General features: G+C 37.3%; 4 protein-coding genes and 1 non-coding gene across 8 annotated transcripts; 2 read left to right on the top strand and 3 right to left on the bottom strand.

The window, feature by feature from the left end:
• Positions 1 to 7,360: 7,360 nt before the first annotated feature.
• trnak-cuu lies at positions 7,361 to 7,433 on the bottom strand. The gene has a single exon. It is a non-coding gene; the product is annotated as a tRNA-Lys (tRNA).
• Positions 7,434 to 10,438: 3,005 nt separating this feature from the next.
• LOC109078112 (F-box and leucine-rich repeat protein 7) lies at positions 10,439 to 47,132 on the bottom strand. Of its 2 annotated transcripts, XM_042718119.1 has the most exons (4): positions 46,574 to 47,127; positions 43,435 to 43,524; positions 16,623 to 17,225; positions 10,439 to 11,973 (listed from the first exon to the last, which is right to left on the bottom strand). In XM_042718119.1, exons 1-4 carry the CDS (start codon positions 46,608 to 46,610, stop codon positions 11,237 to 11,239), a joined length of 1,467 nt encoding a protein of 488 aa, XP_042574053.1. In that variant the 5' UTR covers positions 46,611 to 47,127; the 3' UTR covers positions 10,439 to 11,236. The 2 variants fall into 2 exon arrangements, with proteins under 2 accessions (XP_042574053.1, XP_042574054.1); XM_042718120.1 differs by lacking the exon at positions 43,435 to 43,524 and having other exon boundaries at positions 46,574 to 47,132.
• A 917-nt stretch (positions 47,133 to 48,049) lies between these two features.
• cb2h7orf25 (chromosome B2 C7orf25 homolog) lies at positions 48,050 to 50,929 on the top strand. 2 transcript variants are annotated; one of them, XM_042718117.1, is made up of 2 exons: positions 48,050 to 48,190; positions 49,123 to 50,929. In XM_042718117.1, exon 2 carries the CDS (start codon positions 49,141 to 49,143, stop codon positions 50,458 to 50,460), a length of 1,320 nt encoding a protein of 439 aa, XP_042574051.1. In that variant the 5' UTR covers positions 48,050 to 48,190; positions 49,123 to 49,140; the 3' UTR covers positions 50,461 to 50,929. The 2 variants fall into 2 exon arrangements, with proteins under 2 accessions (XP_042574051.1, XP_042574052.1); XM_042718118.1 differs by lacking the exon at positions 48,050 to 48,190 and adding an exon at positions 48,209 to 48,290.
• Positions 50,930 to 51,858: 929 nt separating this feature from the next.
• LOC109103059 (ras-related protein Ral-A-like) lies at positions 51,859 to 57,658 on the top strand. Of its 2 annotated transcripts, none has more exons than XM_042718116.1 (5): positions 51,859 to 52,288; positions 54,875 to 55,045; positions 55,131 to 55,339; positions 55,471 to 55,645; positions 55,904 to 57,658. In XM_042718116.1, the coding sequence occupies exons 2-5, from the start codon at positions 54,944 to 54,946 to the stop codon at positions 56,024 to 56,026; spliced, it is 609 nt and encodes a 202-aa protein (XP_042574050.1). In that variant the 5' UTR covers positions 51,859 to 52,288; positions 54,875 to 54,943; the 3' UTR covers positions 56,027 to 57,658. The 2 variants fall into 2 exon arrangements, with proteins under 2 accessions (XP_042574050.1, XP_042574049.1); XM_042718115.1 differs by having other exon boundaries at positions 51,862 to 52,288; positions 54,862 to 55,045.
• A 1,109-nt stretch (positions 57,659 to 58,767) lies between these two features.
• Positions 58,768 to 59,742, bottom strand: LOC109103061 (M-phase-specific PLK1-interacting protein-like). The gene is made up of 2 exons (XM_019116380.2): positions 59,260 to 59,742; positions 58,768 to 59,043 (listed from the first exon to the last, which is right to left on the bottom strand). The coding sequence occupies exons 1-2, from the start codon at positions 59,602 to 59,604 to the stop codon at positions 58,846 to 58,848; spliced, it is 543 nt and encodes a 180-aa protein (XP_018971925.1). The 5' UTR covers positions 59,605 to 59,742; the 3' UTR covers positions 58,768 to 58,845.
• Between the last annotated feature and the right edge of the window lie 306 nt (positions 59,743 to 60,048).

Genomic DNA, 60,048 nt, shown 5'->3' with positions numbered 1-60,048 from the left:
TAAAAAGAGGCAAATTGATATAATATTTAGTTTCATTGTAATGGTTGTATATATACACATTTCACTGAACTAAGTACATTTCTGCTGCTATTATTATGTTTAAATGAAAACAAAAGGAGGCAGTGGTATTTCATATCATATTTCATTTTATTGTAAATATACATTGAGGAAAATTGCAGTAGCCAAGTGAGCTGACTGATGTTATCAAGTACGCTGCTGTTTGCAGAATTACCGGATTTGCGTCGTCGTGGTCATCACACTCCCGAGTCGAACTCGTAAAGTCGGAAATACCGAGGATGCAAGTCCAAAATCAGCGTACTTTGTATTGAGAAACGTGTGCAGACATATGTCACCAGACTATTTGCCTAATCTTCCCAGTACTTTAGACTGCGGTGGAAACACAGAAAGCAACAGGTCTGTGGGGGAATAAGTTCCTGGGGAAAAAGTTCCTGGTACAAATGTTCTGGGTAATTTCTGTGGAAACGCGGCATACGTAATCAGCGTTGTTTATGTTCGGGGGGAAAGCGTGCACATGAACGTAATAGGCATAATCAGCGTTGTTTACGCTTAGGGGAAAGCGTGCGTATGCGTTATGATACTCTTTAAAATGGTTAAAGACAGTAACTTGTCAGAGAAAAATTGTTGAAAAAAGTTATTTTTGTTTTCTTTGCACACAAAAATTATTCTCACAGCTTCACAAAACTGAAGTTGAGCCACTGATGTCATATGGACTGTTTTACCAATGTCCTTACCACGTTTCTGAACCTGGGAACATTACAGTTGCATTTCTGTCTATGGGAGGATCAGAGAGCTCTACGATTCCATCAAAAATATCTCAAATTGTGTTGAATGACATGAAGTAATTAATGACAGAATTTTCATTTTGGAGTGAACTAACCCTTTAACATTTTAATGATTTCTTGATAAACTAGTGCTTTCTTTGTTTTTAGTTTAGTTGGCGACACTGACTCCGACAGTAGTGGATGCGCCTGTCTGCATGTTTCATACAGATTACATAATCTGAGAATATTTGTTTTCCATTTGAATTGGTTCATTTGAAAGTAGACATTTCCTATATTTTTCCCAACTGTAAGGCAAGTATAATACAGAGTTTCATGCTCAAGTTCACAAAGACCACGGCGGAAGAAAGCGCATCCTGTTTGCTGTCATTATTTTACAAAAGCGCAATGTTTTGTTCTAATTGTGAGTGAACACAAATAAACGTAGAGTTTTTACAGATTCTAAAGATGTATTAATCTTATCTGTATGACCAAAAATGACATATTATTTTAAGAGCAAATAAGTGCACGGCACCTCCATCTGTCCTGCAGTGTAGCGATACTGTTCAGCTTCCACACTCCGCACAGACACTTGAATAGTACTCATTTTTCTAGGTTAACATTAATTGAGCGGCCATGTAAAGTTGCGTGCTACTAACATATTTCAAATGATAAGCCATATTTGAGGTTGATAAATGATAGGCGAGCGTTGATTTCCTGCTCAGTGTACTATATTATGACACAGACCAGCTGTTATTGATCTGTCCGTCAAAGACTGCGTGACTTCACCACTTCCTGTGGATTTTGTTCATTTTTATTTATTTTTTTGCGACTAAGTGACTAATAATATTTTTTTTGAAAGATTTTTTTCTGTGTGTATTGTTTTTTGTTGTATTTTGTGGGGGAGCTGTGATGTTGTATGTGTGTGCATTTCTCTCTTAGAAAAATAAGTCATAGCGCATCTGGGTTCTATGTCAGAGCTTTACTCTCGTCAGCGGAGACTGACATGGAGGAGACATATTGTTGAATAAAGTTGTTATTTTTGTTTTCTTCATGCACAAAAAGTATTCTCATAGTTTCATAAAATTACGGTTGAACCACTGATGTCACATGGACTATTTTAATGATGTCCTTACCTTTCTGAGCCTTGAAATAAGTAGAACCCTTGCTGTCCATGAAGGATCAGAAAGCTCTCGGATTTCATCAAAAATATCTTAATTGTGTTCCGAAGATGAACATAGGTCTTAAGGGTTTGGAATGACATGAGGGCGAGTAATTAATGACATAACTTTTTGGGTGAACTATCCCTTTAAGACATAAAATAAAATAAAAAAATAAAAGCACTGGATGAGGTGGATATTTACCAAAAGTCTTCTATCATTTGTCAGTGATGAAGCTTCTTTTTATTGCACATATGGCTTGTGAATTACTCTGTATTGCAGATAAAGACAATTTATTGCCTATCCATAAAAGTCTCAAATGGAGTCTTGCTTCTAAACCTGTTTGTATTTCTTTCTTACTGGAATCACAAAACGATAAATTTAGTATGATGTTCTTGCTGCTCTATTCCATACAACAAAAGTTAATTGTGACCAGGAGTTTTCAAGCTCCAAAAATGACTAAATGCACCAATAAAACACTATTTTAAGTCTTCTGAAAGTCATAGCTTTGTGTAAGGAAAGGGTCTGAATATGAAGTCGTTATTCATTGAAAATATGCTCGGCATCTAGCAAATATTATTTACATTCCTATATATCCAAATATGTCATTGGTTTGTTTGTCTATTATTGTATGAACAAGAGCAGCCTGAACATTTAGTCTAACATCTAATTTTGTATTTAACGCCGTTTTTGTTGCCAGGTTTGCAATGATGAGGGTGAATAAATTATGACGCAATTCTTATTTTGGGAGGAAAATCCTATAAATTATCATGTAAAAAAAAATGACACTGCTGCCCACAAACAATTTACACCTATGCATATACAGAAAAGGAATTAATATTTATCAGAGGCCGCTTGATCCTGCTGGCTGGTCTGTGCTTGCACACAGCTGAGATGAAGACTGATTATTTAGCACAGGTATGACTCATCAGAAGCCATGTTGCCCAAAGTGTCTGTGAGCTGTGTGGCCCCAGAGACAGGCTGTATTTCACTGTGAAATTAAACGCGCCTGCGCTACACAAACACCCTCATTATAACCCGTTCACCCAGGAAGATTTGCAGCTGAATGTTTTGCTGAACTTCTGCTGAAATGGGGGTGGAAGAGAGGGATGCATAACTTAACACATGCAGTTTCTCATCTCTGAGAGAAATTTATGTTAAATCCTCAAGCCTCAGTGTGATAAATTGTTCGGTTATTAGATGAAAGTGTAAATAAGTCAGTGATTTGGGTGGGTTGACTGTTCCGATATGCCTGTAAATGGAAACAATGCTAAATACTAATAATAAAATGAACATAACCATTAACCAATCATTAATAGTGAGTTTAAAAACTAAATGGACTTATGTTTGAAATTCCCATATCTTTGATTTCAAAGGTGGTCAAACTATAGAATATGTTGGTGCAAATTCAATGTTATTTTGTAGAAGCTAGTCAAATTAAACAGATGATAAAATGGATGGGTAGTTTCCCTTTCAGGTAAACTATTCCTTTAAATAGAGGTTGACATGGTTTGTGCTAAGCACAATGTAGTTTGTACATTGAATTATTGGTTATAAAAAGCATGAACTTCAATGTTAAATGAAAATTTAAGACATTTACAAACCAAACACTTAACATAATATAAAACAAAAGTTTTTCAACCTATGTCACTTTAATGCAAATGAGGCAATATTAATATATTTTTACTTATTAACTTTAAGAAGTTTTATTTTTGTTGATTTACGTACAATACAGTTTACGTACATACAACCTTTTTTGTTTTTACTACTTTTCATTTGACTCCATTCATCCTTTCCTGTGTTCTGGCATCTTCTGCCACTGTCTTTGACCAAGTGAGTCTGGTTCCCCTCCAGCTGCATCTCTTATCAGCGTGACACACAAACCCAGCCGCGAGTCTGGACCGCATCTGTGCCCTGAGTCCTGGCTGCTGCCTGCACATAGATGCTCTACTGAGAGACGGTTAAGAATCAACATCCAAACCCTAGCCAATGCTGTCGTCGTCATAACAGCAAGTTTACTTTTCGCTGCATTCTTCAAAACAACCACAGTAGTAAAATACCTTTCTAAATCACAAATGAAGTTCTTCGACAGTGTCTGCTGTGAGAGACGTGGTTTGATGGCCTAGTGGCTCTTCGGAGACTGGAACAGCAGGTTTCTGTTGCTGTGGTGCCATGCTGAGCAGTAAAGGTCACTTTTGATGGAACCAGGCACAAAAATATTGCATTTACTCTTCACAGTCACGCACACAGGGGAGGCTTATAGAAATCTAAAGATAGAAGCACAGATCACAGGGTCCCAATACATATAATTGGCTGGACACCATCCTAATCTTAAACCAAACGTCCCCATCTCCTCCTCCGGTGAAAGCCTCGTTCATTTACATGTGTTACATACTTTACCTGCCCAAAACTCTAGATTAGCATGACAAAAGAGGCACTCCAACCCCCTCGCGAGAGATTAGAAACTTAACTTGGTGGATCGTCCAGCAGTCATTTGGCCTGTGAGGAAGGACAATGCAGGAGGTGGTGGGGCTGTAATGTGTGGCACTGTGTCCTGCTGTTCTCCTTTTTGCCATGCTGACTAATGACCTTCCCCCCTCCCCCAGCCCTCGCCTCCTCCTCCTGCTTCCGCCCCTCCCCCCGTGCCCTCTCACGCGATCCCCCATCCTCCCCGCTCCTCTCGGGTGGAGTCCAGCGGCCTGTGCCGCCAGAGAGGCGTCCATCACAGGTCTTTAGATTAGCCACAACCGCGCCGCTCAGGACAAAAGAGCTCCTCCCCCCCACCCACCCTGATGGCTAATGGAGGAGGGGATGCGTCATGGACACGGAGAATAAGTTCACGGCTCTGCACTGATGCCACGGTCCTTTCTCAGCAGATCAAGTGTGTATCTGACTGGGGCACATCTCTGTTTCAGATAAACATGCTTGGGATGACAAGCTTTGAAGCCTGACAAGATAAAAGAAGTCATAAAAGCAAAGGGATATTTAAAAAAGCACAGAATGGCAAAAGCTTCCATAATATGTTGATATAAATGTAGATGTCTGGAGTGATTCTGTAATCTCATTTCTTCTGTGAGAGAATTCATTCATACAGTTTTATCTAGGCAAAGAGACTATTTCTCATCATTTGATACCCTTTAACTTCAGTCAAAGTGTTTTGGTTAAATTAATTTAACTATTATTACATGTGTTGACTGCTAAAATGACCCACTCGCTGCTTTCAGAAAGTGTTGACGGTAGATCACACAGAAGGCAAGGCTCACATGATAAAAATCACATTTAGCTATGTAAACTGATCTATCACACTAAACATGTTAAGTGTCCAAATCAAACTTCTTGGCTTGTGCTGTGAGTTAATATGCATTTTTGCAGGCTTATATTTATATCTTTGCTATAATATTTGTTCTTTTTCCTTGCTAGCAAATCTCTATGGAGCAAGGCTGAGGGGTTTCCGCCATGGTCAAGCAAAAAAGTCTGAAAACACACTTAAGGTCAGATGAAACAGCCCATTCAGTCGAGCAACAGGAAGCACATGGTCGGTCAGATTTAGAGTCGTTGTTGGAGGGACCTCTGCTGGAAATTAAATGTAGTGCCTACATATGGCCCAAAGCTTTCATATGGGACATTTCTGTGTTTAGATCTCAATATTCTGTAACTTGCTAAAAGCAAGATGAGGTGTATGGTAAGTGTTGTAATCACTTTCATTATCTATATTAGCATTGGTGCTAAGGAGGTAAAAATGCCTCCACAAATATTAGATTTTTTTTTCTTGAATAGAAGTGTAAAAAGCTATCAATTTTATTTAATGGCTTTGCTTCAAAGTTAAGAATTCTAACAATTACATAGTATAGTACATTAATTACATAAACATTTTGTTATTATTTAGCTTACTCTAATGTCGTTCAAACATGAATCACTTACTAAATCCTAAATCAACCTGAATCAATTCCTAAATGCCTAAATCTGTGCTTCATTTGATTTATTAGGGGTTTATATCAGTGCCTTTGTTTAGGTCATCTCTGTTATCTAGCATGGAATAACCAATGTTGTTATTAGCTATTGTCAGTTGACAGTTTTGATGGGTTGTCAGTCTGGGCCTGACAATTTTCCCTTGACCTTTATTTTTGAAATACAATTCAGCATTGTTATTAAATAATATTGTAATTAAATAATAATAGTAAAAGAAGAAGTGAAAATGAAAACCTTTCATTAGTAAGTCATGTGGGGGACATCTGACTACACTAAGCCTACTGCTATGTTGGAAATATATCACAGGGTGGCAGTTTTACTGACTGGAACTGATTTACATTTATCATGATTTTATGGAATTTTTACAAACTGTTTTCAGTCAGTCATAAATATATTGATATTTAAAATCTCAAAATCCCTCAGTGGCCCTGACACTTTTCCCCCAGCAGACAGTATGACATTCATATTCATAATATTCATTATTTCATAGCTCATGATAACTGCTTGATCTCCAGCACACCCTCTTCCACCCGGAGTATAAGAGCTCTGTGCCACATACTTTTCACTGACACAGATTTGGCCAGGCATGCATGACTGATAGTTTAACAGCATCTAGTTTAACATATGTGGCCTACTTTTCCATGTAATTGGCTTGTTTATCTTTGTCTTCCTTTTAGTTTTCAAATTAAGTAGAGCAAAACCCAAGGACTGGAAGAGCAGGTGTCTGCTGCAAAACCCAAACCTGGATTATTGTGTCTTGTTCACAACCAGTAAGAGTCCAGGGTAACATCCTCACAAACAAACAAACATTCCTGCTCATACAGCTTTCTATCATTTACTTACCACATTTCATGAACAAGGTGTCAATATTGTCAATAACAGTAAAACAGATCTCATCACAGACATCAAAGATCTCCTACAACACTCTGCTTGAAAGGTACTTATTTTTAAATATATTTTTACAAAGCTATACCCCGATTTCTTACTGGTAAAAACTAGGGCTGTCAACAGAACAAACGAATAAATAAATGCAATTAATATTTTTCAAAATTCAAACATGTTTAAGTCCAAAATATTTAAAGCCTTACCATATGTGCATGTGTATCAGAACTGTCCCCTGTTGGTTGAACAAGGTTATTACAATCACAGATGATGTCCTGTTTTTAAATGATTCCATAACTCTTTTGTTAATATTATCTGATTATACAAAATTACTATTATCCAATAGATTTTCTATGTCAGTTTATGGTGGAGGGATGCAAGAAGTCCTACCCCCCGGTTACTAGGTCGCTAGGTCCTATAATATTTAATAATTGGAATATTTAAATATTTGTAATATTTTAAATCTATATTTATTATTAGTTATTATTATTTAATGCCGATTTGGTGAAGCTTTTGAATGTGAACTAAATTGAGATGCATTGTAACCCTCTGTGAGGTGGAAAAACTGTGCGCCCAACGTGGGGCTCGAACCCACGACCCTGAGATTAAGAGTCTCATGCTCTACCGACTGAGCTAGCCGGGCTGATAGCATGCTGTCTGTAAAGTACAGTATAAGAGCTAGTGTCACATAACTCGCTAGTCAACGACTCGCACTAAAACAGCTACGATATTAAATATGCATACACTTATAATACTATGCATTTGTGTTCATATACATTTTCTCCGCTTTAAATTCTTATGTGAATTTAACAGGTCAAAACAGCAGGTGGCGCAAGAACCTCACACCAGTAAATATCTAACGTTAGTTTCATTTGTCTGGTCTAGTATGTCGACTTGTAATTTATCTCTGTGTAGTTTCCTGGACGTCCAGTCTGCATATCCATAAACGTTATTGCATAACATGACAGACCATCGAACTTAAAATTGTTTGTTTTTATTAATCCAAACAAAACTGCAATTTAATGTTAGCGACATTGAAGTAGCCTACTTACTAACTTACTAACTACATCCTTCGTAGGACGCTCCGAGTCTCACCTTCGCAGGAGTTCCTGACTGCGCCACCAGGTGTTCCCGATGTGGACAATGATGTATTTTTTTAACCTTAAACAGCATAAACATATTTCATTACACCAAATACACAAAATAATGTTCTTTTTAGCAGCATCATATGACCCCTTTAATGAAATTCAAAATAACCATGGAGCCTGAATTGTTCATTTTTGACTTTTAATGACCAAATTACATTTTAAATGTAAGTATTGGGTTTTGACTTAGGACATTGTAATATGAAAAACAAAAATAACAAAATATATATATATAAAGCAGTAAAATGTTGACATATCTTACCAAAATGTGATTCTAGACCACTCCGAGTCCTTCGGACGCAGCTGAAGTTAGCAACTATTTGTTAATATTCTAGCAATAAACTTTGTTTCATTTGCAAAATAACCAAGTGGTGCAGTGTAACTAAATGCATTCCTTAAGTATACAGTCATGGCAAAAAGTTTGGGCAGTGGCATAAATTTTGTGTTTTGCAAAGTTTGCTGCTTCAGTATTTGTAGATTATTTTTCCACATGTTGTTTCAGTGGTAAACTAAAAAACAATGATACACATATAAGTTTTAAAGGCTTTTTATTGGCAAAAAAAAAAAAAGAGTCAATATTAACAGTGTTGACCCTTGTTCTTCATAACCTCTGCAATTCGTTCTGCATGCTGATGGTGATTCATTCTTGCATTATTAGTTCTCAGAGGTGATCACAATTTGTGGGCTTCTGCTTGTCCACTTGCCTTCTGAGGACTGACCACAGGTTCTCTATGGGTCACAGATCCAAAATTTGTAATGTAATGTAATGATCTTCATGCCACTTATTTATCACTCTTGCTTTGTGACATGGTGCTCCATCATGCTGAAAAATACACGGATCATCACCAAACTGCTCATGGATCTTTGAAAGAAGTCGCTCTTGCAGGACGTTCTGATACCATTCTTTATTCGTGGCAGGTTTTGGGGCAGAATTATGAGAGAGCCCACTCCCTTGGTTGAAAAGCAACCCCTCATATGGATGGTCTCAGGATGCTTCACTGTTGGCACAACACAGGACTCATGGTAGCGTTCACCTTTTCTTCTCCGAACAATTGATTTTCCAGATGTCCCAAACAGTCGGAAGGAAGCTTCATCAGAGAAAATAGCTTTGCACCAGTCTGCTGTCCAATCCTTGTACTTCCTGCAGAATTTCAGTCTGTCCTTGACATTTTTCTTGAAGAGAAGTGGCTTCTTTGCTGCCCTTCTACCAGGCCGTTGTCCAAAAGTCTTGGCCTCAGTGTGCGTGCAGATGCTCTCACACCAACCTGCTGCCATTCCTGAGCAAGCTCTGCACTGCTGGTGACATGATTCTGTAGCTGACTCCTCAGGAGGAGACGGTCCTGGCACTTGCTGGACACTCCAGGATGTCCTGAAGACTTCACTGCAGTTGAACCGCTCTCCTTGAAGTTCTTGATGATCCAGTAAATGGTTCTTTCACATGCAATATTCTTTGTAGCAATTTCCTTGCATGTGAGGCCATTTTGATGCAAAGTGATGATGGCTGCACGTGTTTCTTTGGAAGTAACCATTGCTAACAAGAACACAATGATTGTAAGCGCTTCTTCCCTCCTTTTATAGCAATCAGTCTCCTCTTACAATCTAATAAGTATGATAGTGATTTTATCTGACTAGTACTCATTCACACTTTCCCATGTGCTGCTGATATGATTAGTCTGTTAATGTTAGCTGGTCATTTTGTGTCAGGATTTTGGATTTAGCAATTACTTAAAATGCATCTGATCGCTCTACACAATAATCTAGAAACAAAGTGAATGAACAAACACCACAACAGCTTAAGCTGAAAACTTTGCAAAACACAAAATTTATGTCACTGCCAAAACTTTTTGGCATGACTGTACAAATGAGAAGGTTTTTTTTTTTTGCTCACAGGACAGCAACACTAATAACATTTGCCCGATTGCATTAAGCAACTTCATGCCTGAGCATCTTGGGCCAGGGCTGGGCTAGGGCCTAAATTTGAGGCCTGTGCAGGGCTCTATAAAGAATATAACTTAGACCAGAGCAGAGCACTATTATCATAAGTTATTAAGAGACACCATTATCGTTTTCTAGGTATTCATACTAACGATTTACGTTAGTCAAAGTAATACTGTTTTCTTTTTAACACAATTTTAAATGATCAAGTTCCACCGTCACGATGCAGGGACTACACATATCTTAACTATACCATGTGGATGAAACTCCCAGTATGAATGATAAAGATAAATTAAATTTATAATGATCAAACAAACAAACAAACAAAAAAAAAAACAATCTGATATTCTTTGAGTCCAGGGTTATCTTTTTTCCCCAACTACAAAATATTCTGCAGCCCACAATATAACAATTCATATATTTCTATTTTATTTTGAGTAATATATCTTGTTTACAGAAAAAAAAAACACTAATCAAAAGCATCTTGCAGTACTTCACTGGTCCTTTAGGTTTGACAACCACTGTAATTGCTGTTTTTTTTTTTTTTTTGTTTGTTTTTTTTTCATTCCTAGACCAGGTGTCCTTACATTTTATCCTACCCATCAAATTGTAATACCAGGGCTTACTGCACATGCGCACATCAATACTGCATTTTTTTTCTCACGCGGAACAACAATAATTACTGTATTTGCATTACTGTAAGGGGTGGGTGTAGATGTTAATGAACCATAATTTGACATGTGGCATTTTCGTTGTCGAATTGTTCTACCTACTGTTTTAATTGAAAAGCAGACATTATGATTTTGTTTAATATGCTTAGACCTCTTTATTCCACTGTGGTCTTCCATTTGTTAAACACCTGAAAAAGCCTTATTGACCATTACAAAGGTGAACGTCACAGCAAAATGGCACTGTTTGGTAATATTTCTGAGCAATGAAACCTAGATAGAAACCAAGCTATTACAAGGCTTACATGATGAAACAAAGCAAAACTTTCATAACAGAGATATCATATGTAAACAAAAACGAACTGTGGACTGCTGCAAAATATGTCTAGTTTCATTTCTGGTTAACGTCACATCATGTAATCGTCTACGTGCCAACAAATTGCATTCATGATGAAATTTACATGTTACACGTAATACAATATGACATAGACAAGAAGAGTAATCAAAAATATGTAAGTGAATAAAAATATAAATAAATGGATTAAAAAAAAAGTTAAGATTTCTCCCAACCATGCAAATTAAATACAGAGGTGCAGCAGTGCAAATCTCCGCTGTGTTGTCTAGCAGAGACGTCACCGGACCGGGTCAAAACAGATTATCTTCTCAAATCCTTCCACACAATCCCATGCATGCAGCTCTCAGAAAAAGGCTGGATTGGTGTGTTCAATGACGCAGCATTTACAATGACGCTTGACAAAGCGCAGCGCCTCCAGTGGCACATCACAGTCCTGTACATTCAGCAGCTGAAGGTCAAAGCAGTTGGCTGCCACTACCTGCAGCCCGCGGCCCGTGATGCTCTCGCATGACTTTAGACTCAGTCTCTTCAGGTTGAACGAGTTTAGTGCAAGTTGCTCCAGGCCGGCGTCAGACACAAGTGGGCACTTCCCGATGTCCAGGGACTTGAGCTTGAGGCAGTTCTTGGCAAGGTGCTCGACGCCGTGGTCTGTCAGCCCCTCACAGCCACGAGCGTTCAGGTAACGCAGTCTGTTGCAGTATTTGGCTATGTAGCGCACACCTACGTCTGTGATGCGGCCGCAGTGCGCTATGCTGAGGTAGCGCAGGCGGCCCTCTAGTTTGGCGATCTCCCGCAGGCCAAAGTCACTGATGAAGCGGCAGTCGCTGACACTGAGCTCCCGCACAGACGGGCAGTAGATGACTAAGAAGCGCAAGCCCTCGTCGGTCAGGCGCACACAGCGCCGCAGGTAGAGGTGGGTGAGCTGAGTGCAGTGGGCAGCAATGGTGTGCAGGCCTTCGTCTTCTAGAGCAAAACAGTCAGTCATGTCAAGATAGCGGATGGAGATCTGCTGCCCATGAAGAGGGGAGAGTTTGAAGGACACGTCCCGTGTCAGGCTGATGCAAGTCACCTTAGAGCACCCTGCAGAGTACAAAGACAGAATTATAGAAGAATATTAACAGAATAAAACATCATCTGCACTATTTAAACTGCACACACAATATGTAAAGATAAAGTGTGTAGTTGCTGTACTTCTAGCATCAACAAATTAAATAGCACAAATAATGAGAAATATCAACTGTATAACATGCATAAAGCTGACCTCATAGGTAATTCGCCCGGAACTGCTTCCGTTTACAACAGTGAGCGCAAGCTAGATTCAAGTGATTATTACGTTTTGAATATGGATATTTTTCATACAAAAACGCATAGATTCGCTACAGGAGGCCTTTGTTCACCCCCCGGAGCCGTGTGAGACACTTTTTTTTATGGAAGGGCGCTTTTTATTTCACGTCTTTTGGACTGAAGCAATGCAACACCTGCTGAGTGCAACGATAGAGCTTGAAAGATCCAAGACAATTTTTAATATAACTCCGACTGGATTCGTCTGAAAGATGAAAGTCATATGCACCTAGGATGCCTCAGGGGTGAGTAAAACGCAGCCTAATTTTAATTTTTGGTTGAACTAACCCTTTAAGTTAGGTCTGTCTACAATGTTTAATGGATTACTCTTAAGCAATTATATTATTATGATTGTTAATAAAGATTTAAAACATTATTTTGAAAGAGTGGAATCCTGGAGACATCGCGACCTTCATAATATATATTTGTTTACATTTATGCATTTAGTAGAAACTTTTATCCAAAGCGACTTACAGTGCATTCAGGCTAACATTTTATTTATCTAACATGTGTTCCCCTGGGATTTGAACCCACAACCTTTGCGCTGCTAACACAATGCTCTACCACTGTTTTAGTCTGCCTTTTTACTGTCTAAGAAGCTGCTCTTATTGTGTGTGTGTGAACTGTCATTTGCCATCACCCTGATGTCCAGGGTATCAGATATACGTCTCTGGAGAGACCCATTGCATTTGACCTCTGGTCTCTGTCGCCTGAATAATCACTAGAAGATATGCTTGAAGTGCTTACGTCCATATGTAGATATTGTCTAAGTTCATCTAGCTTTTAGAACCAATCAGAATCTTGCTTACCTATGCATTGACACAATTAGCAGCCTCTGTTAGAGTATAATTATTGGTGTTGTTAAGATGTATGCAGAGTGGCCTATAAACTCCATTGTGGGTATTGAAGCTGACTTCTGCCTGAAACTGCAAACTTTTATTCTTCTGTAAATTTTTCTTCAATTGATTGCATCTCTGACTTCTAGTCTTCATTCAACACACCTGGTCCTTGGGTTTTAACTGTAAATTCCCCTACAATTTAAATAAATATACTTTATATATAATATACAACAAATATAAGCTTTATAATTAACATATTAATATACATGCTTAAAAAAAAAAATAAATACATCAGTTGATATCTCCTTGAATACTTTCCCATCCTGGCATTCACATAGATTTCAATATAATTAAAAACAAAACATATTTTTATAACAATGACATTAAAAATATTTTAAAATGTATTTAAAATATTTTAAAAAGATGTAGTCCCTCTAATAATGTTTTTCTTTTTTTTATATCTAAATCTACTTGGATATGGAAGTATGCACTCATAAGGACATAATATTTTAGTCTTTTTGGAGCACTCTTAGTTTTTTTTTTTTTTTTATTTCTTCTTATTTGAGAAGCAGATGCACTCTTGTATAATACCTTTTTCTTCAAAAGTTTTTTTTTAACTTATAATTGTCTCTGCATATTAAGTTGACACAGGAGAAAGTATTTTAACAAAAATGACACATTTCAGCTTTAAACTAAGTCTTTGAGGATAAATTATAGGGACTGTTTTGACCATTAAGAAAAGGAAAAGTCCCAAAAGATTTCTTCAGAACCATGTGTATGTGATCATTTTTATTCCCAAAAGACTGAAGACTTTTTCATGCTGTCAGATGCACATGAAAGAAATACCAAATGTTTGCTTTTAGATCTGTTTTTACAGAAATCACAGAAGAAAGTCTTGATGTGAAACACCTCATCTGAGAAATGTATCTACTCTGCTGTCATCTGATTTAACTTAGGAAACACCAACATCAGACAAACAAAAGCCTTTACAGTAGAACTACAGCTGAAGGTTATTGCAGAATATCTGAAGAACGTGAAAAGGGCAGCGGAGGGTTTGATCTAAACCTTGGAGAGACATCTGAAATTAGTTATATCAGGAGGGGTGGGGGATGGGATCTCCTCACGTCTCCTTTAGGAGAATGCAGCACTCCAATCCAACGGCAGAGGGACCCCAGCCGGACCCCTTCACTCACACAGGAAAAACAACAAGCTCCAACAGGAAGTGCAGCGCAGGAAGTTGGAAATAAAACACCAGGGAAGGGACTTAACTGTAAACTTCTATATGGTCATCTGTGAAATATAATGCTTCTACAAAATTTTAAGAAAAACGTATAAAAGGTTGCTAGGAGAAGTCATTAAAAACATGAACAGAGAAATATATATAAATACACTATACTATAATATATACTGGACAAGTGGACAATTATTGATATAAAAGCTATTTAGAGTTATATGCACATTAAATAGTCTACATTTATAGCAATTAATTTTATACAAACAATAGTTGATCAATGATTCTCTAAATTAGGGTAGCAGATTTTCCCTAAGCACCTTAAAGTCAGAGGTCCTGGTTCTGCTTGGGCTTATGTTTCTTTTGGGAAGTATAGAGAGCACAGACAGAATGCCAGAGCTATTAATACCTTTTCCAGCTTTTCCAACAGGAAGTCCTGGACATTTCAGAATAATCTCTGTGAGAAAAAAAAGACTTGCCTGTCTTCTGTGCTGGACAACAAAGCAGGTGAAGCACAGGCTGTTTGGCTCTGAGTCAGGAAGTCATTTATACAGCTGAATAAAAATCCTTCTGTGTTTTCAGAGAGTTTGTAGAGCAACACAGCTATATTACTGACATGTTTTGTTGAGAATGTCAAATTGAATATAACTGTGTTAGTGCAGACTCAAATACTTCATTATTTCTGCTTTTTATGCCAAATGTTAAACCAGTGGTTCTCAACTGGGTCACAGGTCTGTCCTGAACCGCTGGGGAAAATGCAAATTGAGATGAATGCAAACTATAAAATTCATCTATAGTTCCTCATCCTTGAAAACATGAACAAAACTACACTGAAAATAATGAGTTGGAAAGATTTCTGAAGTACAATTCAAAATGTATAATTTCTGCTTAAAAAAATCCATGTCTAATTCAATGTGGTGCTGTTCTTTGTTAATAATTGTTAAAAAAAATTTAGTGGTCACAAGGTAAAAGAAACAACCCAGTCTAGATAAAATCCAGGTTCATTTGCAATGAAGATTAATAGAGTCTGTGCCAACCACAATTTAATATGTGCAGTGAATTATTGGCTGCCAAGACCATAAGAAATTCAAGAGACTTTCAGAAACCAAAATTGGTCAATTTTCCTGTTCAGACTGGATCAGAATTCATTTAAATAATTTTGCATATTGTTGGGCCTATGCAGCTCATATTGTCTCATGAAGATACAAACATTTTGTACAATAAACAAATTTGGTGCGGTTTTGGGACGTCACTTTATGTCCAACATAAAATCTGGGTTCTGAAGCAAAACCAGCTAAAATAATTAAAGATTAAAATGTCTACAGAAACAATTACATTATATATAAATGGTTATCAGTGTTGGGAAGGTTACTTTGAAAATGTAGGTTACAGATTACAAGTTGCCCTATTTAAAATGTAATAAGTAATGTAACTGATTTGATTACTTCTCAAAATTCAAATTTCTAAAAAAAAATTCTACAATTTTCAAAACTTTTAACCATTCTCAAACATTTAAAGCAGGGAGGGTTAACCTCACAGTAGTACTCAACACTGATTACTGTCAGTGTTATTTCAATACTTGAATTAAGATTGTAATAATTTAATTTTAAAGCACAGCCGCCACAAAATCAGACTTTAACATCTTTTTACTTTGAGGTAGTTCTGAGGTAAAATACAGAAAAAAATGTAAAATCATAACAAACTATAGTTTAAAAGCTATGATACTGTTTTTGAAATCAAATCTTTGCACAGCTACAGCAGGAAACACTGGCATCTAACACTGCCTTGGGGAAAAGAAACTGTTAATTTAAAAAATAATGCATATACACAAGCCCAAATAGGAAATAATACAGTTATCAAATAAGCATGTGTCCTATTTTGTGTCCTAAACTCCTGAATCATTGGTGTCTATAGTTTTAGAGCAGTCAGTGCAATTTTGGAAAGAAATCAATCAAATCTGTATGTGTCTGAAAATATTCAGATGTATCCTCCTTTGTAATCATTAACATTTTCATAAGCAACTGAGTTATTAAGTTCATATTAAGTTCAAGTGTCCTAACCAAGCCAAATGTAAAGATCACAATGTCTTTCATGGGAATCCAACTATTTTGATGGTCGCTTCCTTACTCTTTTGTAGTTGGGTTACCCCTCCCATTGAGAAATCTCATTGGTCCAAAATCCTACTACAGCTGTACATTAATCATTAAATACCTTCTGATTGGCTGAAACTGAGGTATTGTGTTCAATGTGGGCAGCGACTGTTTAGAACAGATAAATACTAATAATACAACCAAACATTATCACTCAAGATGAATTACCTGAAACATCCAGGTGTTCCAGGTTGGGGCAGCGTGACACCACCTCAAACACGGCCTCATTGGACACGTTGTAACAGCCGGCTACCTCTAAGCGACGCAGTTCTGGGCAGCACTGTGCCACCGTGTACAGCCCTCGATCGGTTAACCTCCGACAGCTGCTGACCACCACCGTCTCCAGGGTGAGACACACATTGGGGGTGTCTTGGCACAGTCTGCGAGTGAGAACCCGAAGTGCACGGTCCACATGTAGCACGTCTCCTGTCAGACGAATACTCCTCCACAAGCGCGGGTCCCAGGCCAAGTTGTACCAGCGGCGGCAAACACGGGCGCAACGACACAGCTGGTTGGTGGGCAAATGGGTGAAGATCTGCAGGAAAGCATGGTCAGGAAGGATGTCGATGGGTGCCCCCTGCTGGTCCCTCGGCTGTCGCAGACTCCTTTGCGGATGGGTGAGAGAAGTGGGCGGCGTGTGGACCATGGCGATGGTTTCCGTGCCGAACGTAGAGGAAGACGTGGAGGAGCCATTAAGCACGCCTGGAGAACAAGGCGGCAAAATCAGAGCCGGACTTGGCGTACTCACTGTTCGCATGCTAAGGTCCGAGTCTGGGAAGAGGGGAAATAGAAAAACAGACAGGAAAGGAATAGAGAGAAAGACAAGAACACACTATGATATTGCACTCAAACCATTCTGAGAACATCATTATGTAACACAGACAAGTTGTTGAAATAATGTAAACAAATCGCAGTCTTTCCTTTCCAAATCATTTCCTCAGTTAATTCATTGTCTTTCTGCACAAGCGATGCCCTTGGCTCCATTCCGCAATGATGATTGAGGTAGAAAGTGTTTCATAGCTTTAAGAAAAAGGATTCTGGCAGGCTTGTTGAGATCTAGCGTGTATACACAGCCTGCAAAAACCATATTCACATACTAATCTCCTGTGAATTTCCTCCCGGTCCAATCCAAGCCTAATATCACTGAACCCCCACATATAATGTATCAGGCCTTATTTAGTCCTTCCCGAACCATCAGGGTAGTAATGACTGGATGAGGATCAAAGTTTTTATTATTCCATTTGATTAAACTGCAAGCTGCTTAACCGCAATATGTATTGTTCAGCAGAACTCAAGCCATAAGTCTGTTATTTCCATTCATTTATGGGCATGATGACCCCATTGTTCCCTTTGACAGATGTTTTAGTCTCCTACAGTTTCACAGTGTGCTGTGTTGAGTAATGAGAAACAGCAGCGCATGATCATATCCCATATATAAGGGATATGCTTCCATAGATGAGAATATGAGAGCCAACAAGCTGGCACTCTGTGAAGATCACATCTCCATAACATCACGAGGTGTTCAAACCCATTGATCAACAAAGAAAATGGGAAATTTTTATTCTGATTAAATATTAGGAAAATATTTTGACTCCATTGCCAATTTCTATTCTATTCTATTCTATTGTAGAAAACGTAATTTCAATAATAAGTCAATTGAAATCAATTCTTGCCAAAGCTGTGTTACAAAGACTTTTCAGTGTTTTTTCAGTCACAGCATGAATCTCTAAAATGGCCTTTACTATACTATATTAAACATATTTCATTCATTTTCAAAATATGACTGAAAAAATGCATAATGTGTATCTTTAGGTAGCTATATGTAGTCATATGAACAACCCATCTAAAAAATATGCTAACATTCACATTAAGTTATAAGCATATTTCTGAAAGTGTGCTTTTTGTTTTGTTTATGTGAATGTTAAGAGAATATTACATTTTATAATTTTGATAACTTTATGGGAATGTTCTCTACATATTCTGAAACAAGTAATAATGTTTAAAAATTTTAGGTGAATGTCCAACTAAAACATTTCTGAAAAAAACAACAACATTCCATCCCAAAATATTCATGAACCATATATAAATAATGTTTTTGTTCTTACTTTTTAAGAACATTATTAAAGACAAGATCATTTAAATGACTGTTCTATTTAAATTACTGGAATAATGTTTGTACATAATTTTGAGAGAACCTTGCCAGAACTTTATGCAAAGTTCTCTTAATATTCCCTGTTAGCTGGAAACCAGCTAATCTCATGGTCAGTTCTAAACTGTGTGTGATTGATTCATTACAAAGATGCAACTCATTACAATCATTCGTTCAGGATCCGGACTATATTTTGCACTGCATGTTTCTCATTTCCTAAAAAGAACCGCTATTTAAAGTAATTTGTTCTGGTATGCACTATACTGACAGTGTTGAATGTTTGTAATTTGTTCAAAAGAACCAGTTCAGAAATGTCATTCATTCGGGAATCAGATTACACCGGTCACACTATTTATTTTACACTCTAGATTAAGTAGCGGTGTTTTAGTATTTCAGTACATATCACTATTATCAGTGTAAAAATGCATGACATTTCATTTTGGTATTTTTTTTTTTTTTAAAAAGAGATTTTCTTTAGGACCTGTTATTCTCTATCTTTAATAAAAAAGTAAATACAAAATCATCTAAGAAAAAAAAAAACAGTAAGGACAAAACGCCCATACAACTCAAAGTGCCAGAAGGCGATATAGAGAGTGAGACATTTAGCTTGGACTGAATGGCTACAGCCACCACATTCACAAACTTAGTACTCTGAGCAGCCAAAGTCCCTTAAAGTTATGGGGAGCCACTACAGTTGGCAGAAGAAGCAGAATCCAATTACGTTTTAATGCCACCACTAGAGACGAAGAATTGGAAATGGCCTTGCAGGCTGGCACTGAGCCCTGACTCACACGTTAGATTACTGCCCTCACTACCAACTGAATAATACTGCCATGAGGAGACGCTATTCCCTTGCATAGCTAATACAAAACATCAGCCTCTAATTGAACAAAATGTGGTAGGAGCTTGTGCTGGTCATTTTCAAAGCAATAATTGCAACCCTGCTGGAAAATCCAGCTCAAACCAGTAGCTGATTTGACATGGTTTAATTTATGGTCATTAGCTGGTTCAAGCTGGTTGATCAGCTAAAGTATTAGCTTTCTGAACTGGTTTTTACCTGGACTTTACTGCCGTCTTATCAGTTGAAGACCACAAGTGAACTTACTCATATTTAACATTTTTTAAATTACTTTTTCGCATTACAAATAATATTATCAGGGTGATAATTTGAGTGGAAACAATGCACTTCCGATTTCCTTTTCTTTTAATGACTACAGCAATAAAAAAACTCCTTATTTTAAACCCAATGATCAAGTTCTCCAGCATTCTGGGAATAATCCAATGACCATCATCAAGAACATTTGACCATCTGTTCATTTATTCGGTGTCACTATGTTGCTTGACATAAATGTGTGAAATTAATAATAGAGTTCATGTCTGAAAATTGAAGGCACGTCTTGCTCAATTCATCTTGCTAAATGGTAGAAGTGTAAAGCTGCTTATTGTCAGAGCTCAACAGGAAGCTTAAAGTAAAGTTCCTGAGTTAACAGTTTACACACTCAAATGAATAAACAGTAAGGCAGCAAATGCAATCAGGGTGCCAGTGTCTGTTTCACACATTCATAATAACGCATTACTCAAGCACACAATGGGATTTCAGCAGCTTAAAGCTCTGTGGACTGAGGGCTGGAGAGTTTGTCAGTCTGCTAAGAACAGGCTTCAAAATCTACTAATCCTCCATTAGTTTTAAAATCAATGGTTCATCTGTGAAACCTCAACACCAGTCCAATGACCAAAAACATATGGAGAAAGCCGCTTCTGGTACTTCATTTTTTTAGACAGCTTCTTACGATCCTTCTTGAATATATATACTGTTTGGTCTTACAGAATCCACAAGTTTCTAGAACTCTCCCTTTTAGCCTCCAAGTTTTATTTGCTCCAGTTATTTTCTTCTAAATCCCCCAAAACTTCTGGTTTAAAGGAGTAACTTTGCCAAATTTAACCCAAAACCACATATAATGCCACAGGAGCCATAATTACCTCAAGCCACGAATTGTATCTCATTATTGCATTTATTTTAAGACTGTTCCATGCCTGTTCTGGTTGCAATCTAATGAAAATGAGGTGAAAACATGAAACTTGAAGCTAAACTAAAACGTCATTAATGTCAATATACAACTTAAACTGTTTTTCCTACAATTCATTGGAAGTTGAACCTTGAAAAATGTGAAATGTGCCATTTGTTTGAATTGTTCAGGGGGTTGCCTCTTTCCTCTTTTTAGCAGAGAGGTGAAGTGCATAATAGACTGTGGATTGGTATTCAAGGCAGGTGTAATGAGGGTCTCAGACATAAAACTACTTCAGAGACAAGATGCCAACTAGCCTTTTAATCCACTGACAAATGTCTGGTCTGATAAAAGTAAAAAAAAAAAAAAATAGAGGCAAAAACAAAGCCTCCAATGTTTCAAAGTAAAAAAAAAAACCCTGTTTAAATAGGCCTGTTTTAAATCAGGTTTACAACCCAAGTAACACAGTTTACCTTCCCAGCATTTCTTTCAAATCTTGAATCAAAAATACCAGGGAGCTGGAAGAACACTGTGTAACAGTTGTCACCTCGCATTGTACAGCAACATTTAAATTCTGTTTACGCTGGACGTGACAAGCGACCATTGGAAATCATTTGAACTTTGTATCAGTACATCATAAATAGAATGAGGTATCAGTTTGCTGCTGTGGATTTGTCGTGTCGTGCCACAACACATCCAGTGTAAGCAGCATCACTGATTTTAATGGGATCTATTGTATTTTGTTGCATTGCGCCGCACTGAGCCAACCGCGTCCGTTTTAAGCCTTTATTTATGAAGTGGCACATAAAATTGCTTAGTCTGATGATTTTGATATTTAATTTCAATTAGGGATACTCTATCCCCAAAATGAAAATTTTGTCATTAATCACTGTCCCATAGACTGCCAAGTAAAATACACTGTCAAGGTCCAGAAAAGTATGAAAACATCATCAGAACAGTCCATCGGCCTTCAATGGTTCAACCGTAACGTTATAAAGCGACAACAATACTTTTTGTACTCGAATAAAAAAAAAAAATGACTATTCAACAATTTGTCTCGTCTGTTTCACTCCACATCAGCGATGGCCGATGGACTGTTCTGATGATGTTTTCATACTTTTCTGGACCTTGACAGTGTATTTTATTTGGCAGTCTATGGGACAATCACAAGCCTCCCGGTTTTCATCCAAAATATCTTAAATTGTATTCCGAAGACAAATTAATCTTTTATGGGTTTGGAACAACCTAATTTCATCAGGACTGTATTAAATTTGAGGGGCCACAAACAAAAACAGTTTTTAAGCCCCCCATCTCTATTACGTGCCCTAATAAAGACTCTGAATCATCAGGAATTCAAGTTTCAGCTGCAACATTCAAATAACACAAGCAATTTCCAAACACAACATTTTTGTGACCCATTCAACAAAACTCTGCCAAAGCTCTACCACAAAGCATGCAACTGATTTCCCCAAAAGATTGAGAGCAAATGTTCAATATCAGGTTGAGCCGTCTAGTCTTCTCATCGCCTGCCATTGAGATAGGTGTAGGTAAAGACCTTTAAATACACAGACCAAAAAATGACAGACGAGAATGTGAGAAATGCCATTTTTCCCCGTAGCTCACTTAAGCAAAGCCTGCTGTGAACTCTCAGACTCATCACTCCTCCAGCTGTTTAGCATCCCATCACTCACTGACCTCTGAACAATGTCAAACAGGAATGTTTTCCTGCACACCTCTATAATCCGAGACGGCGCTGCTAATGTAGCCCGTACAAGCATTGTTAATAGCACAGCTGTCAGCTCTGGGATTGATTAGTTGTTCCTGTTACAAAAGCTTCCTGCTGTTGAACTTTAAGACCTTTATTCATACATACTTCATAGTCTGCTTCTGAATAATCACATCTGATCTCAAGGATATGCTGTTCTCACAGAACTAACTCGTTTTGAAAACACCAAATGGAAAAACAGCCAGAAACAACGGGGTTGGAGGGAATCACGCTTACAAAATTTGACAACAAAAGTCGTGTTTCATCTTAGGAGTGTTCCAGGGGTAATTGCTTGCAAATATGCCTAATGCAGATTGGTGCTTATCTTAAGACAGGACCCTTTAACCATAATCTCGGTCGAAATCTTCAACCTTTTGAAGGATGAAAATGAGATGTTTGGAGTTGGGGCCAGCTTCTATGTTTTGAGCAGACTCCAAAGGGTCTGGAGTGGAGGTGAACAGGAGGTCAGACCCACTCGCTCCTGTTGTTTACTCATGCACAGATGACTGCACAGCTCCACACACTATCAGGGGAATCACCTCTAGCCAAAACGAAAAATTCGGCTCCGGCAGTTGCGTTCAACACGCAGTGCAGACTTCAGAACTGCAAACGCCACATCAATCAAAGTTGCAAATATGTTGTTATATAATCCATCACATCTACATTACATTGAAAAACCCAAAGGCTATTTTCTTTCTACCCCCGCTCTTGCAAAAAAAGGTTACCTAATAGCAGACTATGTGAGGGGAGCAACAGCAATTTCTCCAAGCATCCTGTGATCTGTCCACTCCAGTTTTTCAATTTTGTTCTTATTGGTGAGAAAAGCCCCAATCCAAGTACATTTCATAACAATACTGTCATCATTCCATGTAAAGTGTGTGTGTGTGTTTTAATAATGAATGTCTGGATACAAGGTGTAGTGAAATCATTTTTGTTCAATTTATATACAGTTGCAAGGAAGAGTGTGTCCTATTCAGTACTGAATTGAAGATGTCTTTTAATTTCCTATTTCTGCTTTTGAATTGCGGTAGCAAACAGGAAACAGAATTAATTTAAATTTAATGAAAGATTCAGAAAAGTTAAAAAACGTTTATAGGACTTATACAGATCATATACTTAACAATATATGATACAATATGTCATTATTAAAATGTTATATAAAAATAATATCTTTTTAATATATACAATTATATTTGGTGTCAGTAAGATGAAAGGGTCAAAATGATTTCTGAAGAATCACATAAGACTGGAGTTATGGCCGCTGAAGATTTGGCTTCCCCACTACAGAAATAAATTACATTTTAAAAAATCACAGATCATTTCACAAAACTTTCATGGCAACTAGAATATTTCATTGTATGATGAATATCTGAACATGCAATATGTCAAAACAAAGAACAGAGCCTCTGCTTTTGAACAACAACAAAATAAATTCTACTGTAGCTTCATACAATCTTTTTTAACACTTTGTTGTGTAAGTTTCATGTAAAAAGAAACATTTTGAACAAAAAACTTAAGAAATGGCGTTTTTGTAAAAGACTACACCTGAATCAGATTCAGAATGAAGATCATAACATAGATCGCTTCCATTAACACTCCCAAAGCTTGCACGATCCTATACCACTTCCTGGATGGACATTTCATTCTGTAACATTAAGCAGTTTTGATTTACATAATGATTAATGTTTGATGATCGCGTTATTTTACATATTAAGGGGGATGTCATGGCCTAATGGTTAGAGAGTTTGACTCCTAACCCTAAGGTTTTGGGTTCGAGTCTAGGGCCGGCAATACCACGACTGAGGTGCCCTTGAGCAAGGCACCGAACCCCCAACTGCTCCCCGGGCCCCGCAGCGTAAATTCAATACTCTTTCAGAAGATGCAGAATAGCGCCTCCAACCGTACACCAGTGGAAACACAGAAAATTCCGCCAATGGCGTGGAAAGAGTTAATCACATTCAATAAAATACCTTTTGACCAGGGTGGGGAAAAACTTGCCAACTCAATCAAAATTCCAAGTGATGAACTGAAAGGATCCAATATCGTTCACTCTCTCTACTGAGGGCCTTTACCATGCTACTTTCATAATGGAGCTCTTTTGTGATTTCATTTGGAGAGAAAACACAGATGCTCGAATATAATAAAAGCTTCTCAAATAATGCAGTTCTCATACTCATACTCTTGCAGTTCAGTTTCATGACCTCAGGTCTCCAATCTCACCGTTGTTTTAGTTAAAAGAAACAAAATGTGATGTCTTCAGATGTGTCTCTTCCACTTTGACACCAAGCGTGACCTCTGGCAGCAGACAGTAATCCGATCTCACATCGCAACCCCAGGAACTTGTAACATTGTGGTATCAGGGACCAGAGACCGTTGCTGCTGGACTTTGATTCAGCAAAACTTGCTTTCTTAAGTGTCAGAACTATTAAGCTGAAACGTCATGCCAAGAAATGAAATAATCATAAATGTATAAGTACTAGGGTACATGACAGCGAGAGGGTTCTTTCCATCTGCAGCGGCAGCATTTGAGTCGTTCAGAGGTTGTTGACAGACCTGGCACTCCTTGCGCTTGGCTCATCTGTCAGTCTAACCACAGTTCCTGACAGACGCTGGTCCTGCATATGTCTCAGCTGTGCCCCTTCCAGCTTCCAGAGGGGCATCTTGTTTTGATTAAAATGCCTTTGGAGCTTCTCATGCGAGATTCTGGGGCTCTGCAGCGTTTGTGCATTTAAGAGCAGCTGTGCTCATGCACTACCAGGGAGCACTTGGACTAATCACTCACATTTTCCCTCTTTATTCTGACACTAACTTGTATATTAATAAGCAGTTTATATGTGTTCTGCATTATCTAGCTTGTTAAAAAAAAATTGCACAGTTCAAAAGTAGTTTTAAAGTATCAGATATCAAAGTGTAAAGTACAGAAAACCTTTTTCAGTTCCAGCATCAGCATACAATTTGCATTTTGTTTGTTTATTTTATTCCGTGCATTTATTCATAACAGTATACTGAGGAATCAAACCACTGCATCTCTTTTATGTTTTCACTCTTTAATTATCATATTAAAAAGAAGTGAAGTAACCGTGTCACCATAAATATTGTTCTAGAAATATTCCTCCTTATGGGTCCAGGATTCATCTTATTTAATCAAAAACATCATAAAGGAAATATTTAAACATCTGGTGTTCAAACCAGGGCTTTGCCACAGTAAAGGAGGAGAAGGAAAGGCATTTCATGTTCCTAACCAGTCTGCCCTGTTCTCATTCGCTCCCCTCCCCAGTTTGGAGAGCCTGGCTGGTGATGCATAAAGCAGAGAGGATCTGGAGAAACAGTCTGAAGCCTGATCACCCTCGTCCTTGGCCTGGGCCCCCTTACACAAATTAACCACATGTACACTCTGCCTGCACACAAATTTCTACATTAGCAGATGACGTCCAGAGAAAATTAAATACAAGAAACTGTGTGCAAAACGAAGACAATGAAACATTTTTTTGTGAGTTGTTCCACAAGATCATGGAGATGAAGTTTCTACACAAATACATCTTTAAATGGGTCTTTTGGCAGAGGATTAACAGATTAGGTAAAATCTAAGAAACTAGTCATACTGAATTGTGATTGGCTGGCCCACTAAGCAACCAAATCTCACAGAGGCTGTCAGATGCCAGACTGGACGCGAATGATCCCTCTGCCTTATACATGAAAAGCAGCCAAAGCATTTGGCCTCAAAGCTCATTATTCACAGATTCTTATTAGTGCTACGCTGATCTAATCTCCAAAACCTAAAATAGCTAATCTGCTGACTGGGCCGCACATTTCGTGGCTAAATGGAAACATACTGTTAATCCAGAAAAAGACTGGAGTACTTCTACAGAGTTCCTGTCAGTCTGAATGAAATATTACAAGTTATCTGTCCTCCACCGACCCATTCCATACATGTAGAAAGGGATCGGATACCCATTTTCCACAAGTTGATATGATAAGTCTGTAACATAATTTTTGTTAAAATTTCTCAATGATAGTGTAAAACAACACTGTTTTTACCTTGTCAAAAACAGCTCTTTTCAGAGCAAGTAGTTTTGTTGCATGCCGCTTTACATGCAAATGAGCTCTGCTCGCCCCGCCCCTCTCTTCCGAGCCACTCTCTGAGAGACGGTAAATGTTAACCGCATTCATCGTGAAACTTGCTAACTAGCACGTTATTAGGAAAGGCGATTTGCAAAGATTTAATAAAAAACCTAATACTCACTTCTGTTGGTGAAGCTGGATTACAAATGATTTGCACAAAGATAGACACATTTAGGTAGATCGGGGAGCATTCCCTTCAAAAACAAATGTAATCCACTGCATCTTCAGCAGCTCAGATGTCAGGAGTAAATGACGACTGCTATGTTTATTATTACATCCAACAACAAAACACCTCAGTCGCTTTAGGAGACATTCTTGTCTACATCTGCTCTGGTGGTGAAACAATGCCAGACTGATGACAGCTCACTCAGGGCGGGTCTCAGGTAAAACGCTAGTGTCAATCAACTATTGTGGGAGGGCATGGGTCTGTGTGACGTCACACTGACAGGCATCTGAGAACAGCTTGATTTGAGAAAAGGGAAATGATTTAATGTGATTAAAAAAAAAACACTGGGTGGATCTTTATCATTATAGGGTGGCTGTGTACACACACTGCCAACACACATTTCAGTTTAAACAACTTGTAAAAGTGCATGTAACATTTGATGACCCCTTTAAAATTACCCTTACCTAAAATAGCTCTAAAGAGATTCATTCAACCAAAAATGAAAATTCTGTCATTATTTACTCTGCCTTGGTTAATTTAAAACCTGTATGACTTTCTTCTGTGAAACATAAAAGAAAATATTTTGAGAAATGTCTCAAGGTTTTATTTTGGTAATGGTAACAAAAAACATTCTTCAAAATATTATTTATTTGTGCTCCACAGGGGACAGACAGTCATACATGTTCGGAACAGCATAAATGATAAAATAAGTTTCATTTTAGAATAAATTTGATACTTCCTAAAACAACAACAACAACAACAACAACAACAACAACATTGGATCCCACTGACATTCATTGTATGGGCACACAAAAAACACTGAGACGTTTTTCAAAATATCTTATATGAAAGAAGTACTGGTTTTGGGCCACATGAGGCTGAGTAAATTATGAAAGAATTTTAAATTGTCAATGGCAATAATTTTTAAAGGAGACCTATTATGCCCCTTTTTACAAGATGTAATATAAATCTCAGATGTCCCCAGAATGTGTCTGTGAAGTTTCAGCTCAAAATACCCCACAGAGCATTATTTTATTATTTTGAAAATGCCTATTTTGAGTGGATTTTCATGCATGTCTCTTTAAATGCAAATGAGCAGCTGTTCCCTGCCCACTTTTGCAGAATATGTCTGTGCCTTTACAGCTCGTTCTTCAGATACCCTGCCAAAAAAACCTCTGTTTGTTTTGAAATCATGTGCTTTAAACCATTTTCATTTAAACTTCTGATATAGTGTTTTCTGAGCGCACAGATCCGAAGCACGCAGAAAGAAAGTGGCCACATGTGAGTTCTCTTTCATGTCTTATTGCTTTCTAACTGTCAATTACACACAAGTTTATGTTAAAAACACACACGTTAAAAAACTGTTGGTTATGTCTGTGAAGGTAAACAGCTGGGAAAGAAAGCACATGTTTATATTAGATCTGTGTGGAAGCATAATTATAATATAATAAATCAACTGCTCTCTTGTCTCCTCTGAGGCTGGGACTCTAAATACTGTTCTGTGCTCATCAGTGCAGCAAAACACAGAACAGTTAGCAACTTTCGCCCTGGCATTAGAACTGCTACACCGTTGTCACTTGCGAAAACACAGTGGTGGTGCCGTGGGTGGAAACGTGCAGATTAAAGGGCAGTAATATTATAATTAGATCCCCTTTCTATATCACGGAGGAATCACAGTGATTTCACCGGAATCATTTTTTCACAAGCTTGCAGAGAAAGGCTTTCCAAAAATAATTACTGAGTTGTTCTTTTTCACGTTCTCTGGGTTGGTAAATACACCAGGGACCCGATTATAGCACTTAAACAAGGGAAAAGCATGATTTTCATGATATGTCACCAACATTTTTATTCTTAAATTCATTTTATTCACATTTTTATTTCCCAACTAACCAAAAAGTTCATATGAAAGGATTCCAATATTATTACACATTCATTCTGGAGATTGTGCTTCTTATAAAGCAGCTCCTGGCCTCCTAAAAGGAAGCAATGACCTCATCAGAGTAGTTGGGGCACAATGGAAATAACTGCCTACTGACTTCCTGTTCTCTCTACTGTTCCCCATTACAGGAAACAACCATGAGAGACAACGGTCTCTGTACTCCAAGTGCATTCCACAAATACACATGCCAGTGATGCAGAATGACAAATGCTGATTATTCACCTTTCTGCAATTTTTAATGGAAATGACAATTACACACACACAAACATTTTTTAGATAAGCCATTTTAGAGCACAATAGTCGTGCTACCACACCTACATTCCCATAATGGTAGTCCTGAAGTAAAAGATGCCAGACTGGATATCTATATGAATGCCACACCAAAGGACCACACCATCAAACTGGTCCAGCGGAGGGTCTTGTTTATTCTTTTTCCACATAGGCGAAGCATCCTTCTCTCAACTCTAACTAATCAGGGGTGCACTGCGGTCGCTGTAATCATCCTGTCATTTGACAAGAAAGCTCAAGTCTTTTGAAGAGCTTACAAGAGTTTAAAGTAGCTGGCCCAGAATCCTCCAACACGTTCATAACTGATTTGTGGCTCTTCACGTGTGGTCAGGTCTCCTTGTACTTCACATACTGACAAATTTGAAAATCTCTCTTTGAATAAAAGACAAACAAACAAAAAACTGACCCTCTCGTGAATGCGTGTCGAAGACTGACACGGAAGAGAAGAAATTGTTGAATAAATTCGTTATTTTTGTTTTCTTTGTGCGCACAAAGTATTCTGATGTCACATGGACTATTTTAACGATGTCCTTACTACCTTTCTAGGCCTTGAATGTGGTAGTTGCGTTGCTGTCTATGGAGGGTCAGAAAGCTCTCGGATTTCATCAAAAATATCTTAATTTTTGTTCTGAAGATGAACGAAGGTCTTAAAGGCTTGGAACGACACGAGGGTGAGTAATTAATGATAGGATTTTCATTTTTTTGGGTGAACTATCCCTTTTTTAAAATCTTTTTTATTTTAAACATAGATTATATACATAAAATAATAAATAATAATCATTTTTGGTCAACTAACATGGATTTTTGATGGCCGATATTTTAGAGAGTAGGGCCGCTGATGGCTGATCATCGTGAATATAACATGAATATGACATAGCAGCAAACTGGATATAGTGCAGCATTTAAAGTTTGTTGACTGTAGGTGTCCAGTGACAGCTGAACTCTCCTCTACACATCTAATTGACACGGACCAACTGTTTTACACAGAGTATACATTTTATGCTTTTTTTAAATAATTTTTTTTATACATTTTTTATGTCTACAAATGCACATTTCAGAGTATCTCACAGTTGAATTTGTTTTTGGTGAATGCTGACAATAGATGAGAAAGTATTATAGTGTTCTGTCACTAAATAGAAAAGTATAGCCTATTTAATAGAAATGTGTATATTTTTATAAAAGCTCTTGTTATAATTTATTGGTTAGAACTTTTAAATAGAGACAATAAACTAATGAAGACGAGAATGGGAGCTATCTGCAGTCAGGCGCTGGCATTCTCAGCACATATTGGCCAAACAGTTACAAATTATACGCTCAAATATTTATGATGAAAAGGATTATTTGTTTTGCAGACAATACATTATAATGGGACCTAAATTCAGCATTTAAAATGTTTATTTAAAAAAATATATATATTATTTTTTAGTGTTTTGAATTTTATTTAAGACATAATAGTATTTCTTTTTAGACATAACAGTATAGAATTTTGATATTATCAGTACCACCGCTCCCTATACGCAGAATATGCAGTTTGCTTAGCGCACCAACTTCCACCGGGGTGGGGGGGGGTTAATGTTTTAGATCATCAAACAAATTTAAATATATATTAGTAGATAACACAAGTGAACCTAACATGCCCTTTTTAAATGAAGGTTTTTATTATTAAGGGAAAACAAAATCCGAAACTACATGGCCCTGTGTGAAAAAGTGTTTGCCCCCTAAACCTAATAACTGGTTGGGCCACCCTTAGCAGCAACAACTGCAATCAAGCATTTGCAATAACTTGCAATGAGTCTGTTACAGTGCTGTGGAGGAATTTTGGTCCACTCATCTATGCAGAATTGTTGTAATTCAGCCTCATTAGAGGGTTTTCGAGCATGAACCGCCTTTTCAAGGTCATGCCACAGTATCTCAATAGGATTCAGCTCAGGACTTTGACTAGGCCACTCCAAAGTCTTCATTTTGTTTTTCTTCAGCCATTCAGAGGTGGACTTGCTGGTGTGTTTTGGATCATTGTCCATTATTCTCCTTCAGTATTTTTTGGTAAACAGCAGAATCCATGGTTCCATTTATCACAGCAAGTCTTCCAGGTCCTGAAGCAGCAAAACAGCCCCAGACCATCACACTACCACTACCATATTTGACTGTTGGTATGATGTTCTTTTTCTGAAATGCGGTGCTGCTTTTACGCCAGACGTAATGGGACACACACCTTCCAAAAAGTTCAACTTTTGTCTTGTCAGTCCACAGAGTATTTTCCCAAAAGTCTTGGGGATCATCAAGATGTTTTCTGTCAAAACTGAGATGAGCCTTTATGTTCTTTTTGCTCAGCAGTGGTTTTCGTCTTGGAACTCTGCCATGCAGACCATTTTTGCCCAGTCTCTTTCTTACGGTGGAGTCATGAACACTAACCTTAACTGAGGCAAGTGAGGCCTGCAGTTCTTTGGATGTTGTTGTGGAGTCTTTTGTGATCTCTTGGATGAGTCGCCGCTGTGCTCTTGGGGTAATTTTGGTCGGCTGGCCACTCCTGGGAAGGTTCTCCACTGTTCCATGTTTTTGCCATTTGTGAATAATGGCTCTCGCTGTGGTTCGCTGGAGTCCCAAAGCTTTAGAAATGGCTGTATAACCTTTTCCAGACTGAGAGATCTCAATTACTTTCTTTCTCATTTGTTTCTGAATTTCTTTGGCTCTCGGCATGATGTCTAGCTTTTGAGGATCTTTTGGTCTACTTCGCTTTGTCAGGCAGGTCCTATTTAAGAGATTTCTTGATTGTGAACAGGTGTGGCAGTAATCAGATCTGGGTGTGGCTAGAGAAACTGAACTCAGGTGTGATTAACCACAGTTTTAACAGGGGGGCAAACACTTCTTCACACAGGGCCATGTAGTTTTGGATTTTGTTTTCCCTTAATAATAAAAACCTTCATTTAAAAACTGCATGTTATGTTTACTTTTGTTATCTGTGACTAATATTTAAATTAGTTTGATGATCTGAAACATTAAAGTGTGACAAACATGAAAAAAAAAGAAATCAGGAAGGGGGCCAGCACTTTTTCACACCACTGCATATAATAAGAAAAAATGCATTTTGTGGTGAACGCAGCAGGCAGTATATAAGCACACGTAACGCGCCATTCCTGCATCTCACTCTCACCTCATGTTTGAGGCTGAATACAAATGATCATTATAATTAATGGACAACTAGCCTATATCAGGGAAAATACACCAGCACAGTCCGGCGCAGAAAAAAAAAAAGTAAAAAAAAAAAGCCCAAGATGAAGCATGTGCATCACTTTCAGGCAGCTACGTTCATAATCCTGTGAAGCTTTTGACTGTTGACATTAACATGTTTTAATGTCGGTAATAATTTCACCACCACCAATAACGCATCTGACTTAATATTCTAGTTTTCATGACTTAAAATGTATTATATAAAAACAATGAGGCAATAATGATTGGTTAATTAATAATAATCATATTTTTTCATTGAATAACACTGTTAAAATACATAATATAATACAAAATAAACAATTTGCATTATTACAAATGCCTGCAAAGGGCACCAAAGGCCTGATAATTGCTGTTGTTACACTTACAGGACGATAAAATCCTTGTTTAATATTGACCAAACATTTAATTCAAATATCTTTGGCCACCTTTTAGCGATAGAAATCCCTCTTTAATTTCTTCAACAAAAACATGTGGACATCACAGCCCTTTCCAAAATTATCCATGGTTTTATAGTAATAATACTGCTTAATTTTATTTTGTGTGATTTCTGAATGCTTGAGACTATAAAATCAATTAGGCATTATTAAAAGCATAGCCATAGGTAACTGCCGAGAGCTACAGTTGTAATTTATAAATAATACAATTTATTACAGTTTATTTATTTACTTTTATAATTTATTAAAGTTCTATTTTGACCCCTTATAGTAGTTTTTTTTGTTTTGTTTTGTTTTTTGGAGGGGGAAAATAGGTATTTTTCTGTTTTTTGGACCCATTTGCCCAGCAGCGGCCCTGGATATTATTCATACGTAGAAAAATATACCCGTTTTTCAGTAGGCTGAATATAATTAGCTATTATAAATATCATATTAGCCTGTATTTTAATATCTGTGCATCCCTATTGAGTCTGTTGCACTTTAGCATGCAAGAACTACCATGTGCACATCTGCCGTTGTATTATTAATGCACTGTATGGGGAAAAATTGCAGTAGAATGACTCAAATATTGAAAACCTGCAGCAATCCCATTACCAAACCTCTCTCAGACTTGCAAAGACTTAAGCACTGTGGAAAGAAAAACAGTGTGGTTGAGTATGGGAATCTTTAAATGCCATACACTGCCAAGTGTCTACGGAAATCAAATGAATTTCCTCTCTTAAACCTCTACTGTTGAATCTCTGCAGCAGTGAAAACAGACAAAGAAAATATACCTACAAGCTCAAACTCAAGCCCTTGCTCTCCTGCTGCAGGTCTCTCTCACCTCTGCTGTGGCCAAACTCTCTTTGTCATGACACTATGGGCAACACTTCACCTTATACATCCAGAGGTTAAAACAAAACAGCAGTCCGATTACATCCATATCGTTTTGTTAAACAGCCAAACCTTGTGTTAGGAAGGGTTGTAACACAGACACCTGTGAGAAATTTCCCTTGGAAAACAATCACTTTCCTTTGCTGCTGAGCAGCTTTCAACACCACTGGTACTTGGGTGAAGCCAACTAGTGGGAATTAATTTTTCTACAGTCCTTTCAGCGTCTGAGATGCTTCAAAACCTAGTGATTTTGCTGCACAAAGCCTACATAGTCACCTGACTTCTGTGGCAGAATACTGTAAAAAGCATAAATATACAAGGCACACACATTTAGGAGAAACCATTTGAAAAAAAAATAAAAAATTTAAACTTTTTGTGCACTTTTGTTTTAATTGACAATACAGACGTTTACAAAAGATTTCTATTTTAAATAGATGCAGTTCTTTTCAAATTTCTATTCATCAAAGAATCCTGAAAAGAAGAAAATGCATTACCATTTCCACAAAAATTTTAAGCAGCACAGCTGTTTTCAACATTGATAATGAGAAGAAATATTTCTTAAGCAGCAGATCAGTATATTAGAATAATTTCTGGAGGACCATTGACACTGAAGTAATTATGCTGAAAATTCAGTTTTGCCATCACATCTATTCAAATAAAAAATACTATTTTGAAATGTAATAATATTTCACATTTTTTGACCAAATAAATGTTAAGCATAAGACTTAAAAAATTTCAAAAACATTAACAAATGTTTCTGACCCCAATGGTAGTTTATGTATGCATTATAATAATAAACAATTCTCTAACTATTTCCACTATCTTGGATAGATTTACTGAGCATGTTGCAGTGCATTCTTGGATTGCATACTTAATGAAGGATAAATGCAAATAATTATTTTTATCATAATTTATGGACACAATGATGAAGCTCAGATCTATCTATTAATGCAAGTCACCCTGTAATGATTTGTGTGACAGCGCTGAAATAACATGGCCTTTCTACAACTTTTTTTTTTTTTAAATATTCTAAACACTATTCTCAAGTTCATAACTCAAAATGGGTTTTGCAGGATAATGAAGTCACAAAAACTTGGAGAAATATAAGCAGCTAAGCAACATCTCGCTCAGATCTTGTTTTATCCATGCCATTAATTCAACTCTGGACTCGTAAATCTGACTGGCCTTCTCTTGGAAGAGCCACGGATGGGTTCAAAAGACTGTTACATCTCTTTCCCACCAAAGCTCAAAGTTTAGATGAGGCGTATTATTCAGCACACACTCATGAAGGCCATCTTCCGGGTGGAACCTCACAAATCCTATCGTGTTGCACCGCATACCTCCTTACCAAAGACTTCTCTCCAACACCCACTCTGTGTCATGCCAAAGAAAATTTGTCCAGACCAGGCCGTCCAGAGCTCAGATCATAAAACTTGGACTTGAACTGGAGTATTGCAGAAGAAGTGCAAACTGAACTGCTCTACAAAGTTCCAATCCGGTGCTTTGTACCTCTAGAGCAAAGACAGGAAATCAAAAGCAAAGCGAGACTTGAGATGACCAAGCAACAGCTGTGAAACTGTTGGCCACAGACTACCTCAGATGTCTGATTTTGATTTTTCATGTCTGTAATGAAAGATCCGCTTGATCTGACAGTCACACCCACCCTTCGTGCTTTGGGGAAAAGCATGCCATAATCCATTTTCAGCGTTCCCACTTCTTTTGACCAATGCATTTCAGTGTATTTTCCATAACCTTTCCAGTCCTCCATACTAGATAGGGATATAATGGATTTTTAAAATCATTTAATAAAGAATACATTCACCGAAAATGAATTTCTTTGCAAATATATATATATGTATATATATATATATATATATATATATATATAAATATATATATATGTATATATATATATAAATATATATAATATGTATGTATATACAGTCATGGCCAAAAATATCGGCACCTTTGGTAAATATGATCAAAGAAGGCTGTAAAAATGAATCTGCATTGTTAATCCTTTTGATCTTTTATTTTAAAAAATTCACAAAAATCTAACCTTTCATTGGATAATAAGAATTTAAAAGGGGGGGAAATATCATTATGAAATAAGTGTTTTTCTCAAATACACGTTGGACACAATTATTGGCACCCCTAGAAATTCTTATGAGTAAAATATCTCAGAAGTATATTCCCATTCATATTCACAATTTTGAGCACTCCAGGGTGATTATGAACATGAAATTATCCATCCAAGGCTTCCTGTTTCACAGAAATATAAATATGAGGGAAAAAAAAGCCCAAATTCCCTTAATCATCCATCACAACGAGAAAAACCAAAGAATATATTTCTGGTGTGCAAAAGATAATTGAGCTTCACAAATTAGTGAAGTGGCTTTAAGAAAAGAGCTAGAGCAGTGAAAATTCCCATTTCCACCATCAGGGCAATAATTAAGAATTTCCAACCAACAGAAAATGTTATAAATCTGTGTGGAAGAAGATGTGTCTCTATATCGTCCTAATCCACAGTGAGAAGGAGAGTTTGAGTGGCTAAAGACTCTCCAAGGACCACAGCTGGAGACTTGCAGAAAAAAAGTTGAGTCTCTGGGTCAGAAAACCTTAAAAATAATTGTCAAACTGCACCTACATCACCACATGTTGTTTGGAAGGGGTTTCAAGAAAAATTCTCTTAGCTCATCCAAAAACAAACACCAGCATATTCAGTTATCAGACATGACTGGAACTTCAAATGGGACTGACTTCTATGGTCAGATGAAACTAAAAAATTATCTTTTTAGCAGCAAACACTCAAGATGTGTTTGGTGAACACAGGGATAAAAAGTACCCCATGTGTACAGAGGTCCTGGACATCTTGTTTAGACACATGACATCATGGATTCTATCAAATACCAACAGATTAAAAAATCACTAAGCGACTGACTCTTATAATGGGCCATGTTTGGATATATATATATAGTTTTCTGCAAAGCAGCTCTTTACAGTGTTCTTTATGAGAATGGTTTAGATTTTTAATTATAGGCAGGGGTGCAGATTTTGACATAAAGCCCATCCACAGAGCAATAAAGCTGCCTGGCAAGGAATGCAGAAAGAAAACATGTCACTTTATATCTGTTTTATGCCTCATTCAAATCGCTCTACAACTTGCAGCTTATTTGAAAAATAAAGTGCAAAGCATTTTGCTTTAATAATGTTCGAGGAATGTTAATTTATTATGTAATAACAATGGATTTGCAAACTGATTCGTTAGATATCAGTTCACTTAAATATTTCCAAAGCAATATATCTATAAAGTTAACAAAAGGAGACCTGCAGAGAATTTTTAATGTCTTCTTTCAGGTTTTAAAAACTCTTTCCATAAACTCCAGGCATGGAAACTAAATTTAAATGCACACTTGTTCTTACTAAATCAGGCAAGTCTTACAAAAACATCTAATGTAAACATGAAAAAACAAACTCCTTATTTATGATAGCGTTGTGCGCATCAACAGTCCTTCATGAAATCAAAAGATATTATCTGCAGTATCAGTCAGTGTGTACAGTGAGTACAGCCAGCAGCAACATAAGCAACCACATTAAATAGATGGATAGATATATATGTGAGTATGAGGGTGTGTGTGTGACCCCGAGACACCTCTTCAACATGGAAACGTATCTCTCACCGTGAACTTCAACTCAACCCTGACTCCTCTCTCTCCAGCACGCTTCAGATGCTGAGATCAGATTTCTGCATGAAAAGAAGACTTAGAGGAACCACACTTTGTACAGCAACATAAACCATCTATATCAGATCACTTTAGAAAGGCACTTTAGGGTGCAAGAGAGCCTTAATAGTTGTTACCACGTGTTCTATTACAGTGACCTTCCCTTTCATATAACAGGTAGTCTATACTTAGGCCCTGCCACACCTGTAATTAAGATGCATTTTAATCAGATTACAACACTATGTACAGGTGTAAACTGGGTCTGAAAGGCTTTGAGCTTGTATGTTTTCGACCACTTCCAGAGGTAGTCAAAAAACCATTTGACCGAATTGCTTTCATAGTTTAAACAATCATGTTGTTAAAAGCATTCGAACAGCCACTGAAGACAGCTGCCTTCTCCTCTTATTATGGGATATATTGTTAAAGTGTGCTAGCCAGACGGGATTTAAACTTGGCCGGTTGAAATCTTAAATTCGGTTTGAAGGCGCAAAAAAGGTGTTCTCTTTCCAGTTCTGATTCTAACACAACCCCAAAACATTTGGCATAGTTCTGTGGCTATTAGAGAAGAAACGAAAGCTGTTGCTCTCTGTATCATTTTCCGTTGTCTTCTTTTGTGTTATTTACTTATTTTGCAATATTAGATTGAAAGATCAGAAAAAGCCCATTTATACCTGCATATAATCTGGAAAGAAGTGGTCGAAAGTGGACAACAGATTAAAACACCAGATATAAACGGAAATGTGTTAATTAAATTAAATTAAATTAAAAAATAGTTATACTTTTGGTTATCCTTCACCAAACTGTCTACTCGCCATACAAGTGAAATATTATAAATGATTTACTATATGATTTACTAAATTGGCTCGTGGCCTTTGAGGCTACAAGGATCCTGCTTTGTGGCCCCTGAGCTTTCCAAATTTAAGACACTTTGCCTAAAAGCAGCATGTGATAGACATGATATGCACTCAATAGAACATTATTCAACCACAGCACAAAGTGTTCCTTCATTTGTTTACATAGACTGACTGATATATGAATATGAAGCTTATAAAATGTCTACCACTGTCCATTTTCCAACACTGTATAGAACAATATTCTAATCTAATAAAGACTACTCCTCCTTTGGGGAGTCAGTCTGCACTCCCTTCAAACCCAAAGTCAAGGAGAGTGAATTCCACTGGCCTGACGTACGTTTTTACTTTCACAGTCTTTCATACAGGAATTCAAAACTACTTCGAGCTTAGTAAGAGCCTAAGTGTAATGTCTAGGGAGAAAAGTATCGAAGGGATGGAAATCATAGACCTGGATGACTGTTTCAAACACCAATTTCAAGGTTCAAACTGAAGAATGAAAGATATTTGATGTGATGTATAACATCTGTCATTGCTAATAAGTTAACAAACTGTAAAAAAAAATAAGGGAACTCTACGGTGAAAAATTCAGATGTAACAGAACTATGTTCCCATCAGCTCATTTAATTAAAAACAGCTGAGCATGCCCTGCTTTGGAATAACCTTGACATATAATTTAAAACAAACTTTTTTCTGATAAATCAGCACAGCCTTAGCCAAAATCATGACTATCATCCAAACCTACTAAGAACCGTGCAGCCTCACGAAAAGCTCCTTGGGTCATCTTTAAGAGTTGTAGTTTACAGCTCAGGGATTAAAACAGAGAACATATGTTTCTTAAAGATGTAGCTAGCAAGGGGCTAAAGATTACTTCCAGCAGGACTAGCACAGCCTGCTAGGCTAATTACATCTGATAAAATCAATCCAGCTTTTACTCTCGCCTGGCCTGGGTATAAACTTTAAAATAAGAGAGCACACCTTCAACAAAAGATGTTATCATCCACAAATAACTGTACATTTTGGTGCATTTTTGGCAACTTTGCACGAACAGCTTGATTTATTATTTACAAATAAAGCATTGTTTCTGTACTATGCTACACTATCAGACAGTTAATTTACAGTTTAAAAGTTTGGGGATGGTAAGTTTTTTGGTAACGATTGGTAATGTATTAAAAATAATACAAATAAAATAAAATAATTTTTCTTTTCACACTATTTAAACAATAAAATATAATATGTAATTGTGATTTAAATAACTGTTTTATATTTTAACATACGTATTTTAAATCAAATTTACTCCTGTTTTGGCAAAGCCAAATTATCAGCAGCCATTACTCCAGTGTCACATGATCCTTCAGAAATCATTTTAATATGCTGATTTGCTGCTCAAGAAACACTTCTTATTAATTTTAGTGTTGAAAACAGTTGTGCTGCTTAATATTTTTTTTAAAACGGTGATAATTTTGTGATAATCCATAGCCAAGATAACCTTCAAAAGTCAGGTAGGTTTTTAATTTTTTGATAGTCTGGATAAATAATAGCTTTATACTTTCATAATAATCATAATAATATTGTCGTTTTTCAATCAATACTGACTATTATTATGCAACCTAATAAAAATACCTAATAGCATTATGCAACCCATGATGGAGTTGAAAAGTGATCTGGGTCAGATTGGTTTTGGGTCAAGTGCTACATTCCATTTAAAGTAACTGATCTTTGAAAAACTGAACTGCTCACTGTAACACATTTAATCACTTGGAATGTTCAGAGGATCAAAGCGGGGGGCATCAACAACAGCTCAAGACCGCTGTAAGGGCTGCTGATGCCAAATATCCCATATAAATAGCTTCAGAAGACTGCAGGTTTTTTCTTAAATGAAACTACAAAGCACTGACAATTTTGAGCTGACATGTTTTTACTCCACAATAAAAACACAGCACAAGCAACAGTGTTCAAGCTCCTGTGGGGTTATCAGCGAGGAAGTGCTGGTAGGAAAGGGCCCTCTCTCAGAACAATACTATCTGACAGCTCTGAAGCTGCTCTGCCCACTTCTCCTTGGTCAAATGGCCCCATGACTTACTACTAACAGTGGCAAGTTTAGTGCTCAGCTTGATACTCCGAAAGGCTAGATGACTCACTATGGAGCAAATGAGTGGCTGCGCTTTTCCATCTCAGGAGTGGCAAACAATGAGGAGCCACACATACACATTAAAATGAAATAACTCAAGACACAAAAATGCCTAACCTAATCTAAAAAAAGGACTCCCAAGTTTGTCCACAATACATTCCTTAAACTACCCCTGTAAAATGCAAACATGTGGAGACTAAATGACCACCCACAATTCATGTGGGTTTAGTTTCAAGCTTTGAATAAATTGAGAGTATGCTAATTTGGTTCTGTCATTTTACTCTAAGTTTTCCTGTATGCTGTAAATATGTCACATGTAATATTACATTTAAAGGTGAAGTTTGTCATTTTTCTGATGCTAAAATATTTTCTCCTCTCCAAGTTTATTATCCTGTTTGTTTGAGCGGTTCAACGTGTAAAGTTCTGGCACAGCCAGTAGTGTAAGTAACCATGCTAAGCATGGACAAAATTTCAAAAAAAAAATTGGACGTAATGTAAAGTATTTCTGTTCTAAAAATTGTACTTCCGGGTTGGTACAAGTTTCGGAGAGTTTTTTTCGTTCATGGCTCTTCATGACTTAGAAGAGGGTGGAACTCCTTATATGGGCATTTCTCCCAGAAGAGCGCGCCCGCACACATATCGACCAGAGCGAGAGCAAGAGCGCACCCATCAACGTGCTTCATTCAACAGCGCTGCACGGGACTCGCTCGGGAACAATGTCTCCAAAGAAGGGTGTTTTTAGTATGGGAAAGATAACTTTGTTCAGCTTCCTAAAGAACCCATCGTTATGTAAACAGTGGATGCAATTTGTTTTTCGGGAGCAGCAACGCAGTTTCACAAGCGTGTTTGTTTGACGAACATTTTATAAACAAGGCCCCAGCTATAAAAGATCCCAGTCATGATTCAGAACTGCAGACGGTAAGTGAAACTGCATCAAATGTCTGTTTTGTTGGCATTCGACGCTCAAGTGCCCGTCAATCTTTAGCTCTGCCTACGGTGCACCTCCAGGAGCTCGGCTTTTTCCGGAGAGAATCGTAAAGCTGTATCTTTCTTTTATAAATATGATAAAACTAAAGACTTTTTGGAGATATGAAGGATGCAGTACTACTTTATAGGTACTTAAGATTAACATGAGATTGGGTGAAACTGTGTGTGTTATGTCCCCTTTAACTAAGCTTACAAACATAAAAAGGCACTTTTAAAGGAAAAGTCCACCCAAACTCATTTTCTCACCTTCATGTCATTCCAAACCGGTATGACTTTTCACTACTGCAGAACACAAAAGAAGATATTTTGAAATATGTGTCAATGCTTTTTTGTCTATATCAAACGAGTGCACTGTTGTTTTGGACCCCACTGACTTTCATTACATAGATAAACCAGTCAAAACATTCTTCAGAATATCTTATTTTGTGTTCCACAGAAGTGAGAAAGTCATATATAAGTAAAAGAATTATGACAGGATTTACATTTTTAGGTGAACTATCCCTTTAACACCTCTGCTGGTCGCAAGACCAAATTGTAAGCAAAGAGAGACAATGGCTTGGTCTATACAGAGCAGTGGCTACAGCGTCTTCCCATCTGCAGTGTTTAAGGCGGAGCTGGTGTAAATCAAAGCCGCAGAGGCAGTCATTGAAAGAACCGCTCTGACATTACTGTGGACAGGCTGAGGAGAGACGAGATCTGCTCTCGCTGAGGGCTGGATATACTGCAGGCCGCAACCACACACACACACCACAGGTTGGCTCTGAGGATGCCCTCACTGGAGAACAACCTTCTACACTGCACACGCTATCCACCCCCTTCATGTCTACTTCATGTTCCCAACCAAGTCCATGCACAGCACATTTTACATCCACGACCACTGAGAAATACACATTACTCCCTGTTCTTTCTTACATTATTCTATTAACCTTCAGATTTACAAACCCAATGAAATTGCTTGTTGAGCATGTTCTTCCCATGATGATGCATTGTTTTGTTTTTTTTTGTATTAAAACAGGAAGTTTTTAGCAGGAAACTACTTTTTCTGGCTATTGTTTATGAGGTTGATTTGCTACTTGCTAGTTGTTTGGAGGAGGCATTGGGAAAGGGACATTCTTATTAAGTATCTGATTGGACAATAAACTGTTTAGTGCAGGACGAATCATCAATAAAACTGGTCCATTTTCCTTGATGTGAGAGACTGCAAATTTTAAATGTTCATCTGGCTAATTTGGTCAAATTTAAAAATTACACCAACTTATTTTTATTTATTTTTTATGTAATATTTTGAAATATTCTTAGAATTTAAATAAACCGCTTTCTATTGTATTTTAATTTATTTTATAATGTAATTTATTCATGTGTTGCAAAGCTAAATTTTCAGAATCATTACTCCAGTCTTCAGTGTCACATGATCCTTCATAAATCATTCTAATATGCTGATTAAATAAACATATTGTAGAAACTTAATTTTCTGTAAAGTTGCTTTGCAGTGATTTGTATTGTAAAAAGCGCTACACAAATAAACTTGAATTGAACTGAATTGGTGTTCGAGAAACGTTTCTTATTATCTTCAAAGTTGAGTTGTGCTGCTTAATGTTTTTTGTGGAAACCATTAAACATTTTGGATTTTTTGATGAAAAGAAAGTTCAACAGTTTAAATCTTTTGTAAAATAAAATAAAATAAAGTTGTTGTTTTTTTCAAGGTAATGACCCTAAACCTTTTAACAGTAGTGTATATATGACCTCAAAGCTAACAGACTTGGACTAAATGCCACAAAACACAAATTTTGACATTATGGGGTTTGTTTGGAATCATCATTTGTTTATTCTGGGTATGATTTATAAGAGCAGAATCATACCAACAGTTTTGTTCTAATAAATCCCTCCCAGAATAATAAACCAAGAAAGCCTTGCAAAAAAATGGCCTCAAAAGCCAGCCTCACAAGATCTCCAGCATTTGTCTTCTTATTTCATCCACATTCACACAATTCACCCAAACACACCCAGTCAGATTCTTCCCCCTGAGGCAACTCTAAGTACCACTATGGATTTGGATCAGATTTGGAGACTGTATTATGGAAAAGAGAAAAGGTATAATAATAAAAAAAATAATAGTATATTATTATAAAAAGAATAATAATAATAATAAAAAGAAACTCCAGAGGGTTTGTGATGGTCAGTTTTTTTTTTTTAAATTTAAAGTTTTTATAGCCTCAAAAAAAAAAAAAGTTCCACCAAAATAATCAACAAGTCAAAAGGAGCAAAACAAGAAAAAACAAAAGGCTAGCTAGTGATGGTTAATGAAGACCATATGCCTACCTTCACTGGTAGCTGCATTCTTTGGAGCTTTGGTTGATGTCTGATCTGTACTTGAACTCAGGTCGGAGGAAATACTGGAACTGCCTTTCCCTAAAATCACAAAGAACACCCCAGGACACATCAGGACACCCAGAGCAACAACACTAATAGAGAATCAACATATTAGCCTCAAAAAGCAAAAGCCATAGAAAGAGATACTGTATGCAAAATGCTTATATTTAGCATACTTACACATCTGTACATATATAATGCTCACAAAGAACAGCATTAAATATCAAGACTTTATTTTATCTGTCAAGAGTGCATAAATAACATAAATAAGCCTATAATAAAAGTGAATGCAACAGGGTTCACCAAATCTTACGATAAATGCCAGGCATTCTTTTTCTGTCCATCACAAACTTAGAATAACAAACCAGATGCCTCCCACAGATACTCCCCAATGGCAGGGACAAGAAAAAAAATGAAAGCTGAAGCTTTTTACAAATCACATTACACAACAACTGTGCCCAAAAAAAACACAGGCCCAGCTAAATTTGAATTAAGAGTGCAAGATGAGGTACTGTTCAGTTGAGTTCATCACATAAAAAAATTCCATGTTATATAAAGATGATAAAAGATACTAGAAAACTAGAAGCCAAAAAAACTTTTTTGGTGATGATGACATTTTTTGGAATGCAACATGAGAAGCCTTTTGTCTTATAGTGTCTGAAAAAGTTGATTCCAAATGAGGAAAGAAACAATAGTAAACTTAAGCTTCATGTTTCTTTGTATTTGGAGTTTGACATTTATTTCGAATCGACACAGCCAATAACCAGCAGAACAAATGTATTTCTGTTTTTTTTTTTTTTGGGATAATGGTAAACCTAAAACAACATGCCCTGGTGTGAAAGTTTCCTAAACACTCCTGTTTGTTTCAATGGCACTTGAGAGCATCAGGTCACATATGAGGCATGTTTACAGGCTCCATGAGAGAGAAAACACAACCCGAGTTCACATAAGCTTTTATTTTACCATAAATGGCCTGACTGATGGAGCTTCCACATGCTGAGCAAAAAATGTGTTTTACTCTGTAAACAAACCTGTTTTTCACTAAATAGTCTTCTAGTGATATCACTAAAGACATTTCAGGCCAGTTTTTTTTAAATGATCAATGGAATCTGCTCAGACACTAACCTTGAATGCAACGTCTGGTTACATCACATGCATTGTTTATTGTTCATTGTCTCTGAAGAATGTGCTTAATTGCTAATGAGATTAATTGGCTGAACAAACATGGCATTGATGGAATTCTACAAAGCTATCGCCATAGATGCTCAACCATATGATTTGCATGAAATTTAAAAAAATAAGCAAGGACTTTTTATGATTTTGGAGAGAACAGTGAATAAAGGCTTACTTTATGAGGATCAAGATTCATAGTAAAAACAGTGCATACTTTTAACTGATATCTTTTTATATGCAAGGTACAAATGTTAGATAGAAAGACTCTCTAAACCAGGTCCAAAGATTGCAGTGTTTAAATTACATAATAGCTTTAAACCAACCGTAGACCATATAGTATGTGACTGAACACTTAAAAAATAAAGGCCTTTTAGCATCCTAAAGACAATCATTGTATTATTTGTTGTAGGCTTGATTTATTTTGTTATTATGCACTATATGTTTGACTGGTTTCCTTAGGATAACTTATTTAGGTTTTTAAAAAATAGTTGCACTGGAATAGATCCAGGACATCCTGATTTTATTTTGAGGAAGAAAATATGGTCTTTGACTGTGACTGCCTCTGTTAGAGGTTCATATTAAACATGAACAAACATTTGCTTTAAAGCATTCATAATGCATTAAATGCTTGTACAGTATTGTTTGTAAAACCAATGCTGAAAAGGAAAACTGGAATTATTTAAAAACATCTCACAAGTGAGACTGTTATAGTAAGTATTTAATGCAGTGAAGCCACTTAAACACCACTTAACATGGAAAGGTATACATTTACTATTTGTTGGCTTACAAACTGCAGTTTTTAATGTATAGTGCATTTGAATGAAACACAGACATCATCTTGTCTTAATTAAATCAATGGAGCTCCTAAGTAGAAATAACTAAACTAATCAGTAGACAGCATCAACTTTGTAAGGATCTCAACAGCGAAAGATAACAGCAAACATTGCAAAAGATTGTGATATGTGAAATATGCAAATAGGAGAGCTGCGTGTGGGGAGTTGGTGGTTTTCTCACTGAATGCCAGTCTTGAGGGCCAAACCTTGACCTTCCAGAAAAATCTGGTGTGCTTTAAAAGACCACAAGTCTCTCACGCAGCCAAGAACTCACTCTGTGAGAGCAAAATCTTTGGCATGAATGCTCATGGTTATTAGGACATGATCAGTAGCAAGCTTTAACATTAAAATGGACAGTCTCTGCCCTGACCTCTAATCGCTGTCATATTCCTATAAGTTGGGGGGGGGGGAATGCTTTGTGCACAATTGCATTGTGCACCCTGGTGTCCGAAAAACTCGTTTCTTATCAGCTCCAAACCCAAAGCTCTTTAGTTGTCATAAATCTGCTTTAAGAACCATGCTTCCTTTTTAAAGCAGCAAAAAAAAATTCTTTTTTGTCTGTGACAAAAGATAATCAGAGAAGGATATGAGTCCTTTCATGTGCATTTATACTTAATGAATTTGAAAACAAAAAATAGATGTAAGGCACTAAATATATTCCTATATTCTATATTCCTATGCAGAAAATTTACTATTTAAGCACCAGGGCTTTCCTCGGTTCAATCTAGCAAAATGCAGTTCAAACAAATATGGGAGAATTATAATTATTCTGACATAATATATATTTCTATTATATATATTCATGTGATATGTGTATTTATAATGGCCCAGTGCCAGAAAATCAGAAAGTCTTTCAACTGCAAGTTTAAAGGGTCCCTTAAAATGTATCAAAACCTATAACAGAAAATGACAAGTATGCTCTAAAATACAGTTGATACAAGAGATTTCTGCAAGGCTAGTGTTGCCCACAAAGAATAAGGGGGAACAGTGACGTTGACACAACTATGGCTGCTGTACACCGAGATTTAACAGTGGAAAAGCAGCATTGTGGCTGGCTGTGAGAGTTTGATTCTGGCACTCACCTTCACTCCCGCTCTGTTTCCCATTGTTCGCACCCATCCTGTGGAATGCATAATCTACCGTCTGCTCTCCGTAAAAGTATCCATATGCGTAAAACACATACGATTGAAGAAAAGATGTGATGAAAATCCGCCAAAGACTGCTTCCAGATACAGTTCGATCCTGTAATGCAACTAGAAAAGTAGAAATAACGGCAAAAGTCTGAGCAATTATTATGCAATCAGTTAAAACTCAACGCAGTTCCACAAACGTCAGTTTTAAACTTGTATTGCTTCAGATACAGTGTTGGCTATGCATTTTCTTCATTTTAAAAGCTCTTCGTCTCCAGACAGCGCGTAGTCATCCAAAGGAGAGACTGGAAACCAGATACTTGTTGCGTCAGGAGCACGCATACGCTCTTGCAGAATCTGTTACCATGAGTACATGAGCGTCTGCTGCGAGCGCGAGTCACTTTGACCTAATATCCTCCCTTATTCCTGTACAGTAACGCAGTGCTTTTAAAGCCACGATGTCTCATGTTGTGGCAAGCCATTTTAAAATGCATGGTTGAATGAAAACTATTTTTATATTACTAGTAATTTTTTTTATTGCTTTTACTTAGTAACTACTATTTTTTTCTTTTCTATTTAACTATAGCGTTTAACTATATAGTAGCCTGGGTATGGCAAGTAAGTGTATATTTATATACACAATGAACTTCATATACAATGTTAATTCAAACAGCTTTGTATTAAAGTGATTTTAAAAAAGTGATTTTTAAAAGTCAGGTTACATAAGAAACCTTTTACAAAAGGTAGTGTCTAGTAGTGCCAAGTTTTAAATATATTCCATTACTCACTATACTTATCTCAATAAATTGACAACTAAATATTCCATTGCTACTACAAATTGCAAATTGTTGCCATTCATTTTATTAATGACTAATTTTGATCAGACATTTTTATTAGTAACTATTTATTAGTAGGCCTACTTATTTCTTAGATACACAAAATATTTCATATCTATAATTTTACATTATTTATTAAAAAACTCTCTAATGTAGCATATATTCCAACAAATTTAATCTCAGTGGTAAGAATTTGATTGAAAAATATAAATACTTACTGTGATTAGACATTATATTATTATTTACTTGTCATCAGATAAGAAACTTTAAAAAAATGCTACTAACCTATTACTGAACTGTTTATAAGTATAATAATAATATTATTAATAATAACATGAATAATAATAACAGCAAAATAGAAATAGATGCTAGTAATTTTAAAAGATTAAATGTTAAAACGGTTTGCCATAGTGGTTATTTTTATACAATGTAATGCAATTCATGGAGGAATTAGTAAAGAAAATCTTCTAATACACTAAGAATGTGGAATTTAGATGTAAAATACATTTTCAAAATATAAAGTTCCACAATTTTACGTTTGTTCCTAATTTGTCTCAAGTGGAACTGAACAATAATTTGTGTACTACTGCAACGCACTAACAAGTCACGCAATTCATAACCTCCAAGCTAGGTGGCGACACAAACTCTTTGTGACAGCACTACTTTCCTCTACTTCGTGGATGAAAAGCGTCAGCCCACAACAGAAGAGGCAGAACTTGAACCTGTGTATGCTGTAAGTATTTCATATTTTCCGGATAAGTAAGCTTTTCTTCACTTAAACGGTCAACTGTTATCCTTCTCTTATTTTCCTCTAACAGGAAGAAATGTCACTGGTATGTAGAAAACCATGGCTTTAACCAAGCAAGCTGACAAGCCCACGTTGTTAAAAACAACGCGATAATATGGGCACTGATTGATATTCTCATAAAAATGTGTAGAAGGCTTTATGTTTATATATGTTTTATCCAGCAGTGTTGCGCTAAAACCACGCCTTAGCGAACTTATTCATATTTATAGACCTTCTCATTTAAGTACTATGATTTTTGTTTATACTACTACTTAAAATATTACTGTATCTTGCTTTTGCTGCCATTAATTGTTTATTTTAAAAAGCGAAATCTCGGGAGGTCTTGTCCATTTCCGTTCCATCTGCTGTTTAAATCATACAAGACCCAGAAAATTCTAGATTACACACGCCTATGACGACTTAAAGGAACCGTTCACCCAAAAGTGGACATTGCTGCGAATGTACCAAGACGTAGATGAGTGTGTTTCATCATCTGAACAGAGATGGAGAAATTTAGCATTACATTACTCTGCAGTGAATGGGTGCCATCAGCTGATAAAAACATCACTATGATCCACTTGACTCTAGTCCATCAATTAAAGTCTTGTGAAATGAAAAGCTGAATGTTTGTAAGGAACAATTCTGTGGTTTATTATAACATCTATTTTCTAGATGGCCGGAGGGTCAGTACATTTTCAGCAACTAAAAATTTTTGGTTAAACTATTCATTCAATTGGAATTTTCTATGTAAAACTGATTTTTTTTTTTTTTAGGAATTCTAAGCATTAGCTATTATTCATAAATGTAGTATACAAACATACACATGTTGTCACAGTTCTGTGGTCATTATTTAAGTCTTTTTCCTTCTCATTGTGTAGGAATAATGATCAACAGCAATGGCTACTTACAACACGCTGCAGGACCGGATCAGAGTAGCCAAGGAGCTGCTTGAGCGAGTGGAAAAGATTTGCAAGCGCCAAGGCCGTGAGGTTGAGGGACGTGCTAAACTCTGCTGTAAGCTGCGGGCTGAGCTCAAGTTCCTGCAGAAGGTGGAGGCCGGCAAGGTTGTGATCAAGGAGTCCCACCTGCAAAGTACCAATCTCACTCATCTGAGGGCCATCGTCGAATCAGCCGAGAATCTAGAGAATGTGGTGAGCGTCCTGCACGTGTTCGCCTACGAGGGCCCCGACGGCCAGAAGCAGACGTTGGTGGTCGATGTGGTGGCGAACGGCGGACACACTTGGGTGAAAGCCATCGGGCGCAAGGCGGAGGCGCTGCACAACATCTGGCAAGGCCGTGGCCAGTACGGAGATAAAAGCGTGATACGACAAGCAGAGGATTTCCTTGAGGCCAGTCGGCAGCAGCCTGTGCAGTACAGCAACCCTCACATCATATTTGCCTTCTACAATGGGGTCTCAAGCCCTATGGCTGACAAACTCAAAGAGATGGGCATTTCTGTGAGAGGTGACATTGTTGCTGTTAATACAATAATAGAAGGTGGAGAGGAGGAAGAGGATGAAGACTGTGAAGACAAACATGGTTGTGTGGAGGAGGACCAGGAGGGAGAGAATGAAGCTTTGGTTGAGGAAGAAGAGGAGGATGATGATGATGATGATGATGACAGTGATGATACAGACCTCATGCACACCCGTGTTGATCGAGACACCATTGTGGCCAGCCTTGCCTTCCCCACTGAAGTGAAGGTGGATGTGTGCAACAGGGTGAACCTTGACATCACCACTTTGATCACGTACGTGTCGTCCCTCAGCCACGGCAACTGTCACTTCACTTTTAAGGAGGTGGTGCTGACGGAGCAGGCTGCACAGGAGCGCCAAGAGAAGGTCCTGCCCCGGCTGGAGGAGTTCATGAAGGGAAAAGAGCTGTTTGCTTGCCATTCTGCGGTTGAGGATTTCCGCGTGATCTTGGATACGTTAGGAGGCCCGGGAGAAAAATCCAGAGCGGAGGAGCTGCTAGCTCGGCTCAAAGTAGTTCCGGATCAGCCGTCTGAGCGCACACAACGCTTGGTTATGAGCTCAAAGGTGAACCGTAGATCACTGATGATCTTTGGGACAGGGGACACCCTGCGGGCCATTACTATGACTGCAAACAGCGGATTCATTCGTGCTGCTGCTAACCAGGGTGTGCGATACAGCGTGTTCATCCACCAACCTCGCGCACTCACTGAGGGCAAAGAATGGAGAGCAAGTCCAATATGACTGAAGGGCTGTAAATGAGATATGTGGCAGGAGATTTTTGTATAAGATATTGACAGAAATATATATATTGAATGAAGATGGTTAAAGGTATATATGATGCTTAAAACTAGACACTTGTGAGAGGCACTACTGTATAGTTGCAAATAAAGTGCACAGCTGGTTGGATATAGACACTCAGCAATCTTTATGTAAACTCAGTGAGCTCAGTGCCTCGAATGCAGCATTTTAATGCAAAGCCAGCAGAGATGTCAAGTTAACCAAATGTATGATTACATCTAAAATATAGTGTCAAAACAGTGTTTAAACAGAGGCATATACTTTCGTTTTCAAATCTCTTGACTACATGCCTCAGGGTTATTTTACTTTTCAATTAAGTTTCTTTTTACAAACCTGATTTTTCTTAGTTAATCTTGTTACATCCATTTTCACCAGAGTACCAAATAAACAATCTTCAGACGGCTTTACCTCATGAAGAATATCTCCTTGTGATTCGTTGAAGACAAGTTATTTTGTGGTTTAACACGTTTATAGTATATCTACTTAAAATAAATTCTGTTCTTTTGAACCTTCCATTTATTTACGAATCCTGAAAGAAATGTATCATGGTTTCCACAAAAATATTGAGCAGCAATCATCAAGATTGATAATAACGTTTCTTAAGCACCAATCAGAATGATTTGTGAAGAATCATGTGACACTGAAGGGCTGCTGAAAATTCAGCTTTGCAATCACAGGAATTATATTTTCAAATATATTTAAAAAGAAAACAGTTGTTTTTAAGTATAATAATATATCACAATATGACCGTTCTTGAATTTTTTATCAAATAAAATGATATAAACTGCAAAACATCTAAAGACTGCACATTTTGCTTAAAATGAATTTATTAAGAATAAGACACTTTCTAGTGGTGAATAATGTTTATTGTTAATATGAACTACACAGGTGTTTATTCTGCTAGGACACGTGAGAACTGACTTCAGAAATAGATCCTTTAGACCAAGGAATTGAAAATAATTGGAAAAAGTTCCTCAGAAAAGTAAAGTTGGCTCTAGCATCACTTATTTGCAGATGCCTCTTGTTATGATATGGTGCAGGTAATGAAATGAAATTCAGATTGAGATGAATATTTAATTATTTCACAAAGTAACTTACTAAATAACTTGAATTAATTGTATTAGTTAAGGAACTAGAAAGTTACTGGTATGGCATACAGTCCAGCTCTCCATAACTACGGGCTTCAGTAGGAGATCTGTATGTCATTTGTCAACTTCATAATAACATAGCAGTTTTAGTGGCTAGATTTTTTTGGGTTGAACTACTATAATAACGCGGGTAATTGCTATTTCAATGAAGGCTACACATGCCTATTAAAAAGCATATGCATTTTCTACTGGTCTTCCTGGCGGTGCTGTACAGTTATCCAGGAGACCTCTAGGCGGACAATTTTCTTGTGGTAATGACAGCGCAAAACATAACATTTTAGTTTGAGTCTCTACTGTACACCCGGCACTGCAGACGTATCATCGAAAAGAAGACAAAGTTTTAAAACAACACTAAAACTATTTGTAGTTGAGAAAGACATCTGTGACGGAGTCGTAACCCATCGAGTTATGTGGCATTATTTAACACGTTCAGGTCTTAGCATATACGTACATTATTTTCTTTCCATTCACAAGTGAGCTGGTAGTCCGTGTGAAGACCAAGCCCAGCCAGCCGAAGCTGTCAGCAGTGCTGCTCCCTTCTGAGTCATGCATTGAAGCAAAACAAATCCGCTCCTAGCAGCAAAGCTAACAAGACGTCGAACACGCAAGTGCCCGTTCATTTGGTAAGTATCTGATTTGTACACACGTTTTCTATAACTTTTATTGTGATAGCACACTGCCGTTCGTTTTATTAGACGGTTGATATACCACCACCTAAGTTCTCAAGCAGTACGTTTTCTCTGTTAGCAGCGGAGTGCTAAACCAAATCTTCGCTTAAACACGGAAGTAGCAGTTTGCGTGCTGTCAGTATTTAAATATAACAGGAAAATCACTCAGGATTTTACTCCCAAGTGCTCGTGAACTACAGCAGCCCCTCGTGCTTGTCATTTCGACACGACTGAGTTAGCCTGCTAGCTCAGCAGCAGTAACAATAAACGAGCACTTTCTGGATGGTCGAGATTTTTGATTGCTAGGATCGTATAACCTAACTCACTTATTTATTTATTTTTTGCACCCTCAGATTCCAGATTTTCAGTTAATGTAATCACGCATGTCTTGTTTTCCTGTAAACGACTGTACGAACGGAACAGGTGTCAGATATCACGCGCATGTATTGTAGCCGTTGTTCAATTGTTATGGAATGGATCACGGCCCGAAGTTTGTTTATTTATTTGTCATAGAAATCCTCCGCAGTCCGCACCCTGTTCGTAAAAGATATTTGCACATACAGTTACATTATAGTGAATCTCACAGCACATATTTTAGATTTAAAATGACGCTGCTGCTGCATGTAAAGGCCGTTAACTGAACCAGTGTAACTATTCATAAAATGTGACCCTGGACCACAAAACCAGTCATAAGGGTACATTTTTTAAAATTGAGATGAGATGGGACAATATTTGGCTTGTGTACATTAATTGAAAATCTGGAATCTGAGGGTGCAAAAAATAAATATAAAAATATTGAACAATTTAAAGTTCTTAGCAGTGCATATTACTAATCAAAAATTACGTTTTGGTATATTTACAGTAGGAAATTTACAAAATATCTTCATAGAACATGATCTTAATATCCTTATGATTCTGGGCATTAAAAAAAAAAAATCAATAATTTTGACCCATACAATGTATTGTTGGATATTGCTACAAATATACCTGTGCAATTTATGACTGGTTTTGTGGTCCAGGGTCACAAATCGGCTATCTACACTGTCAGAATATTGTACCTTAAGGGGTACAAGCAGTTCCCTTAAATGGACAACTTTGTGCTTTATCTACTGATCCATCCATCTAGGTAGATGTTTCATTTTTAATTATAATTGACATACATTATACTCAGACATAATGCTCAGTCTGTTTTGAAAGGCGAATGAGTAAATATACCGCTATAATGACAGACAATGAAGCACAGGATATCTTTTGGATATCTCACTTGTTTCCTCTGACCTTGCAATCTGTATGAATTAACAAAAGGCCTTTTCATCGCTGTATTCTAATATTTACCAGCCAGTTCAAAACCATAGTCTTTGGTTCAGAAATATTAACTTCAGTTTATGCCATACTGCAGCCCTGTAACATTCTCATTTGTTATTAAAATGAACCAGGGCCACAAACAAAAGCCTACTGAGGCACCTTTACAGAAATGTGATTGCCCATTAGTCAAGTGCTCATTTAAATATTCCATTCAGTATTTTTCTCAGTCTTTGTGCCAACAAGCTTGTTAATGTGGCGTCAATCATGTGGAAGCAGTCAACGATCCTGCATAACATGTCACACCCTTTCCATATACACCACAGATGAGCTGTGTGAACTGAGGAAACCTAAAGCAACTGCTGTTGTTAGCAGTCTGCACTTGAGTCAACAGCAGTAATCCTTTATTATTGTGTTGTGACTCCGCCCATGATTTCAGGTTTTCAAATAGTTTATCAATGCATATAATCACATTTCACCTATGACCTATAGTCTCACAATCTGGACAGTTGGCTGCTCGTGCGTTTTAAAGTTTGGATTTATTTGGCTAGATGGAAGCAATTGATTCCACATTGATTACATTTGATAGGAAGATTAAAAAAGAAAATTCTGTGATCATTTACTCACCATTTATGTGATTCCAAACATGTATGAATTTATTCTTCTGTGGCACATAAAAGATGATATTTTGAGAAATGTCCCAGTGTTTTTTTTTTGTCTATACAATGGAAGTCAATGGTCACCAAAACTGTTTGGCTATCAACATTTCAACACATCATCGTTTATGTTTCACAGATGAAAGTCATACAGGTTTGGAACGACATGAGGGTGAGTAAATGATGACAGAACTAACATTTTTGGGCAAGCCATCAGCAGTTCTTTAAGAGAATTGATAAATGTATGCATTTTTTTGCTTCACTCTAGTAAGCAATGATGTCAGTGTCAGTTAGGAAGGGAACCAGCAAATGCTAGGCTAGCTTTTATGAGAAGCCTCATTGTTTTAGCATTTTCTCAGGGGACCAAAAAGAAAGTAGGCCTGTGTAATCATCATTATTAGCAGGGTGAACGATGGGAACAAGACACAGCTGATTATTCACAAGTGACACCCCAAACATGTCTGACTCACTTGAAAGGGTGCAGATATATTACTACTGAATGTTGATTATTGTTCCTGAATGCTGTACATAAAGCACCATTCTTTATCATCTGCTCTCTTCTTCTCAAAGTTCTTTCTTCTAGGTTTCCCTTAATTCCCACCTTCCTCTGATTTTTCACTGCATTGCCACCCATCTCTTGTTGCCTGAAGCCATGGCTGCTAACAGGAATGCTTTGGCCCTTCACAAAGTAATAATGGTGGGCAGCGGTGGCGTGGGCAAGTCAGCACTAACACTGCAATTCATGTATGATGAGGTAAAACTTAAAATATATAGGAATTTCACATCTTGTGTACATTGAGGTTAACCACAGAGTATAATTGTGCTGATCTCTTTCAAAGTTTGTGGAAGACTATGAGCCCACCAAAGCTGACAGCTACAGAAAAAAGGTGGTTCTGGATGGAGAGGAAGTTCAGATCGACATCCTCGACACAGCAGGACAGGAGGACTATGCTGCCATTCGGGACAATTACTTCCGCAGCGGAGAGGGATTTCTCTGCGTGTTCTCCATCACAGAATCTGAATCCTTTGCTGCTACTGCTGATTTCAGGTAGAGAGATGACTTGAAAACTGGTGATTTACACAACACTGGTATTGCAGCGTACAAGTCAAAAGGTTGGCTAAATATGTTCATGCAGCAAAATGTATCCAGAGTTTTCTCATTTTATCTCTAACCTTCAGAGAACAGATCCTTCGGGTAAAAGAGGAGGAGAACGTACCTTTCCTGCTGGTGGGAAATAAGTCAGACTTGGAGGACCGGCGGCAAGTCGGGGTGGAGGAGGCCAAGGCCAGAGCAGATCAGTGGGCAGTCAGCTACGTCGAGACTTCTGCCAAAACCCGTGCCAACGTAGATAAGGTAGGCCATACAAAAACTGGTTTGGCAAACATTACATGTGATACTTTTAGGGATAGTTCAATCAAAAATGACAACCACATGCTGTTTCAAGCCCATATGACACTTTCTGTGCAATTTTAAAAGAAATTGTGGACGACTTGAGAGTGAGTAAATGATGACAATTTTTCATTTTTAAGTGAACTATCCCTTTACTAAGCTGATTGAATCATTCTGTATTAGCAGTGTTAATGATTCATACAAACTTCATAATGTCTCCAGGTGTTTTTTGATCTCATGCGTGAAATCAGAGCCAGAAAAATGGAAGAGGGCAAAGAGAAAAATGGAAAAAAGAAGAGGAAAAGTTTGGCAAAGAGAATCCGAGAAAGATGTTGCATTTTATAACAACTGGGTCGCACTCTAACACTAACATCTTTTCTCTAACCCTTCCACTGCTTCCAAAAAAAAAAACCCCATCAGGTTTCATCACTCTCCAGGCACAAATCCTGGAGATTATCTCCTTAAAACACATCTAGGCTACAGCCTGTGTCTGTTTCTTCTCGTTGTTGTTTATTCGATGGGTATAAAAGGGCAGAACATCAGATATGCATTAAAATGACAAACCGTATCAAGGGTCTGACATATCAGATGAAAACATTTCTCAGCTCAAGCACTCCAGAACTGACTACTATAATAATTTTTAATGACTTAGATTCTGTTTATTTTAGTTGCTTTTAGTTGAATATGAGTAAATTGATTGCTTCACACTAACACTGTAGGAAAAATACTACTACTCCGAACTATTTGTTAGCAAGTTCACGGCGTGTTTTGAGGATTTAAACCTTCTGTTCTGTTTTACTTCCTAAAGTAAAGCCTTAATGTTACAAAAATATTGGGTTTCAAGCTGCATAAATGCTTTTAGGTCATTTTCTAAAAGAAAATTATAGCTATATATCGTTACCTAACATAGCCAATGCTAAATATTACCCAAGCAAATGCGCAAATTATTAAAAATAGCTCATAAACACAGGAATCAAAGAAGTTTATTCTTAATTTTCTCTTTTACCTAAACCTTTCTTTGAATTCAGACAGTCTAAAAGGGTAAAAGCCCATGCATTTCAGAAAAGTTGGCACTGTCCTTTATTTCATTTTAATGAGTCTAATAGTGCACAAAACTAGTTTCAAATATGTGATTTAACATAACCCAATCTCTCCTAAAGCACACATAAAATATTTGTAGTTAAAAGGGCTCATCCCTGTGTGTATGGCACTAGATTTAGAGGTTTGTTTTGTGCTATCTAGGGGTCCCAAATCACACATAGATTTTGCAATTTAGAAATGAGAACGTCATTTAGCTTGAGTTGACTTAACTGTGAAAACAGGTTGGAATGTTTTATTGCACAGACTGAATTGTGTACTTTATTATAACTTATATGCAACTGAATATTTCTTGCTATGTTTATCCTGTGTAATTATGTTTTCTATTGTAAATTAAAATGTTCAGAATTTTAGTTCTAAGGGGAAGAGTATATTGTGAAATCACGCTCACTCATACTAAAACTAAGAAACACTAAGGGCTGGACACAATCTGCTTTTCAGACACCTGCAGATCTGGAGTAAACAAGAACCGTCACCCTTTGATGAATGGTTTTGAATAAGCACATCCATGTGTAAATAAATGTGAGGTTGACAGTTTATTTCCACATTACCGATTTTTTTTTCTTTTGCAGCTAAAACTACAGTTTCTTTTAAATGTTAACTGTCTGTAAACTTATTTTAAAATGTGACTTGTCTTTACCCAAATCTTTGTGTGTGTACTGTGGCATATGCAAGTTTTTCTTTGTTTGTTTATTCAGTCATAGTGGGTTACTATCCCTCAACAAACTCTTGATTGGTCTGTTTGTGCGGTAAGCGTGCCATGTGGCAATGATGCTGATATATCAACAGCTGATGCCTCAAGAGACCCCTCATTACTTTAAAAAGTGACTGTCTTTGAGTGCAAAAAAAACCTTTACAATACAAGACATTTTAATATAAGCCTCTATTGTTTGAGTCTTTCTTATACACTTTCTATATTTTGGGTGTCTCTTGGCAAAACGCTGAACATGCAGAAATCTGAATTCAAAATAGGGTAAGGGCAAATTATAAACTTTATCGAAAACTGATAATCTGACAACCAATACAAAAAAAACTGACAGCACTTATGTAATGTAATATTACAACAGTAATTATGGTGGTATGAATATTTAATGAAAATGAAATGCAAACATGTAAGCATACTGAACTTAAAAAAAAAATGTAAAATGTTATGTTTCTGTTACATTAATAAAATCTATTTTTGTAGACCTCCAATATGATATTCACATGGTATATTGTACAGCAAAAACAATGCCTACAAAAAAGACTGAATTACAACTTGCAGAGATGTGTAGTAATGTTACTGTGTTTTACCTACATTATCAATTTTAAGATTCATTTTGAAGATATTAAAAATGATTTTAGTAAATAAAGCGTAACAGATTTCAACTTCCAATGTTTTTAGACAAGGACTGTGTTGCATTACAACTTTTAATTATATTTGGCTTATAATTCAACAATAGTACTTTGTGGGCTGTTTATGATTACAATGTCTGTTGCCAGTCTATGTTTTTATATATGTACAAAAAGAAATGATCACAGACTGTGATAAAACCAAAAAAGTCACCAAAACTAAAAATAAAGTTAAAAAAACAAAATAAACAGTCCATAGAAAATTAGTAAAGGAGCCAAACTTACAAATACTTGACCTGACCTGTTCTAGTTAACAGCACACAGTCAATATTGAGAGGTAGATGGATGTGTTGATCAGACATCTTTTGTTAGACTGCATTTTGAGCTTGAAGACATATTCCTCTGAATTCAATGAAGGATTCACAAACTCCATGGGAGTGGGCCAGAGATGGCAAACTACTATGAATAGGCTGCCAGTTACAATAGCACCTCATTTTTACGATCCTGACATTGAGGTGCAGATATAAAAGTAAACGAGAATGTCTCTTTACACAAGCAAGTACATATGATTTTAGAAGAGTCAGTTTCTCAAGAATTATTGCTGGTGAATCCTGCCTCGGGTCCATGTGTTCGGCTGGCTCCGTTTGACTTTAAAAATTTAGTGCACTACTAGTGCACTAAATAAAAAAGGACTGTTCAGTGACTTTCCTCTTTCACTGAAGTTTGATAAAGTTTTAATTGTAGTACCTCCCTTGTCTGCTTGTATTGGTTAGTTTGGGGTTGCATTTAGACTGAGTTTGTGTAACTGAGATGGGCTGTAGGTCAGCCCAGGGATCTTGGAGCATTGATGGTTTGTAATATTTTTCCATATCATTTGTCCCTCTCTCCCTGCCATGCGCTGACCCAAACGGTGTAGATGTCCGTGGTGAACCCAAGGAGAAAATTGTCATGCAGAAAGACGTTAAAACGACCACAGTTACTAGAGATTGTATAGTAGTGTTCAAACCAACAAAATCAAAACAAACGTTCATATATCGCAGAAATGAATTCGAATTAGAGCAGCAAAATACCGCAGAGAATGACAAAAATATTTAAAACTCAAACTGCGCATTAGTATTTTAATTTGGCCCTGAACGCGAGTGAACTACCTGATATCCAGAGTGTCGTCTGGGACTCTCATACGGCGAGCGTCCGAACGGTGCGCCGCGGGGACTGGGGCTCGATCTGCGCGGGGTGTGAGCCGGAGACCGACCGTTAAAATACTTCCCACCACCACCGCCGCCGCCGCCTCTGTTACCACCAAACTCTCTCGGTGGGGTATTGGGAGAACGCTGTCCAAATCTAGGTCCAAACGGCGGCGGTGGGTTTGAAAATGCCCACGGAGGCGATGGAAACATACCCCCTGTCCTGTCGAAGGCTGGAGGCGGGCTGCGGAAGCCTGCGGCCCGCGGACCTGAGCCCTGGAGGGGATGGCGAAACTGTGGTCGTTGCATAGCTTCCAGATATGATTCCCAAACCTCAAAATACGACTGTATTTATAACGTGACGCTCTTAAACCCGTTTTTCACTTAGCATAACAAAACAGCACGACCCGGAACAAGAACCGTCTCTCGGTGATTATCATTTGAATACAGTCAGTGAAAGACTCGGTGCTGCCGCCTATTCTCATGCGCGTGAAGCGCCCATACACGCGTTTAATCATCCAAAGCACAGCTCAACACCAGTTTCAGTGTAGTTCAGATACTCGTTTCCTCAAGTATTTGTTAAATAAGGGGAAAAAACACTGGGTAAAATTTGTAGTATGTGCTTTTGGATGCTGTTTTTTTCTTACGGCACCCAACTTTATTTCAGGAGAACGCTTTAAGGGTAGAAAACGCCCCCTACTGTTTTAAAAGATAAAGTCAAGATACATTTTTTTTTGCAATATGGACTTCATT

This window comes from Cyprinus carpio, chromosome B2 (genome assembly GCF_018340385.1).
Source record: "Cyprinus carpio isolate SPL01 chromosome B2, ASM1834038v1, whole genome shotgun sequence".
Lineage (NCBI taxonomy): Eukaryota > Metazoa > Chordata > Actinopteri > Cypriniformes > Cyprinidae > Cyprinus > Cyprinus carpio.
Note: the sequence above shows the minus strand (reverse complement) of the source record. Positions and strands in the feature narration are given on the sequence as shown.

Excerpts from the sequence above, each read along its gene's own strand:
- LOC109103061 (XM_019116380.2), bottom strand. The coding sequence starts at position 59,604 with ATGCAACGACCACAGTTTCGCCATCCCCTCCAGGGCTCAGGTCCGCGG. Across the intron at positions 59,044-59,259 it reads GACGACACTCTGGATATCAG|GGTTCACCACGGACATCTAC; the intron begins GTAGTTCACTCG and ends ATTTTCTCCTTG.
- cb2h7orf25 (XM_042718117.1), top strand. The coding sequence starts at position 49,141 with ATGGCTACTTACAACACGCTGCAGGACCGGATCAGAGTAGCCAAGGAG.
- LOC109078112 (XM_042718119.1), bottom strand. The coding sequence starts at position 46,610 with ATGGGTGCGAACAATGGGAAACAGAGCGGGAGTGAAG. Across the intron at positions 17,226-43,434 it reads GAATGCAGCTACCAGTGAAG|ACTCGGACCTTAGCATGCGA; the intron begins GTAGGCATATGG and ends CCCTCTTCCCAG. Across the intron at positions 11,974-16,622 it reads GGAACACCTGGATGTTTCAG|GGTGCTCTAAGGTGACTTGC; the intron begins GTAATTCATCTT and ends TGTACTCTGCAG.
- LOC109103059 (XM_042718116.1), top strand. The coding sequence starts at position 54,944 with ATGGCTGCTAACAGGAATGCTTTGGCCCTTCACAAAGTAATAATGGTG. Across the intron at positions 55,046-55,130 it reads TGCAATTCATGTATGATGAG|TTTGTGGAAGACTATGAGCC; the intron begins GTAAAACTTAAA and ends TCTCTTTCAAAG. Across the intron at positions 55,646-55,903 it reads CCCGTGCCAACGTAGATAAG|GTGTTTTTTGATCTCATGCG; the intron begins GTAGGCCATACA and ends TAATGTCTCCAG.